The following is a 72,089-nucleotide window of genomic DNA, read 5'->3' on the forward strand; positions in this document are numbered from 1 at the left end:
ACTCTTCCTCTCAGACGAGCTCAACCGGCGCAGTGGTGGTGCCATCATGATCAATAAGCACAAGATGCAGTTTCTTACGTCACAACAGCGACCTGTTCGGAGCTTGTTGCCCTCCGACGCGCCGTTGATTATATTAACAAGCAATCCGCTAATCGCAGTGCAAAATTTTGCGACTCAAAGGCGGCCATAGAATGTCTTTTGTCAGCTTTGCGTCACAGGTCTTGTGAACAACTCTTGCCGGAGATACGAGAAACGCACCTTCATATGATCGCGAAAAGACACGACATCGTGTTTTAGTGCCTGCCGAGTCATTGCGGTATCTCCGGCAGCGACCTCGCCGGCGAAGCTCCTAGAAAAACACACGCAGAAACAAGCCTTGTTTCTGTACGTTTATCGAGGACTGACGCAACCCAATACTTAAGCGTGCTAGCTCACCGTATGACATTGGAGAAGTGGCACACAACTGAATTCACCCAGCATCGATTGCATTCTGTCGACCCAGCTATGCAACTGCGGCTGTTACCTGGGCTTTCGCGAAGTGAGGAAACAATACTGCGCCGATTACGCCTGCGCGTTGCATTCACCAATGCATATACATGTTTGATTGGAATGGCTGATAGCGCCGAGTACAATGCCTACGGTGTCGAGGAGACGATTGAACACCTGTTGTGCTACTAGCCATCTTTTGCAAATGAAAGACGACTTCTGCACAGCTCTAGATGAGTTGGATAGAAAACTATTCACCTGAATCATGGCCTCGCATATCACAGCTACAAAATGCCACAAAAGCACTGCTGCGATGTTTGAAACCTACCGGATTAAGTGACAGTTTGTGATCCGGACTGAGTGACCGTCTCTGATATAGAGCAGATAACTGTTATTTCGTCGGCAATATCCACAGCGGACTTTCTCTTCTCTCAATCTTTGTCTCCCCTTTTCCCTTCCCCAGCGTAATGTAGGCAACCGGGCTCAGATCTGGTTAACCTCCCTGCCTAACACATATCATTCTCTCTCTCTCTGGAAGATAAGCAACTTCACTCCAAAACATCACCTTAGATCACGTGGAAAATAAATGTAATTACTTTCATACTACGCAAATCTCCGAATGACAGTGTTATACACATGCCTAAAATACAAATTCATTCCTATATTTGTTCACTTTGTGCATTTGTACCTGAGTATTGCATATTCGCGATAAACGAAAACTTGTATTCGGTGATATAAAACACTATTGTTAGAGCATCAACGGCGTTTTACATCATAGTCTAATATTTAAATCTTTCTTTGAATGTAGGGCAATCACTTCCATTAAAGTTAACGCACGAGTGTAAGTAGTGAAACATTTTAAATGTGTCTACACTCACAAAGGAATGAGAAGAAGAGAAACCGAAGGACCCGGTTTTAACAGCGGAGCTATTTAAGCCGGCCGTTAGTCCGTCTGTCGTCGGAAAAAATATGGGCCGATCCTGGCGGCAGTGCAGAAAGGGTCCAAGCCCAATGGCACATACCCCTGTGAACTAGCGACGCCGATCCTGGCTAAGTCTAGCTGAACATGGTTGGGACTACTTAAGCTTAGTTAGTCCACGATAGCCAATCAATAGCTATTCAATTATCGATCAATTATCAATAAATTACGGAAAATGCTGTGGATGACTTGGTAGTGCTCAGCCTAGCCTGAATACCTTGCGATAGCCAATCGATAGCCAATCATAAGCTCATCGATAATCGATCAATAATAAATAATTCCAGGAAATGCTGGGGATGACTTGGTAGCACTTAGCCTAGCCCAAAAGCCAGGACTAGCTATGTGCCCATCACCTGCGCTGTCTTTAGCATTGCGCCTCCACTGCAACATATGCTATTTTTTGTCAGTTGCTATCACTTTCCACATTGGTTTATAGTGAATGAAGATGCAGTTTATTTTTAATATATTTAGAAGCATTACGTTTATGTTCGCAATTATGTTAGTGAAGTTGCTTACCATAGCTTTATTTTTACGGTATAGGCGGTAGACATCTTATAACTACTTAAATACTGCGTATGTGTAGAATGATGCTTTCAAGTAGGATTTTGCATTCTGTAATATTGTTTAAATAATATGAATTGCCGTTGAGTGTGGTACCCTTACTTCCGCAAGTGCATTTGGGACTCCATAATTTTCTCAACCTGAATTTTTGCGGGTTTTATTGTGCAGTCCATTCCTTCTTTAGCGTAAGTTAATGCTTGCCTCCAATTCTCTGCAGTAGCGTTAGGCGTAAATTTGATTTCTGACAATGCTTTCTAGCATTACGCACTTTTTGTTATACAACGTTTTATATGTCAATTTACCTCTTGGTATAACATTCTTACAGTAGAAGCAGATCAAATTATATTGTTTATCGTCTCAAACTGTTGTGCTGCCAGATTCGCCGCAGCGGAGATATCGTGTATAACGTCTACAGCATGGAGGTCTTTTACGCGAACCCAAATCTTAAGTACACGAGCGTTTTGAGCGTATCAATACCGTCGAAATGCGGCCGCAAGGGGTTGGTAGTCTAACCGACGTTGCCCTCCCCCCTAAAGCACCATAAGAACTAAGCTGTCGTGACTGGTCAACCACACAAGCACTGGGACACTTGAACAGAATATTTGTTTTTCATTTGCATGCCGCTGCCTCTGCAATTTGGTGAAGAAGCCAGTAATACTTCAAAATCTGAGACATAGAGAGAAAAGTTTAATGTTACAAAACGCAAATTGTTCGGCTTGATGCGCATTCTCCTAACCAGCTACTCTGCGCTGGGGATGGTAAGAGGGAAAGAAAGAGGGGAGAGAAGGGAGCATGATGGGTGGCGATAACGACAGGAGGATGTAAATTACGTAAGAAGCAGTTAGGTCTACTCAATGCATAGAGTCCAGACCCGTACTTTTTAAAGAGTTAAGCAAAGCGTGGATGGCCTGCATGGCCTGAAAACTCAATTTACTCTCTTCCCAAGAGCCTAAATGCTTATCAGCAGAAAATTGTTGGCGCGGAGGCAAAAAAGAAGTAATTCTCACGTGGCAGTTCCGCTTTGCATGAGGATCCAGGAGCAACAAGATATTGCATAATGGTACTGACCAGGGCCAAGAATATGAAGGCGGCGGATGGAGATCGCATTGCCGAGCAGCCCAAAAATTTGGAGTTAACGCAGCAACTTGGCAGAAAACTGCGTAAGAAAGCGGAATTTAAAACATTGACTTCTTTCTAAGGAAAAACCTTATTATGTCGTACTATATAAACGCTTGAAGATGGGAGCTACTTATGTGTGTTGCAAACATTTGACAATAATTTATCTCCACTTCATGGAATGACTGTTTCTAGATATATTTTGTTTGCTATCACAGAAGAGAGCGCTTTTGTGTGTGAAAACGGAGAGCCGATTCCAATGTAGACTAACTAAATATAAGTAAAGACATTCCCGATTGCAATACATACCACTTGACGTTACGGTTTTGATTTACACTTAAGAAACTGATTTTGGACAGCGTGTAATCGCCAGTATAAATGAATTTATTTGAATACAGTGAATGAATACAGTGAACTAAACGACCAATCTATACGAAACCAAGTACGGCTTAGTTCTGGAGGAACTACAAGAGTTATGATCCTTCGAGATCAGAAAAATCTCTTTCTGTGCAGTTGGCTTCGTACGTGATCTCGCTTGCTGGCATTCACAGCCCTTCTACCCAAAGAAAACAAATAAATACGAATATTTCAGTAACACAGGCCACGATTATCCCTACCACACCGAGAGGCTAGGATGTTCTATCATGCTTTTACAACTGTTAGAGCAGGACCCATTACATACCCGAAGTGCAGTACTTTCTCAGCTAGCGTAGAATGCAGCTTTCATAGCTTTCGACTTCGTTCCACCCTTTTATGGTTCCTGCACATGCATTTATCCCTTGCCATGCAGCGCTTTGCAAATTCTATATATCGCAAATGGTAGCCTGTATATTTACGACTTGGAGCAGGCTTTACCTGCTATGTAGGAAAGCTTCACTAAGCTGCTTTAAGCGTCCCTGCCATTCTGAAGTTTGCGAAGCAGTTATTCATTACAAATTTTCCTCAGGTCACAAATTAGCTCCTGCAGCAGCTGCCATCTTCCAAACTATAATGTCTGCTCAAATAACACGGAACCATTAGGTATTTATTTTTTCGTTCCAATATGTATTCTTGCATATTTTATACCTCGCTTTTTCTGAAAAGGAAGCCGGCAGCGCACATACATGTCCCATTAGGAGAATACCGTTTGAAATTTCGCACCCAGTCGTTTTTCGTTTGCCGCTAGCAGTTCTTGGAAAACATCCGAATGCATCAGACAATTTGAATTTACAGTTGTGTAGATATAGGTGGAAGCTTCGAACTCCTAAAAATAAACAAAATCGAATCTGGAATCTGCAAGGCACGTTATACGAAGTGTAATGAAGCAGAGGCGCCCCTGGGTATGTGCCGACTGAGAGGAAGACGAAGGACCGTGCTGTGATCGCGAGAGAACCCCGTGTTACAAACAGTCCTTGCAGTGCCTACCAGTACCTAGCGTTCTTACAACGTTATCGACGACAATAAACCTCGTCGCATTTGGTGATGTTTTTTTGGCAGTGAATTATAGATAGGCGAGACACTAAATACACATATTTACATGCAGTGCATCGCACATACAATATATCAATATATGTTTAAATTTTCAGTGGTACATCTACAGTGTCGTCTTGCACTCGACGTGTTTCTGATGTGTCAGTCCTTTATAGTGAAACTGCGGATCAACACCCACCCAGCCTCTCAACGCGTTGGCTTGCCCCCGGAAAGGGTGTTCTATAGCACTTGTCAAAGTATGCGTCCGTGGCGCTCAGCGTTAGAGGTTGAGGCGGAATTCACTAAGAGAACTCACGAGAACTCACGAGCATAAGAAAAATGTTACGAAAAAGCATTACTCACAAAGCGAACACTGTTCGTAAGATCAGCAAGCTTGCGATGCCTGCCGCTGCAAGGCGAGCGCCGTAGTCGAAAAACGCGAGTATATAATGGTAGCACAGGTGTGAACTTGAGTACTTTCGCCCAATAGTAGGCGTAAGTCTACTCACAAAACTTGAACAGCCGTTGCAGCTGCCGACGCAAAAAGGAATTTCTACTGTAGAGTGGTAGCAGCCTTACGAACATAATTTTGTCTACCTGCGCCGCTGGAGCTAACGCGGGTAAGCACGCTGTTGCAGGATTGGCCAGAAGCCACAAGTGATAGCCAGAATGGCCTGTGCTTTTATCTTTCTGGCACACTCTCATTTGTCATTTCTGAGTGCATTCATTTAGTACATAATTGTATTGGGCGTGCGCTGCTGTGGAAGGCAGTAATCTCAATGCTATACGGCCAATTTCTGCCTAATGTCTAATAGGCTGTGTTTCAAAGTTCGCTAATAGCCAGACTTTCATACTCTAAGGACATTCTGTTGGGCAGAAGCAAATGGAAGTGTGGTTTACGTCCCTGACCAATGTCAAGTTTGTCCTTGATGTGTTTTGAGCACTTATATGACTGTATTTTTTGCGAATGACTGACTCTATTATTTTTCTTTTCTCTCCTTATCTATTCTTCCGCTTTCCCCTCCCCTAGTGTAGGGTAGTCAACCGGGCACGTCCCTGGTTAACCTACCTACCTTTCCCTCTTCGTTTCTATCTCTCACTCTCTCTCTCTCTCTCTCTAGTTTGAGCTTTCCCTTGCTGATAGGGCTGCGCATGATTATATTTCCAAACGCTTTTGAGGCTTTAATTCTCCCGACCGACCACGTGAACCAATTTTATCTGGAATCACTTGGAATGTTGAACCGTTATGTGCTTCGCGTACGGTGCTGCACACTATTCTGATGTGCACTTCAACGTGTGTTCTTGTGGAGCTGGCAAATATATGGAAACATTGGCGCTGATAATTTTGGGGATGTTCACTGGTTAGCTGTGACTTCTGTGAGGTGTCCCCTGGGTTATGACAGATACCGTAGCTGTTGGCTTCAGGCCTTGACGTCACCAACATATGATTTATTACTGCGCCTTAACATTGAAGTGTACGCGCATTTGTGCATTTCGCCTCTGTCGGAATGCGGCCGTTTGAACTTGCATAACGAAGTCTTGACCTCATGGGAGGCATCACCGTGTATTATTAGCTGACGAGAAGCCAAGAATAAGCGGTGGACACTTTTGCGACATCAAAGTGGGATAGGTATGCGGAGCTCGCACGTGCGTATGTTAAGTAGCGAATCTTACTGTCATAATTTTAGGAGTTTCTGTAACCATGGCTTCTTTCTTCATTTGTATTTTAGGGCTGCTTTCATAGCTCTCCGTGCAATCGACGGGGATCCTATGCGATGGGAGCGCGCGTTTCGTCGTTGGTTAGCGCTCGACGACATGGTCTACCAGTGCCTTAGACGGTACCGGTTGCTGAACAAGCTGATATTCAGCCTACGTGCGGCATTGTAACCGCGCCTGCAATCGTGTGCAGCGCGATCACATACCATATCGATGAACGTACGGGGGCTGGTGGCCTTGACTTGAGGCCATATGAACTATTTATTATGCAGCTTTCTTTTCATTAGTTCCATAATTAGTATCGAAGTAAATATATTTATTCACTTTGAGATATTGTGATGGTGGTGGTGGTGATGATGTCGATACAGGTCGGCTTAGGCTGGCAGACCTGGCCTTCAACTGCTCTGCCTGAGCGTCTCTTTGTGAGCCAATCACGAGTACATCAATCTTGTCTCTCGCAGAAATGTGAGAAGACTGCGTGAGAGTTCACACTGCCATTTTTTTATGTCTGTATGGTAAATGGCCGAGCGCGTTTGCGCTTCTAGGCGCTGTATAGCAGACGCCCAGAAAAAGAAGCTGTCGAACAGGGGTGAGCAGTGATGTGCCGTAAAAAGTTGCGATCATATTAACAGTTGACCACGCTTCTTTCATTCCTTGTCATTTTGTACGACCTTAGCTTCTTCCTTGATCTCCTACAACGCTGTGAGTTAAATGCGCTGCCTCTTCGGTTGCACCCTTATCTTAGCGTAAGAACTTCATCGCTAAGGAATTGCATAAGAATGGCGCAGCTTAGTGAATTCCGCCCCAGGTACGCACGGTAAAGTGCCTGGAACTCGACTTCAAAGCTTCGCTTTAAGAACCATCGGATTGTGAGGAAAGCCGTACTGGGGCACTCCGGATAAATTTTGGTCACCTGGGGTTCTTTAATCCATTAAGGACCAAGAAAAGTCTACCCCTTACATTTTGCAGATTTTGTGTGAGGTGATATTTTCACACTGTAAATACATTGTGAAAGTTTCATGAGTGTCGCTTTATTCTTTGAAACGCTACGACAGTCTACTTTATAAAGTACGCTGGGCCTTTATGGGAGCAATACCTGATGTAGGTTACCAAATGGTAAATGCTATATTTTGAAGCTTCAAAAAAAAAAAGGCTTGCAGCGAAGAGTGAAACAATCTTTGCGTAAGCCCTCGTAACCTTCTGGTAGCAAAATGATCATTTTAGTGTGAAATATTGTTTGCTGGCAGGTGTTTTTACTATTCATGTGTGTAGCATAATTTCACGTGGAAGGACTTTGGTGTGGCTATCACAGGCGCGCGCGATGAAAATATATTATTGACGCAAACCTACACGCGATATCTGACGATAAGGCAGGTTTTCAAGACTAAAGCATTCAACCCCCATTTGGTTGAGTGGTAGTTGAAACATTCAACAGACTGGTGGCATCTCCTCCAATAACAGTCGGTTCTTGCATTTCAGTCCTGTTATATGATTTGGTCGGCAACATTTTTGTTAGAATTTTCGAAACTTTCAAGAGATGGGATGTACGTCTGGTTCCTCAATGCGGGCTGCTCTACTTTTATTGCATAACTCATCTCAATTGGCACAGGAATATAGATCGTCGTTGTTGCTTTCTGTTTCCTCTCACATATTTTATAATTTATAATAAAATCCTGCATAAATTGTCTGCCGTTTTAAATAACGTTTATATGATATCCAAATGGCTTTTTATTCATCTAAATTGAATGCAACACGGCTCGCTATTTTATTGACTGGGATGATAAGAGCGTTGTCATCTTTCTCAGCAGCAAGAAAGGAACAAGGAGGAATAATAGCAATCTTGATGTAATCCTTAATATATCTTTTACCTCCGATGGTCTCTGAAATGCTTCTAATAAGCAAAATATATTGAAAAATAGTCAGCAAAAAATAATGGTAAAAAAGACACCGTGTGTGCTTCGAGAAAAAGCACATCCCTCTAGCATACGCATAGGCCCAGTGTACTTTACAAAGTACACTTACGTTGATTTTCTTGCGATGCTATAACTATGTGTTGTATATGGAACGTCATGCATTATTCGTTTACGTCATTCTTTTCTAAAATTTCCACACAGACATCAGCTTCGTGAAGCATATGATGTGCTTGATAAAAAATAAGTCCCTTTAACGGAGAGCGATCACACGGCGGAGAGCAAACGCTACGTCTTGAGAAATGGCCATGGGAGGATGGTATGGAGGGAGGGGAGGCGAGGTTACGTTTAGCTGTGGCACCAAACGCGTATCTTGCGACCGGGCGCAAGGGTAACTGGCGGCTCAATGTCCCATGCGAAAGGAGGAAAGCGGAAAGGCAGCGCGGGAGGGTGGTGGTGCGGCTTCTACTCTGCTAGCAATTGCGTATTTGTACTTTGCGTGGCTGTGGGCTGTCGCGCGCAACTTATCTTGAAAGCGATCTCCACGCAGCTCTTACTTTTGTACGCGCTGTTCTTTGTATAGCGATAGACCGCACGAACCTTCATCGCTGCTGCTCCCGTGCTTGCTCACGGCAGCGTTGTGACAGCGTTTGTCATCGTTTTGTCTCATTTCTCCTATCTCAGTGACAACCAAGTTGATGTTCCAAACACCGTAGGAATTGATATTGAGTGGGGCACCCCTCTAGCCGAAGAAGTCAAAGCAGCTCGGACGCAGTTGCACACCGAGCTACACCATTTAACCGAAGTAACTGTGTCAAGGCAATATGGTAGCTTACCCAACGATAGCTGCAAGAAGTGCGCATCTTCACAGAAGCGAACCCCAAAGCTTACGGCGCATTTGTATATCTGCGCATCTCCGCGTTCAGAAATGCAGACCCATTAAGCGAATTTCTCTTCCAAAATTGCAATTGATAGGCATGGTGATAGGTGCTTGACTTCGGGAATATTTGTAGTAATCCCTGAACCTCCCAAGAGCCAAATTGTATCTGTGGACAAATTTATCTATTGCGATACATTCGGTGAGAGGTTCTGCACAATGGAAGCCCTTTGTCGCAGACAGAGAGTTGGAAATTAAGCAGCGAACGAATGCAGAAGTATGAAGTCGCTTTTCTGGGGTCGAAAATCTCGCCGACCTTTTGACTAGGGACTCACACCAAGGCACTCAAGTCAAGCTCAGTTTGGTGGAGTGAACATACTAGTATTTCGCGGCCATCTACTTGCTGGCCAATTCATGAAGGCATCGCTGACATGCCAATCGCAGAGGAGGAAAGACGAACACTTCGCGTTCACTACGTAACTCTAAAGCAATCTGTCTTGCCGCTACGAAAAAGAGCTCCCTTTCTAAACTGGTTCGGGTAACAGCCTAGGTATTACGATTTTAGGGGCGAAGCACCTTAGGGCCGAGTCTTGTCCCTCGTAGTTGTCCGTTGTCCGTAGCTCTGGTTTGCATGTATACTGTGTATACCAGAGCATGTACATGTGCACTGCACACATGTACAGTATATATATGCCTAAGTATATATATATATATATATATATATATATATATATGTGTGTGTGTGTGTGTGTGTGTGTGTGTGTGTGTGTGTGTGTGTGTGTGTGTGTGTGTGTGTGTGTGTGTGTGTGTGTGTGTGTGTGTTGCAGTATATGTACGCCAAGCTCCGGCCTCCAGTTCCGCTTCCGGAAGCAGGCTTCCGGCTTCCGAAGAACGCTTCCGGCGTTTTGCCCGAATGATGCCCGGTGCTGCGCCCGCTCATCATCATTCACTTCGTGGATATGCAATGTTTTTATACAAGGCCAGGCACCCCAAACCAAAATACATGGACCCACTCAAGACAGAGGAATTTCAAAAGGCTCACAGTTATTTGATTCTTCAAACAGAATTCAAAGCCTTTTAGAGATGAACTCCAATGCCTTCCCCACTCGACACGCATGCCAAGAAATTCCCCGATAAGTGATCTCTGCGTCATGTGTGATAACTATGGAGTGTTAAGAGTGCGAGGAAAGCTTAATGCAGCCCATTTGTCCTCCAACGTTAACTATCCTGTTATCCTCCCGTCGTACGTGACATCCTTTCACAAGGTAACGATCAGCGCAATCTAGCATGCTGGCGCACAGGAGACTCTTACCGAACTGAGGGAACAGAACTGGATTGTGCGAGGAATGCAAATGGTGAAAAAGGTTCTCAAGAATTGTGCGACTAGCAACTGTTTTAGCAGTCATACTGCTAAACTAGCAGTCTAGCAGTCATACTGCAACCAGTCGCTCCTCTTTTGTGGTTCCTAACGGAACCACATTGAGAAGACTGATTCAACTGTTGTACCCCATGGAATACACGGACGAATGACTGGAAGATCAATCCGGGGGGAGTAGGAAGAAACTGCCAACTTCAGCCTCTTTATTTTCGTCAGCAGGCTATCCTGTACTCCCCCAAACTCGCTCCCCAATGTGCATGTATATCGAAATGAAGTTTGTTGTTTTGTTCACCTCAAACGAAGAGTCTGGTCCTTTTTTGAATTGCTATAATTTCCTCACAGATAGACTGACAGACCAACCCAGCCGAATGCCTTCAATCGTAGAAAAAGGAAGCCTCGCTTTAAAAAGTTTCAGACAAGAGCCGGAGAAATTGGCAATTAACAAATTTGCGAAGCGCAGTAGTAGGTAAAAGTTGAAAATGAGGCAAACTAAAGATGCGTCGTTTTATGAATCGCGCATGAAATGAAGACCAACATCGCGAAGGCAGATAGGGCACGTGCATTGTCCGTTTTTAAAAAAGTATGAACAAATGCGATCAAAAAAGAACAACGTGTATGTATGCACAGGTGTAGATAAAAAGCAATGAGGGTTGATTTCTTCTTTTATTTGGAAAAATAAAGCTTAAAATATAATAAATACAAATCGCGCATCCATCTTACATTTCAAAATTGTTTGAAGAAACGTTTGAGCATTCAATGGGGCCAGATGGTTCATGAGCTGATATGGAACCTAATACATCGTGAGCAATAATTGTCTTGGCTAGGACGAAATTCAGTATGTGCTGCACGATACAAACGTCAAGTTCAGAGAAGACCACTTTCGCAGCAGGTGAAGCCTAGGCAAAGTTTTTAAATGACACCATTACCCGAGAAATTGAGAACACCTGCTCTACTGAACAGCAAGATATAAGTGTAGATGTAGAAGAATTAGAGTAAAGGCGCCAACTATAAATGCGTTCCACGGTGTCCGAATATGTTCTGCAGTGCAGGTACGTTGTATCGTTGGGGCGCCGCAATTGTGCCGAAGCAAGACACGAAGTTTACCGCACTGAAACACTGCCGTGATAATCTTGTCGAGTTTTTGCTTGTCTCGTGTTTGTATTTAATAGGTGTACGTAATATTAGTATAACAATAATTGGTATAGGTAATTTGGTAGGTGATAGCGATCAGTTTGAGGCATGTCAATCCTGTAAAATAATGTGCTTTTCCAGCATATCTGAAAATATAAAACAATGAGTTCGTTTGCTGCACCTAATTATTACGTGGAAAAAAATGCCTTTGAGGTTATTTAAACTGAACTTGAAAAGTTCCATGGAAGAAACGCCTTTTAGGTGCTTTACAGAAGAGACACCTGGTATACAAACAGCAATACATTTAAGTATGTCTCCGAGTTTCATGAAGCAACAAACACATTTAGGTTATATCGCTGAAAGCGGGCACATCTCACTATGAACCACCAAAATGTCTTGGCCTGTCCAGAAGAAAAGAGCCACTAGATCCCTAAGCAGTGCCTGTCTTGATGAAGTCTTTGTGCCTATCCTGTATCTATACGTGTTCCTATATCGATAATACTTAATGCAGTAAGATCGCTAACATTTTCTTGAAACGGAAATTTTTTCATTGTCACATTTTCAGGCGGCTTTCTCAAGGTCGTGCGTCATCAAGTCCAACATATTGTCACAGTATGTAATGTGGAAAGAGGAGGACATAGTTGGTGCCCTGGGAGACGAAAAAGAAGATTCTGGGTTTCGCTTCTCTACGCAACTATTAAAACCCATCTGTAAATACCAGTACACTTCTTCCTTCCCGTAACATTATTGGTGGAGGTGCGGGGTAGTCACTTGTGCAAGACGGAGCTCCGCAGCGGACGTAACCTGGCCGCCATGTCATCCGAAGGGGGGTCTTCACCCGCAGCCCCATCGACGCCACCGACGGTCATCCTATCCCAGCCCCGTGACCCTGGTCTGGTTCGAGACACGTGAAGAAGAGATTACAAGTTAGGAGCACTGCAAACAGAAGCTTCGTGATTTGTTTGGTAAGCCCATCGGCCGCCAACGTGCTGCTCAGAAAGACCTTGGGACCCGTGCACAGACGTCCACTGAATCTTACGTGGCGTACATCCAGGATGTCTTGGCTCTTTGCCGCAAGGTGGATAAAAACATGACAGAGGCAGACATGGTTGGTCACGTTTTAAAAGGCTTAGCGGACGACGCATTTAACCTTATATTGTATATGAACATCACGACAGTCAATGAGATAATTAACAAATTTTAACGGGGCACGACATCGCACCAGACAAGATGACTTCATGCTGCTTGATGTTTCAGGCCGCTATCACCTGTACTATCTGGTCATGGCTCATCGTTCCAGACCACCTTCCGTCAACGTGCTTGCCGCTGACTATGCCGAATTCGACACATCATGCGCCAGTTCGCGATGGAGCCTGCCCGTCCGTCTGGCAACCCGGATCAACGACAGCTGCGTTCGAGGCGGCCGGCACGCAGTACAAAAGCACCCAACAAGCCTACACTTCGGGCACGACATCGCACCAGACAAGATGCCTTCATGCTGCTTGATGTTTCAGGTTAGTTACCTAAACAACGTGGCTTGTGTTAAGAGTAGCAACTGCTGTCTTCTCGCGGCGTCGTGCCCACATGCTCTTGAAGACATTCTGAAGCGAACGCATGTTTTTTCAGCTGGCTTTTGTTCTTGCTTGTGAAACCTTTTGCTCTTGCTTGCTGGTGACGTCGAGTCAAACCCAGGTCCCATGTCAAAAAGCGAGGCTGACATTTTTGCCGTGGCGCTAGAAACCATCCGAAAGCTTGAGGAAGCACAGGGTTCTTTACTAGAAGAGCTAAAAAGCGTCAGAGAAAGGCTGGAAACCTATGAAAACACTGTTCGAATACTTAATGCTAAAGTGGCGACCTTGGAAGCAGCTGTTGCTTCGCGTCGCACAGCAGAGGAAAACAAAAATGATGAAGCTATGTGCGTCTCGGATCAACTGACGGCTATTGCGTCAAGATGTGAGGATGTACAAAATAGGATGCGGCGCTCGAATCTTCTATTTTTTTGGCATAGAAGATGAGTCAGGTGAAGACTGGGCAATGTCCGAACAAAAAATTCTGCTCGGAAGAATTGCAGATGACCGCTAACAGCGTTCAATTTGAGCGCGTTCACCGTTTAGGAAAATATAGCCCAGAAAAGCGAAGGCCAATAATTGCCAAGCTGACCCATTTCAAGGACAAAGCACTCGTACTGTCATCGGGGCCTAAACTTAAGGGAACACTTTTTGCGATACGCGAAGATTTCTCGCCTGCAACTCTCAAAGCCAGGGCAAAACTGATAAATTTCGCGAAATCGCAGAAAGAGAAGTATAAGTTGTCAATTGACAAACTGCGCATCGACTCAAAACCCTATATTTACAATGTGACGACTGATACTGTCATGCAGTTTAATCAATAGCTCATGCGCAGTGAACGTGCGCACATTTTGAAACAGCCGAAACCAGTCATGTCTTCCCCCTTGTCCATATAATTCACTAATATTCGAAGTATATTATCTAAGTGTGCTGAAGCCTCGTCTTTCCTCGAAGACAGTGATCACGATATCATCGCTTTCACTGAAACGTGGCTACAATCAGACATTTTTGATTGCGAAGTTCTTTCAGGCTCCAGCTCATTTAACATATACAGGCGCGATCGCACTCATAGGCGAGGGGGAGGCGTTCTGCTTGGCATTAAGAAATCGCTAACATCATTTGCTATCAATACAGATTCTGATCTGGAAATCATATGGACGGCCTGCATTACATCTTCCACCAAACTATTGATAGGAAACAGTTAGCGAGCACCGAACTCCGATCACTCCCTCTCAGACAAGCTGCGTGAAAGCATTGCGAGAGCACTTGAGCTCTTCCACGCAGATATCACTTATCTGTTCGGTGACTTCAATTTCCGCAGATTGACATGATACTGCTATCATCCCCATGTACTGTTTCATCAGGCCTCATTGATCTTACTTTAGATTTTAACCTATTTCAAGTAGTTACCCAACCAACCCGCGGGCCCAGTATACTAGACCTCATCTTTACAACAGCTCCCCTACTAAAAATCCTATTTGATTTCAAACGGGTTTCATCAAATAGGATTATGGAACGGGACCCCGTTTGAACCTGTTTATTCCAGACCTGTTTGCCCCTGTTTGAACCTGTTTAGTCCAGACCAGTTTGTCCCTGTTAGAACCCGTTTAGCCCAGACCAGTTTGTCCCCGTTTAGTCCACTCCCGTTTGGCACCGTTCAGTCCTGTCCTGTCCTGTTTAACGCAGTCCTGTTTACCCCTGTTGGAACCTATTTATTTCCCTTTGTGGGCGAGGTTCCGTTAGACTGGTCCAATTTCACTTAACATAAGTCACTCTTTAAATCTATTTGGTGCACTTATGGATTCGAGATCAGCCTTGAACGATTGACATGTATGACCAATAAGAGTATGCAACCTGAAAAAGATTGGTAGCTCATTTTCATATTGCCACCTGTAGGTAGTGGGTCGAGGGCAAGAGTGGGTCGAGCCCAAGAGAAGAAAGAAGACCGCGCGCTCCTTCTCTGCTCGAGCCAGCCCCGACGGTCGCGTCTTCCAAGAGCCAGCTGCTCTACGTTTATTAAACCTTCAGGGCTACTTCTCGAGGCTCGTGACAAACTGGTGGAGGTGCGGGGTAAGCGTCTTCACGGATGTTGCAGACCCCTCAAAGGATCCGCGCTACGAATCCAGTGCCTGTTGACACTCCCGTGCATCGGGCCAGCCGCAGGATCAGGGGACTGTCTCCAGAAGTCGTCAACGCTACAGTTCCCACCACATCAACCGGTATGACCAGCGCTTCTCTTCAAACCGCCCCAACCGGTACGGGAAGCACGATGTCAAACCTTTACACACTTGAGAGTCCACGGATCCCGAAGACGTTTCATGGCACAGTGTTCGAAGACGTCGAAGACGGGATGGTCGAATACGAGCGCGTGGCCTCCGTGAACGAATGGAACGACACGGAGAAACTCCGACACCTCTACTTCTACCTGGAGGATGGCGCGCGTACGTGGTTTCAGAACCGCGAGGGGCAACTGACGTCGTGGCGCGAGTTTTGTCGTCAGCTTTTGGAGACATACACCAGTCCTGATCGCCACGAACGAGCGGAACGTGCGATTCAGGCCCGCGTCCAGTTGCCAAACGAAACTGTGACCACTTACGTCGAAGACATGACGCGCCTCTTCCGACGGGCCGATCCAAGAATGACGGAGGAGAAGAAGTTACGTCATCTGATGCGCGGGGTCAAGGAGCAACTCTTCGCTGGCCTCGTACGGAGCCCTCCGAAGACGGTCGCGGAGTTCTTGTCCGAGGCCGTGACTATGGAAAAGATGCTTCTGCATCGCTTGAACATGTATGAGCGACAAGCGAACAGCATGTCTGCTGCTGACATTTTCACGGCCATAGGAAGCAACGGTGACTGTCTGCGAGAACTCATCCGCTCTGTCGTGCGTGAAGAGTTGCAAAAGGCCGCCGTAACACCGCACCCTACGGTAAGCTCCATAGCGAGCATTATCAAGGACGAAGTGCACCAGGCGCTCCGTGACACCTTGCCTCCTGCTAACGCTGCGGCAGTACCTGTTGAATATCCGCGTGCGACCTACGCGGAAGCCCTGAAGCGCCCTTCTCCCTCCCCGCCGCGGTTCGTTCGTGCTCCTCCTACGGTGTCAATTCAGTCGGCGCAGCCCATGTCGTACTACGACGCTGGGTATACACCGCCGCCGCTTGTTCATGCCGCTCCATTTGCCCACCATTCGGAGCAAGCGGTTAACTACGTCGACGACAGACGCCCGCCCCCTCGGAAGTCGGATGTTTGGCGCACACCCGATCATCGGCCTCTGTGCTTCCACTGCGGTGAAGCTGACCACCTGTACCGCCAGTGCCCATACCGGCGCCTTGGGATTCGCGGCTTTTCCGCATACTCGCCGCCACCCCGATACGGCCAGCGACCCCGGGACAATGAGGACTACCTCTCTCAGCAGCGCTTGCCACCGCCTGCCAGGCGGCAGTCGCGATCGCCGTCTCCCAGACGATTTTCACCTCGGCCCCAGCGCTATTCTCCCGAGCGGTCGACCAGTCCCCGCCGGGAAAACTAACTGAGGCGATCTTTGGGGGCGAGGTCGCTGACGGTCGAAGCGCTGAAGACCTCCGACGGACGCAGTTACGGAAACATACCGATCCGCCATCACCTGCAGCTGAACGAGATGACCGGCTTTCGCTCGACATACCAGTGACTATTGATGGTTATGCCGTGAGTGCTTTAGTGGACACCGGCGCAGACTACACGATACTAAGCAGGAAAATAGCAATGCAGCTGAAGAAAGTGATCACTCCCTGGCATCACTCGCAGATTCGGACGGCTGGCGGCCACGTCGTTACTCCGCTGGGCGCCTGCACGACTAGAGTTGAGATTCAAGGATCTACATTCGTTGCGAGCTGCCTTGTCTTACGCGAATGCATCGCTCCCGCGACGTTATTCTTGGGGTTGACTTCCTGCAGGAGTACGGCGCGATTATCGATCTGCAAGAGCGTCGTATCACTTTCTCTGCCGCACGAGCAATCGACGTGCAAGACGGCCAACGGCGCGACGACGTACTTCGTGTTTCGGCAGACAGTGTAACGCTTCCTCCACGAGCCAGTGTCCTCGTCGACGTTACATGCTGTGGCTTACGCGATGGCGAAGCGGTGGCCGAAAGTAACTTGGAACACCTACTGAAGCAAGGTGTTTGTGTGCCTCGAAGTGTTATACATATTCGTGCTGGTCATTCGCAATTGCTTGTTACCAACTTTAGCTACGAGCACCGACACCTGTTCCGCGGCACTTCGTTAGTGTTTGCTGACGCAGTAGCAAACGTTAACAACTGCTTCACGTCAGAAGTAGTGGAGACAGCAGACACGTCTCTGGGCCATCTCGACATCAATTCTGAACTGTCCACCGATAGCCAGACAGCACTGCGCAAGCTCTTGCTTGAATTCAGGACCTGCTTCGCACATTCTTCCAAGGTACGCCAGACTTCGATCACTAAACACAGGATCATCACGTACGAAGACGCACGCCCGGTACACCAGCAGCCTTACCGCGTGTCGGCAAAAGAACGCGAAGCCATACGTACGCAAGTCCGCGAGATGCTTGACGATGGCGTCATCGAACCTTCTAACAGCCCGTGGTCGTCTCCGGTCGTTCTTGTCAAAAAGAAAGACGGAACGCTACGCTTCTGTGTCGACTACCGCAAGCTCAACAACGTGACTAAAAAGGACGTGTACCCGCTGCCGCGTATCGACGACTCGTTAGATAGACTACGGCGTGCCCACTATTTTTCTTCTCTCGATTTAAAAAGCGGGTACTGGCAAATCGAGGTAGACGAACGCGACCGCGAGAAAACAGCCTTTGTGACTCCAGATGGGCTCTATGAATTTCGAGTGCTTCCTTTTGGCTTGTGTTCAGCCCCGGCTACTTTCCAGCGAATGATGGACACTGTCCTTACTGGACTGAAGTGGCAGGCCTGTCTTGTGTACCTGGATGATGTGGTCATCTTCTCTGAAACGTTCGAGCAGCATCTTCACCGCCTACGGAGTGTGCTAGAAGCCATCCGATCGGCAGACCTCACACTTAAGCCCGAAAAGTGTCACTTTGGTTACGAAGAGCTCAAGTTCCTCGGGCATGTAGTAAGCGCCAAAGGGGTCCGACCCGATCCCGACAAGCTTGCCGCTGTGGCCGCGTTTCCAGCTCCTGCCGATAAGAAGGCCGTCCGGCGCTTCCTGGGTTTGTGCGCCTACTATCGCCGGTTTATTAAAGGCTTTTCGAAGATAGCGGAACCCCTGACACGCCTTACGAGGGACGATACGCCATTTGTGTGGCATAATGAGCAACAGGCGGCTTTTGCTGAATTACGACAGCGCCTGCAGCCAGCACCCGTTCTTGCACATTTTGACGATGATGCTGATACTGAGGTGCATACCGACGCCAGCAGCATTGGCCTTGGCGCAGTGCTCGTCCAGCTTCAAGATGGAGTGGAAAGAGTTATAGCGTATGCCAGCCGCTCCCTGTCCCGTGCCGAGGCGAATTATTCGACTACGGAGAAAGAGTGCCTCGCGGTCGTGTGGGCGATCATCAAGTTTCGCCCCTATCTCTATGGTCGTCCCTTCAAAGTAGTGACGGACCACCATGCCCTCTGTTGGTTGGCAAGCATGCGCGACCCTTCAGGACGACTGGCACAGTGGAGCTTGCGGCTACAGGAATTTGACATCACCATCGTTTATAAGTCTGGCCGTAAGCATGAAGACGCTGACACACTGTCCCGCGCACCCATTGATCCTGCCAGTCAGGAAACAGAGGATGATGACGGCTTCCTGGGCGCCATTAGTTCGTCGGACTTGAGCAGACGGCAGCGTGACGACGCTGAGATTAGACCAATCATCGATCATTTAGAGGGCCGCGACACAACCATACCACGCCATCTGTCCCGCTCGCTGACGTCCTTCTGTCTGCGAGACAACGTGCTTTATAAGAAGAATGCTCGTTCGACCAGCCGTGCTTACCTCCTGGTGGTTCCAAGGGACATACGCGACGACATCCTCTTCGCTTGCCATGACGAACCGACATCTGGTCATTTAGGCTTTTCTCGAACACTCGCTAGAGTAAGCGAAATGTACTATTGGCCCGGGCTTTCAGCAAGCGTCAAACAGTACGTTAAAGGCTGCCGTGAATGCCAGCGCCGCAAGACACCATCCGTTAAACCGGCTGGCTTACTTCAGCCAATTGAAGCACCTCACACGCCTTTCGACCAAGTCGGCATGGACATTCTCGGACCGTTTCCTCTCTCGGCCGACGGTAACAAATGGGTGATCGTCGCGACTGATTATTTAACACGCTATGCTGAGACGCAGGCGATCCCACGAGCCACGGCCTCAGAGGTAGCGCAGTTCTTCATGCGCCACATCGTCTTGCGTCACGGTGCTCCCTCCACTGTAATAACCGACAGAGGGACAGCTTTCACAGCGCAGCTTATGGACGAAGTTTTTGAATTGAGCAACACCAGGCATCGCAAGACGACCGCGTACCATCCGCAGACCAACGGACTTACCGAGCGACTGAATAAGACTGTCACAGACATGCTCGCAATGTACATCGACGTTCAACACAAAACATGGGATCGGATCTTGCCTTACGTGACCTTCGCGTATAACACCGCCGTGCAAGAGACGACGCGCTTCACGCCCTTTCGCCTTCTCTACGGTCGCGAAGTCCAGACGATGCTGGACGCTATGCTGCCGTGTCAAGACGCTGACCAATTGACAACTGACGCCGAGGAATTTGCAGAGCGTGCTGAGGAAGCTCGGCAGCTCGCGCGGCTGCATATCGGCCAGCAGCAGCAGGCAGACGCACGACGCTACAACATCCGCCACAGGGACGTGTCCTACAACCCCGGAGACCAAGTTTGGGTGTGGACCCCCGTTCGCCGTCGTGGCCTCTGTGAAAAGCTTCTGAGCCGGTATTTCGGTCCGTATAAAGTGCCCCGCCGCGTCAGTGACGTAAACTACGAAGTTGTTCCGGACACAACATCGCAGACACAGAGTAGGACACAAAGACAACCGACCTCAGACATAGTTCATGTTGTGCGCATGAAGCCGTACATTGCGCGTCCGTAATTTTTTTTGTTTTCATTTTTTTTCTCTCATTCCCTTCTTTGTTTCTACTTTTCATTTATCTTTGGGAGCTTGCTTCTTCGTTCATTGACTGTGCCGGCGTGACGGCTACATTTTTTTTGTGTACTTTCGCTTTGCCTGCCTTCCTCTTCTTTGTCTTCTACGCCTATTTTTTTAGCATCGAGGCGATGCTTTTGTTCGGAAGGGGGGATATTGCCACCTGTAGGTAGTGGGTCGAGGGCAAGAGTGGGTCGAGCCCAAGAGAAGAAAGAAGACCGCGCGCTCCTTCTCTGCTCGAGCCAGCCCCGACGGTCGCGTCTTCCAAGAGCCAGCTGCTCTACGTTTATTAAACCTTCAGGGCTACTTCTCGAGGCTCGTGACAATATGTAATACAAGTATGCAAATGTAATTCTTGCAGGTGTACTGCATGCTTTATCATTTGTACTCATCTTACTGCAGTGTTGTGTTGTTGTCATGGTTTGTGCATAAAACAAATGTACAGCAAAGCGTAATTTTAAGTTGGAAAAATGTCGGCTGAAGAGGACTTGCAAAAAAAAAGACAAGTATACTTTACGTATATTTTTATGTACACCCATTCAAACATTAATACTGAATCGCTCCAATTTTAAGACGGGGCATGTCGCACATCTGACAAGCATAGTTTATTCGAAATCCTAATGGTGCTGTGACAGAAAACCAGTGGAATGTGTTGCTTTGGTGAGAGCTTGCAGTGCACCTGAAAAAGTAAAGAAAAGCCAACAATTTCTTTTCACTTAAGCAACAGGTTCACACAAAGGCAAAAGCAGTTATGTTCACACAGATAAGAATGGGTAAGCATTCAGAACAGAGGAGATACTAACAAATCTCATTCAAACCTAACTGGTTTCAGGAAACTTGGCTACGATTCTAAGGGAACATGCATTACTGTGATAGAATAAACTGTCACAATTAGCGGGCCACTGAAACAAGTGTTATAATCAAAAAGACAACCTATTCGATTAACAATAGTATTGAAGCAACAGAAGTAGTACAAGCATAAAATGCACATTTAAAAAGCAGCATGGACACGTCAAGCTAATAAATTACTCGGAAGCTACCGTTCTGCCAGCAAATTAAATACCGTAGTGAAATAGTGGTTTTAGCATCCACCGTGTTTGGCTGGTTTATCCCATATTGATAATTAATAGACTTAGATGAGCTAGTTGGTTGCTGGCTTGATGGAACATTTTATAATGGTGTTTGTAGTAAATTCTGCTTCATTCTACGCCATGATCTCATTGGTAATCCGGAGAGAGTTTTCCTCTGACCCCTGACAAAGTGCAATGAGCATGAGAAGGTACCGCCTCCTGCTTTTTAACTATATTGCACGAGAACACTATAATATGGTCGTGCGTCGTCCTGAAGGGAACATCACCTTAGAAAACTCTTGCACAGGAGGGTGCTTGGTGCACCTGAGTACTTCTTCCGGTCTCGCTGATTATTGTCCCTTAAAGGCACTAAAATGACGCGTGATGGACGCTCGCGCGATATAGCTAGAAATGGGGGAGGGTGTACACCTGGCCTCCAAAACATGCATGCTCATGTGTACGCATAGAGTTGTCAGCTTGCTTATTTCCCGTGCTCTGTGTTTCTGAGTGGACCTGCGTGCTAGGCCATGCCAGGGGCTGCGCTGAATGTTTGGTATGTTATTGGTATTTTCTTCATTAACAAGTTTGGGGCCACAATCTTGTAGCAATGCATTGCTACAAGATCATGGCCTGGTGCTGTATCTGTAGCAATGCATTGTCACAGATACAGCACGATTAGAAATGGCATCTGACAACGCATTGCTACAAGATCGTGGCCCTGAACTTATTAATGAAGAAAATACCAATAACATACCAAACATTCGGCTCAGCACGCGGTACGGCCTAGTGCACAGATCCACAGAGAAACACAGAGCACAGGAAATAAGCAAGCTGACAACTCTATGCGTACACATGAGCATGCATGTTGTGGTGCTCAGGTGTACAGCCTCCCGCATTTTTAGCCATATCGTGCGAGCGTCCATCACGCATCATTTTAGCACCTATAAGGCGCAATAATCAGCGAGACATATAGAAGTACTCACAGGTGCACCAAGCACTATCCTGGGCAAGAGTCGTCTAATGTGATGGCCCGTTCAGGATTATGCACAACCATATTATAGTGTTCTCATGTAATGTAGTTAAAAAGCAGGAGGCAGTACCTTATCATGCTCATTGCATTTTGTCAGGGGTCAGAGAAAAATTCTGCTCGGATTACCAATGAGATCTCTGCCGGCCGTGAACAGTGGATGACAAGAGTGGCGTAGAATGAAGCAGAATTTGGTACAAACTTGCGATCTTGCAACTTTTGTAGATATCGCAGCTGCGTACAACGTATGGAAACCTTTGGGTGATAACATTTTCCCTAGAGTGTTGCAGTCAAGATTTCGAGATATCCGGAGCACAGCATAGAAGCATTGCTAGATAAGAGGTCAAATATACATAATGTCGATACCGAGCCACGAAAAAATTTTCGACTTAACTGATATATTCAGATATCAGAGTTTGAGTTAACAAGGGTTCAAGGGATAATCCGGAGTCCCCTACTACAGCATCCCTCATAATCATATCGTGGTTTTAGCATGTGAAACTCAAGAATTTAATTTTTTTAGAGCAAACAGTATATGCATAAGACCAAATGCTAATATAGAATATGCTGACAGCAGCTACATAAACAAAAAATTCATACTTTCAAGAAATTGTCAGGTGGTCTGAGCAAAGATCTAGTAATGCCAAAATTATGGCCATTAGTTTTAAATTGCCTATTCTGCAATACCTTCCTTACATTTAACTCGAATTATACGTGCAGTGTACATACATGGTGCTAACTATAGCTGAAAAAGATTGGCACTATTCCTTGAAGTAATAATTGCATGGTACTTTTTCACACAATTACAGCAGTTTGCCTTGCGATTGTTAGCCTATGCAAATGGATTTAAAACTTCTTGACGTCCATGTCCCCTGGGCAGGTTCAATAGTCGCATTGCGCCTCCTTTCATCAGTTTTTGTCCACAAAGTCATGCAGATAAAAACGTTACCCTGAGTTTGAACCTGTTAATGCATTCCGTTTCATAATAATGAAATTGTGGTCATTGAAAAAAAAAAGCTCAAGTTGCGGAGCAGAAACAGATTCCAGGGTTACACTATGGCAGCTACACACGTGGACCTTTTCTTTTACTTCAGAAGGAGCTGACTGAACGCATGTTCCACGGTGCAGGTTACTCTCACCAGGATATCGTGAAGTATCCTGCAGTGTTGAAGTTCAGTCCTTTGCACAAAACAAGTCAAATGTATAAATGACAGGCTGCGTGACCATGCAAACTTGATGTGTGGGTCAGTTGGCATTAGTATTGCACTGCTCTCAGTGCAAGTGCACCCATATTTAAAAACCACTTGATTGTGACAAAATATAAGGACCAGAGTGCTTCAGAGATATGTGAAGCTTTCCTTACTCAAATGACGGGAAACCAGTGTGTTAATTATTAGACATTGAGACTGCTTATCATCACTGTAAAACAAATTGCGCTAGCTATGCCATGCGCCCTTTTTGTATTTGTGTCAGCAACATGCATTCAGATTGATCTATTCCAACCCTTTCGTCCTTTGCACCATATCGCTGTGCGAGTAAAAACTGGACTTTTTCTTGGTGAAAGAGTGCTAGTTTAACACATAAACTAGCTCCACGGCAGTTTGCAATAAAGGAGTATAAGCATCCTCTGAAAACGTGACCATAAAGAACAGTGCTTAAAGAGCTCTTTAAAAAAAAGAACATGAGTGTATGTCATAAAGGCCAACTCTTGTGTCTTTTACTTAACATATTTTTCAATACCAATATTGAGGTGCAAGCTCACCATATTATATTACCTTGCCAATGAAGCAAATCACAGTGGTTCTTGACTGTCATGGGAACAACTCGGATGTGAAGATTGGCACCAATCCGCAGCATAGCATGGTCTGCTTACACTTCATCTCCAGGCCCAGCCATACCTATAGCAGCATTAAAACAAGTGAGCTTAGTGCCATAAGAGAAACAATATAGAAAGTGACACTGTGAACAAAGCAACCGTCATTAGGCATAAACAGTAATAAAATGCAGACATTGTACCCATAGCTAAGTTGACTTTGAGCAACATAGCATGCACAGTAAGAAAGATCTGATGTATGAGCCATCTACTTGAAGAAGAGTACTCGAAAGCCCCTTTTTTGCTGCCCCCCCTCCCTCTCATGCACGGATGGCTGTCTGGCTGAGTAAACCTGGTTTATCCCAGATATAGTGTAAGCACGCGTAGTCACTTGGGGGGGGGGGGGCAATCCTTATATTATTGCAGAACATGTATTCTTACAATGGTGGTAATGTTTTTGTAATACTCGCCATCCTGCAGACCCTGCAACATTGTAGCATCGATAAGGCTAATCGCATTACCCAATAAGGTTAACCAATAAGTGTCCCAAGAAGCATAACTCCAGATTTCTACCGGGAAGCATTCACTACATTTTGACAATCATGCTTCTATAGCTTCAACCCTATTTTCATCAACATAGTACAAGCTTCAAGCATCTGCACAAACTTATTGCAAAAGGGTGCCATTAGGAATACCACAATAGTTTCCTATGCAATTCAGCCTTTAAAATAAACACTGGCAAGTTCATTACTATGCCTAGAACAAATGAAGCTATTCTGGAATTGAATAAGCCTTTTCCATACATGCGAAAATCACCACCAATATGACTTGCTTATGGGCATTTTGTAGACAAAAACATCAAGCACAAGAGTTGAAGCTTGGGGAAGTCAGTAACTGTTCATTTTGGTGGTGCTCACAATGAACACATGTGAGGGAAATAAGCGACAGACAGAGTGAAAGCGTGCTGTGCTCTATCGCTCTCTGACTGACCGCGACTTCCTTGGTACGCAAGCACTGTGGATGCTCTATCTGTCTGTTCCTTATCTCTTTAGTATGTGTGCACAGTGAATACCATTGAAAGGAACATAGAGACGAAATAATGGTACAATGAGCAGGAAACGTGCCTTGCGATGCAGCACATCCTTATGCGACACAATTTTCTGGCAACATCCTAATCCTGCTATTGCACTGAAAATTGCTTATTTGAGCTGTTGTACAAGACAAGTTTGCTTTTACAGAAGACTGATGACATTTGTTCAATTATTTCGACAAACTTGTGGTTATGCAGTAATGTGAAAAGGTGGCATTAAAAGCCACCTTAGTTTTTGTGTAAAAAAATTAAATTACATTCTGGTTTTACGTGCCAGAACCACAGCCTGATCATGAAGCACGCCGTAGTGTGGGACTCCGGAATAATTTGGACCACCTCGGGTTTTTTAACGTGCGCCTAAATCCAAGTACACAGGTGTTTTCGCATTTCACCCCCTTGGAAAGGCAGCCGCCATGGCCACGATTTCATCCCGAGACCTCGTGCTTAGAAGCTCAACGCCATAGCCACTAAGCAACCATGGCAGGTATGCAAAAAAGCTCACAGTCAACTCCACAGATCAGGGTAGGTATAAATAAGCAACAGTCAACAAGCTGAGCCTTTGCATTATTGCTTTGCATAATGCTTGAGGTAAAAACAATTGCCGAAACATTCCAGATGCACTCAACACGATTTGGAGAAGACAGCATATGAGAGTTAAAAATGTTGAAAGGGAAATGTTTAGAGTAGTGCTTTAGTGCTGCAATGGTTTTTGTCAGTGCGCCAGTGAGCACAATATGACTGACGTAGCTCCTGAAAATAATAGATCCTCGTTATGGACATTTTAGGGACTGATTTGCATGGTTTGTTGCATGCCTCAGGAATTTACTTATTTATGTATAAACATACCTCATTGGCTCCAGTTGGAGTATCGCGTGAAGTGGTAGGAAAAAATTTCTGAACTAAAAAGGAGAACATTCTACAAAAGAACTCAAACAAAAGAAGAAAAAAACATACTCTCACACAATGCGGCTGCAAATCAGGCAGATAGATTATAAAGACAAAGCAATTAGAAACAGTTTCATACTGGTAGTGCTTTAGGAGACAGAATGTTAAATTCTGAGCTTCGAACACTTGAAGCCACCTTTTGTGGCTTTTTGTTCTCAGGCCCCGTTCTCTCTAGTATTATGGGAATCAATAACCCCGCTCCCCTCCAAATTTTTTAAAAAATGTAATACAATTAGGACAACTTACGGAAATATAATTAAGAACACAGAATTTGCACATGCACGTATGTTAGAAGGGAGAGAAACGGACGTCTACAAGAATGCGTAATAACAAAGGTATCCAAAGTCCTGCTGCTTTTGTCGGGCAAATCATAGCAAGACATGAAAGGATATGCGTGCCTCACAAGATGGTTCCTAAAGTAATTGTCACAATGCAGTCAGTAGGGAGCACATTATGCATTTCTACAATAGCCTCCAACTACATATAACTCAGAGGAGGCTACTTAAATGAATTGATTAAACTGAACGTAGGCCAGATTCAAAATATGCGATTCAAGTAGACCGAAACTGCAAGTTATGAATATGGCATATTCATAGCAACAGTGCTGTACATTATGTCATACATGGCAACCTGTGAAGTTTATATTTTGTAAAAATTCTGCAGGCAAAAATTTTTTATTGGCGAGATAGCACACATTTTTTAAAGCTTCCTCTCAGCACCCATACTGTTGCATTGATACACACATAATTAACCATTATTTAACTTGAGATATAGCACACAAAGCAGCAGCGAACTTGAAACACCAGAACTGACAACACTGTTTTATATCACAGAACGCATTTTAAGTGTTCTTGCTGCTGCCGATTTAGCCTGTTTAAGTAATTTATCTGAACAAACTGGCCTAAAGCAAGTGGCCACTCTGGTATACTCGTTAGAGATCTTCACGAGAAATTCAGGAGAGTTGACAGGTATGAATTATACCAACAAAACCTACAGCTTGTGTAAGTGGCAGGGACCGTTTTGTACAAACCTTGTCGCAGCATGCAGATCAGATGCTTTGCCGTGCTGTTCCGGCTGCAGAAATGTCTTAGGTTCCTATGCGGTGTAGAGATGCCTCTGGTTCACGAAATCGTGACATCCCTAAACAATAATAAATGTTCAATTTACTGTAATCCCTGCTGAAACTGCAAGCTTGCGAGTTAACAAGATCATGTTACATTCTGAAAAGTCTCATACAACCAACTACACGAAGCTGCATCTGGTTGTGCAAACATCTCATTGTTACGTCCCGGGCGGTTATGTAACATGAAATGAAACTGCAGCAAACATAAATCTACTATCAAGAGCTTCACACAAACGCACATCTGTAGTAAGTAAAATGTGAATTGTACTACGAAGAAAATTCCTTAGCACATGAAAAGTGTTCCAAAATCGAATTTATTTATGCGGTGGAACAAAGCATTGTCTCGAAGGACGATGCACTGGAAATTACAAGAACAAATGCCCTATTTTTCAGCAGAAAAAAAATTCGATGAAAAAGAAACACTCCTGTTGTAATCTCCGTTTCTGTGAAATAATTAAACATTTACAAACACACGAAAACACACAGGACACCCAACACAAGAAATACAGCCTGTCTGGCGACACTATATGTAGGAGAATTCGCATACAAGCTAAAATCTGGCCATGCGTCAGACACAACAATCTAGTACCATCTCGCACAGTCGTTAGGTGACGTACAGCCTCCCGCATTTTTAACTATATCGCACCAGCATACTATGAAATGGGCGTGCGTCGTCCTGAGAAGAGCAGCTTAGCAGATGACGCTTGCGCTGGAGAGTTCTTTATGCGCGTCTGCTTACTTTTGTCGGTCTCGCTAAGTATCACCGGCGAAGGCGCTAAAATAACCCATGATCGACGCTCGCGCAATATAGTTACAAATGCGGAAGTCTGTACTTCTAGAAATACCTATACATAAATTACGTACACAAGCAGTAACTTTCCCGGTTGAATTCTTTCTTTACCATTCAGGTCAAACAATCACCGGCGCTAGCACACGTTATAGCAGAAAGCAAATACATGATAACGCTCCTGGCAACGTGCAATAAGTTGCAGGAGATTTTTTCGTGAAACTGTTCGCTAAATGTGCACTGCGACAAGAACAACGAACATTCGAAAAAAAACATTTATCATTGTGGTCGCTTTAATAATCATCTCGTGATCCGTATAACAATTCACACTTCACGAACCACTGACTACAAAACTGCGCGCAAGCGCCGGACTTACCTTTCTAGGCGTAGTCGGCAAACGCTCCTTCATGTCAGATCCCGGCGTCGACTGCATGACGATCCTTCCGACGTAAACATTGTTGAATTGCGGATGAACTAGAGCACGTAATACCTCAACAAATTCTTCCGCGCACTGTGATCCGATGCAATATTATGAGAGGCTTTTTCATGAGCCGGGAACAAAGAAAGCGCGAGCGGGCCATAAGTACGATAATCGACATCGGCGAACCACACGATACTGCGAGCTACGTTACGCGGTCGCAGGGGCTAAGTGATCATCAAAGCACACAAGGGGCACGACATTTTCTCTCGGCACAGCGTACACACGATTAAACATCCACATCGACCTGCCTCAATGCAGCGCGCACGCACAGCAACAGGGAGCAACAGCAGAAGACGGGAAAATAATATCTGTAATTTTACCGGTCATGCCCGATGATGATGATGATGATGATGATGATTTATTGGCATCCCCTTTGAAACGGGGTGGCGACAAATAGTCACCTAGCCTGCTTGATTTAATCAGGTATACTACACATGTTCTTTATCTAGCATTTTTGTATACCCTGTCATTATCTTTCTTTTTCAAAAATTTAGCTTGTACCGCTGCCTATAATTTTAAGAGATCAGGTCGTATCCATCTTTTCCCTGCTTTTTTTCCACCAGTACTCTAATCGTCTCTTGCTGATCTCTACGGCTGATCTGTTTATGTTTCCTTCCACTTGAAACCCAAGCGCTTCTGGGAGTTGCACGTTACCTACGGTTCTCGCTGGGTGGATCCCGTCGCATTCCATTAGGATGTGCTGAGTGGTCTCTGGATCTTCACTGCAGCATACACATGTCTCATCTAGTTCCGAATATTTGTTCCGATATGTTTTCGTCCTTAGGCAACCGGCTCGAGCCTCAAATAGCAAGGCACTGCCCTTTGTGTTATCGTACAGATTTTCCCTTCTAATTTCTTTCTTCTCATTCTTGTAAATCTCCATTGTCCTTTTCGTTTCCATTCTTTGCATCCAATTCACGGTCTCTATTTCTCTCACTTTCTTTCTGATGACCCCTGGTTGTCTATTTACAGTTTCGATTATCCTGTACTTGGTTGCCAACTTCCTTGACCTTTTCCTCCATTCTGTGTCCACGCTTTTCATGTAGAGATACTTGTGCACTTCAGCCGCCCATTTATTTTCATCCATGTTCCTGAGTCTTTCTTCAAAACTAATTTTGCTTTGTGCTTCTCTGACTTCAAAAGAGGCCCAACCCATGTCCCCATGCACTGCCTCATTTGTCGTATTACCGTGTGCTCCCAAAGCCAACCGGCCTACTGATCTTTGGTTAACTTCCAAACCCGCCAATATATCCGATTTTAAGCATATAATGGAATTTGCGAATGTTAGCGCTGGCACCATTACTCCTTTCCAGATTCCACGCACCACCTCATACTTATTGTGGCCCACAGTGCTCTGTGTTTCATTAATGCTGCATTCCGCTTCCCCTTTATTTTCAGATTATCTTGGTGGTTGCTTGAGTAATTCTTTCCTTCGTTTATGTGTACGCCGAGGTACTTATATTGCTTCACTATGGGTATTACTTGCTGTTGAATTGACACTACGAAGTTACTCGTGTGTTCATTAAAGATCATAATCCCTGATTTCTCTGTGCTAAACTTAAGGCCTAGATTTGTCGCTGCGTTCCCACAGATATTCGCAAGTATCTGTAAATCTTTTTATTGTCCGCTAGTAGCACAATGTCGTCTGCGTACATCAATCCAGGGACCTTCTGTTGCACCATTTGTCCATTACGCATGTAGGATAAATCAAAACCTAATTCGCTGTTTTCCAGTCGTCTTTCTATGCCCTTGACGTAAAGCGTGAACAACAACGGTGACAGAGGGCATCCTTTCTTCAATCCTTGGTGAACTCCCACCATTTCATTTCCTTTTCGGCCTTCCCATGCCACTTGTACTTGGTTGTCTCGATATATCTCCCTCAGCAGCTCCACGAAATCGTCATCTATGCCTTCGTATTGAAGAATATCCCACGACAATTCCCTTTCTGCGTTGTCATAAGCTCCTTTAATATCTAGAAATGCTACCCATAAAGGTCTTTTCTGAGCTACTGAAATCTCTATGCACTGAGTTAGTACAAACATATTGTCTTCTAAGCGTCTGCCTGGCCTGAACCCATTCTGTAGTTCCCCCAATACACCGTTTTCCTCCACCCACTTCGACAGTTCTAATTTTATGGCTTGCATTGCCATTCTATATATCACCGACGTTACTGTAACTGGCCTGTACGAGCTCGTCTTATCCTTATCTCCTTTGCCTTTGTAGATGAGATTCATCTTGCTTTCACGCCATCCAACGGGAATATTCTTTGTTCTAATCACTTGCTCTATGACATTATTCAGCAGTGCCTTGCTTTTTGGACCGAGGTTTTTGATTAGCTGTATTGGGATTTCATCGGGTCCTGCTGCCGTGTTGTTAGGGACATTTTCTGCTGCCTTTTTCCAATAAAAGCTTTCTATGCTGAATTTTGATCTCTCAAGCCTCTCTGTTGTTGCTGGATCTGTTGTCTGAACTACGCTTTTTCTCGTACCGAAGTTATGCCTGATAACGTCTGTGATGTACCGCAGCGCATCATCGCCTTCATAGATGTTACCGTCTTCATCCCTTATAGCCGTTTGCGAGTTTCTAGTTGGAGCTCCGAGTGCTTTTATTTGGTTCCAGAATCTTTTTGGGGCGCCTTTGTCTCTTTCGTGAATGTTATGCACCCAACGTTCACTTGCGCATTTAATTTTCTCTTGCACGAGCTCACTCGCAACCCTTTTCTTTTCTCTGTATGTATTCCATCTAAGGAGCACCTCTTCTTCTTGTAATCCCAACTTTTTGGCTTCTCGATGAACCCTAGATGCCTCTTTACGCTCTTCTATAGCTTGTTTAATTTCCTTGTTCCACCACTTACGTGGTTTCCTCTTTCCAATCCAACAATTGTATTGCCGTGTCCGCCTTATTTCATGCTGCATAACCTCCACCAGTTCCTTATATTCCCAGACTGCTGTAGGAAAAGCCTCAATTTTCTTCTCTATGTTGTTTGCGATCTCTGTTATTTGCTCGTCATTCATTTTAAAAACTCTGAGGCTATTGGTTCATGTTCTGCGCTGGTATCTCTCCCAAACTTTAATGCTAAACGTCTATGATCGCTTCCCAGGCTATTTTTTCCATTTTCGTCTATTATCATTTGGTCCAGTTGTTCGTAGACCATTTCTGAGACTAAGGCGTAGTCGATACATGACTGCCTGTTTCCGCATTGCCACGTTACCTGTCCATGACACTTATTCTCCCTGTTAACTACTATAAGGTTCTGTTCATCACACAATCCAGCACTAGAGAGCCGTTGTAATCAGTATATCCGTCTAAATCGTCCATGTGCGCGTTCATATCTCCCACTAATATCACCTGGCCCGAGTTACTGAACTCATTAATATCGCTTCTAATGCAATCGACCAATTCCTTATTCTTTTCTCTGCTATCACTACCTGTCCATAGGTAAGCTACTCCCAGCCACGTCTTTTTACCTTGCCATGTACCACTAATCCATAAACGCTCTTTACATGTCTCGTTTACCCTTCGCCACTTCAGACCTCGCCTAATTAGTACGCCTACGCCTCCGCCTTTCCTTGACCCGGTCATTCTATTGCACCCTTCCCATACAAAATTGTCAATAACAGGCGGCTGCTCCAAATCTTTTAGATGCGTTTCGGTCAAGGCGTACACGCTAATCGCTTCATCATTCAGCGGCGTTTGAATTTCCAGCCATTATTCCTGCTTGCGACCACCCTGCATCTTAATGTAACAAATTTTACCTTCTCTATTCTTATCCTTTCTGTGTCTTTTCCTGACTCCTCGTCGTCTAATTCTGCCCTTTAGTGGTGTTTAGCTACGTTCAATGCCGATTCCTGCTTCCTGATTGCCTGGGGCCCACCTAAAAAGCTACAGCTCGCGCTGCGAATCGACGTCCGACCGGTGTTGCTGCCCTTTCGGTAAAATGTATCCCGTCCCGCACAAAAGCGCCTTCGCGTCCTGCTCGGCGCACTTCTCGGTTGATGTCAATGACCGCAAATTCATTGCTTTAGCTAGAGTCCAAATTTCCTGTTTACTGCAAGAATTGCCCTGTCAATTTCATAGCCCTACCTTTCAACCTCTGGCATCGTGCACACCTTCACGAGGTTGGCTACCCAAGTCAGTTCCTGGTGCTCGTTGCAGAAGGCAGGCTCAAACAGGCACTACAGAGGCAGATGTGTGCAGAATGGCAGAGGGTGCCAACATTAACAAGATAAAGGTTGCTACACCCCCGTATATCACAGCCTTTCACACAACCTAAAGGAAGAGCACAGCGAGCAGCCATGAACATTGTCTATTCTGCACTAAACTGAGTAGTGTTTTCCAGGAATGTCACAAGAGTAAAGTGTAAAAAAAAACAGTAAAGTGTTGTGAAATGCAGAGCATGCAGTGTATATCACATTGTATTATTATGTGGAAGTAGCTACATAGGCTAAACAGGCAGATGTGCTAATGAGGCTGCGTGAGCACAGTAACAAAGTGAAGATAACGGCACCAAATGGTTTGTTCTTCCTTCATTGCTTAAAATGTGGCTGCCGTACCTATTTTGAACGTACTGTATTCTACGTAGAAATGGGTGCTAGTTGACTCAACAGAATATAAGTGAGTGGATTATCAGGGCTGGTCACGTATGTATTAGCAAATATTTTGTGTTGTAAAATAAAAATCAGAATTCCTGCATATGAGCTGAGCTTACGGTGCAAATGTCAGCCATTTTTTTTCTTGCAATTCTTGTTTGCTGTTGTACAATGATTACACTTATACATGTGCTCTCTGACGCACAAGCCGAGGTAGGAGATGTGGTACCTGGAAATAAAAGTTGTTCTTGAATGTTAGCAATATGTCTGCGTGTATTCATACGCCTTATATTGTCCTCGTCTGTGTACACTACACTAGCATTGCAAGTGCTTCCATGTCCGAAGCTATTGAGCTATACAAGAAAATGTTTATGCTGGGTGAATAATTCTGCAGTCACAGGTGCATCTTGAGAATGTGGTAATTTGAACTGTTAAACTTGTCATGAGCACAAAAAAGGGGCATGGGGTTTATCAGAAATCGAATGACCTAACCTACAAAATATTGTCTTATACAAATGTGCTTTGGTTTTACGAGTACTGGTCAAAGAAATAATACTTCATATCTGTTTCAGGTGCAGATTGGCGTAGGCGTTGTGATGCCTTCTAACAGTGGCAGTACATTTAAAGTGTACATCAGATGCCAAGTGTGCAATAGATGTGGACCTGTGGACACCAGCAGAAGCTGGTGAAAGAGGCCTGACTGGGCAGGCCTGCCGCACAGCTTCGGATTCAACCGGAAAGCTTGCACTAACACCGGAGGCTGCTGTGAAGAGTAAGTGAACAGCTACCTGAATTAAGAAATTCACTACTGTATATCAGAAAGTTATCTGGATGAGTAGCGTTGACGTACGCACACAAAAAGAAATGCCAAACAAAGATTGATGCCAATGCCTACTGTTTATTGTCTTAAAGAGAGAAGTGAGATTTTCAGCACCTCATGTTCCTTGAAAAGTGTAATGCAGACTTGACATGTGCCATCATAGTTTTCCATGCTGCAGCATTCATCTTAATGTTCTTGAAAAAATGCTTCGGAGGAAAATTAATTTGGTTCTGACACACCTTCGCAAATTGTGTCGTCTGAAAAGAAGCTATGAACCACTGTCTTTTCAATGTGGTGACGGCGGTGATCTATTTGCGGCATTATAATCTGCAACATTCAGAGCCATGCGATTTATAAACACACCTGTGTTATTATTGAAATTTGTGACATGTGTCCTATCAGTACTTTCGGCTTACTTGCAGCGATCTCATTTTATTTTGGCATAGAATGAACAAAGAATTACTACACAAAGCGCCTCGCACATTAGTGGCATGTCAGTTAGAAAATGGATATCTCATTTGTCCTGATAGGCCTGCGATAAATTAGGATGCCTGTTGTCAACGCCCCCCCCCCCCCAAAAAAAATAAGCAAGGAACTGAGGTATCATAAAAAGTTTCAGCACTCGCCTCCAGCTTGTATTAGAGCGGGTGATTATACAGTGTGACTGTAACTAGCCTTTTCCTTGTGCTCAATTTCAATTGTTTTATAAATTTAACAGCCAGTTTTTCTTGTTTTGGCACCCACAAACATCTGCCACAATTCCATTTGCTGCAGATATGTTATTAGAAACAAACGAGCGTAACAGATTCCTTTGTTTTATTTTTAGATGCTTCCTTAGGCTTCTTTACATTGAAGACGTATTGCAGGTCAGCTTATCAAAAAACAATATGGTGTTTGAACAGTGAAACACAAACATTGATTGGAAATGATGCATTGTGAGCAGCATGGAAATCAAGGACTAAGGAAACAACGCAAAACTGTTGCTGTCTAAACTGAAGGTTTATTTAGAAAGCCTTGCTAAAATAGGACGGCCTTGATATAAATGAGAAATTTTTAATGGGCCTTTAAACATAACAATCTGACATAGTTGATATTTCAAAGAAATGTGCGCATGATGTAGAGAATGCCATGACCATAGTCTGGTGAATGCGGTAGTGCTATGTGCTGCGGGAATGCCACAAATTAACAAAAACTCATGTACTGCTCTCCTGGCCTTTCTGGCACTGCCTCCGTGCATCACGATGTCAACATGGTGTTTCCGGTGACCTCAGCGTTAGGAGTAAAAAGCTGTCGATCAGTCAATCATAGAGGGAACGACAGGGCAAACAATGAGAGCCAAGTTTGTGTTCTGAAATGTCGGAGGGGGTCGCCCTTGTGCACACTGAAGCTTCTCTGAAGGTTCCATTCAGCTATCTTCATGGGGAGAGTGATTAGGAACAGACAATGGAGGGAACCTTACTTCTGCCGTGGCAATGCAATTCGTAGCTTAGCTGCACTTTGTAGTGCAGTATGAGGGCACGAGTAAGGAGTGTAGCGAAGGAGTGAGAAACAGTGATGGCTTGTCAGCGGTTTATCAAATGCCTTTACTTGTGCTATTACTGGAGCGCCATGTCAAAAAATTCTCCCGCAGCTTACGTTCATGTCACTACAGTTCTGCTTATAACATCGAAGTATAATGAATTCTTGATTAAATGACTGCATTTTATTGCATTTTTGATTTTATGACCATGCCTGTTCAAACGCATCCACATATAATCAACATATTCAATAGCACCGTACTGCTAAAAAACATGTCAAACCCAATCGCAGTAACAGGAGGGTGCACAACCAAGTTCTGAAGTTTGAAATTGCGACGGGACTGGCGCATCCTCTGCTCCAGTTTAGTCATGACGAAGATATAACTGCTAAGATGAGCGAGTGCTGCACGTGAATTTCAGAAGCGACAAGGAAATTCACTCTTTTTGAACCGTGCAAGGGTAATCATGCTTTCAAGGCATCTCCAGTGTGCTTCAGAACGAGGCCGTCAGTGTTAATGGTGGTGACCTTTGGAGACGGGCGCACTGGCTCTCTCAGTCACGTGTGCTGTGTTCTCAGTGTGACACTGCTTGTAATCTCGGAGGTCACGATGGCACTCGTTCTTGCACTGTTCTCTGCGTGGTACTGCGCCTATTTGAACCTATTTTTTTGCTTTCTCTATTGATTTCCTCATTGCAAGGTTAAACTATAAATATGATGCTTGCTGCCCACAAGGTGGTGAAATTTTATTAGTTTAGTAACACTTGTAGTATTGTTATCCTTTACAGAAATGTTAATTTCGTGGTAAGAGTGGGTTTAACCCAATTTTTATAACGCTTGTTCGACTCCAAATGGGAAATTGTGGGGTTTCATCAGAAGTCAAAGGACCTAACCTTATACAGTATTGTTTTATGCAAGTGGTTTTAGGGTTACGATACTGGTCAGAGAAAATATACTTTATATCTGTTGCAGTTACAGATTGGTGTAGGATTGATGCCACTCAAGAAGTGCATTACTACTAAAGTGTGCCTCCGAAGCCAAGTGCGCATTAGTTGTGGCACAGCCTGTGGACACCAACGCAAGCTGGGGAAAGAAGCCCGACTGGGCAGCCTGCCGGACTATCTCTGATGCATCTGGGAAGCTTCTGGCAACACCAAGAGAGTGGCTGCTGTGAAGAGTAAGTGAACATTCACCTCATTTACAAAACTTGACTTAAATCTGGAAGTGATCTGGAGAGTTAACGTTGTGTACACATAATGGAAAGAAATGCCAAAGAAATGATGCGAGTGCCTATACATGTCTTTTTCTTAAGCCGTATATATAGTGTGTCAAAGTAGCATAGGATAATTTCGAGATATGGTTTCTTGTGAAAGCTGTCCCAGTTTCCTCCCTATAAGCGGTTTCAATGACAACAATCAGAAAGTCAGGTGGCTACATGTGCCTTATTTGAGCATAAAAATGAGTAAAGAATTACTACACAAAGAAAACCTCTCACTTTAGTGGCATTTACGCTATGACATGGATAGTTTGAGCGTGACCTGTGTGAAGCTTCCTATAAATTTTCATGCTGTCATCAGTGCCCCCAAAAATTAAGGTGCGGGCATCATGCAGAATTCTAGACTCGCGAGGCAAGCCTGGACTAGAAGGGATGACTACATAGTGTGGCTGTAACGCCTTGTTCTCTGCGCAGTTTCCATTGTTTTATGAATTAAGTGCCGGTGAACTCTTGTACTGCCATCAAGAGTCTGCTGAAAATTCCGTTTGCTCTAAACTGGTTTTTAGGAACAAACGAGCACAAGAGATTGCTCTGTTATCTTAAGATGCTTCCTTAGGCTTTTTTACATTGAAGATGTAGGCTAGCTTAGCAAGGAAGCTATCATCATCATCCTCAGCCTCTATTATGTACCACTGCAGGACGAAGGCTCTCCCTGCGATCTGCAATTACCCCTGTCTTGCGCTAGCGTAATCCAACTTGCGCCTGCAAATTTCCTAACTCCATCATCCCGCCTGGTTTTTCTGCAGTCCTCGACCGCCGCTTCCTTCTCTTGGTATCCGTTCTGTAACCCTAATGGTCCACTGGTTAATCCATCCTACGCATTACATGGCCTGCCCAGCTCCATTTCTTCTCGCTTAATGTCAAACTAGAACATCGGCTATCCCCGTTTGTTTCTTGATCTACACCGCTCTCTTCCTGTCTATTAAACCTTACTCCTAAGATTTTTTGTTCCATCGCTCTTTGTGCGGTTCTTAACTTGTTCTCGAGCTTCTTTGCTAACCTCCAAGTTACTGCCCCATATGTTAGCACCAGTAGAATCTAATGATTGTACACTTTTCTTTTCAACGACAGTGGTAAGCTCCCAGTCAGGATTCGACAATGCCTGCCGTATGCACTCCAACCCAATTTTATTCTTCTTTAATTTTTTTTCTCATGATCAGAGTCCCCAGTGAATAATTGACCTAGATAAACGTACTCTTTTACAGACTCTAGAGGCTGACTGGCGATCGTCAATTCTTGTTCCCTTGCCAGGCTATTGAACATCATCTTTGTCTTCTGCATATTCATCTATCAACCCAAGTCTTACACTTTCCTCGATTAAGGCCCTCAATCATTTGTTGTAATTCGTCTCCATTGTTGCTGAATAGTACAATGTCATCTGCAAACCGAAGGTTGCTGAGATATTCGCCGTTGATCCTCACTCCCTAAGCCTTCCCAGTCTAAGAGCTTGAATACTTCTAAGCATGCAGTGAATAGCACTGGAGAGAGTGTCTCCTTGCCTGACCCCTTTCTTGATAGGTAACTTTCTACTTTTCCTTATGTAGAACCAAGGTAGCTGTGGAATCCTTGTAGATATTTGCTACGATATTCACGTAAGCCTCCTGTACTCCTTGATTACGCAATGCCTCTATGACTGCTGGTATCTCTACTGAATCAAATGCCTTTTCATAATCTTTCAAAGCCATATAGAGAGGTTGATTGTACTCCACATATTTCTCGTTTACCTGAGTGATGACGTATATATGATCCATCGTAGAATATCCCTTCCTGAAGCCAGCCTGTTCTCTTGGTTGGCTGAAGTGCTGCCCTGATTCTTTTGGAAATTATCTTGGTGACTATTTTATACAATACTGAAAGCAAGCTGATGGGTCTGTAGTTCTTCAATTCTTTAACATCTCCCTTCTTATGGATAAGTATATTGTTGGCATTCTTCCAGCTCTCTGGTACACTTGAAGTTGTGAGGCATTGAGTATAAAGGCCGCAAGCTTTTCAAGCATGATATATCATCAATCTTTGATTAACTCGACCGTTATTCTGTCTTCTCCAGCAGCGTTTTCCCTAGTCACGTCTTAAAGGCCCTTCTAACTTCATCGCTAGTTATAGAAGGACCTCTGTATCCGGTTCATCACTATTTTGAATGAAAGTAGCTTGGCTGTTTGGGCACTGTAAAGGTAAGTATAGAATTCTTCCGCTGCTTTTACTATGTCATCGAAATTGCTGATGACATTACCATGCTTATCTTTCTATCATCTTGCCTTGCCCAATTCCAAGCTATCTTCTTACTGATCTCATGCTGCGTCCATATTTTACGGCTTCCTCAATCTTTCCCACGTTATAATTTCGAATATCCCTTACTTCTTTTTGTTGATCAGTTTTGACAGTATCGCAATTCTATCCGATCTGTTGAGTTGGACACTTTCATGTTTTGTCGTTTTTATTAGGTCCTTTGTTTCTTGGGAGAGCTTACCTACATGGTTGCCTTGGTGCCTTACCTCACACTTCAATTAGCTGCTTCTGAGATCAGCCTAGTTACGGTTTTCATTCATTATCTCTATGTTATCTTCATCTTCCTGTTCTAAAGCTGCATATTTGTTTGCCAGCACCAGCCTGAATTGGTCTGCTTTTACCCTTACTGCATCTAGGTTGGCCTGTTTCCTCTTGACTAATTTCACTCTTTTTCTCTTCAAATTGGAGAAGAGAAATCCTAGACCTCACTAACCTATGGTCACTGCACTTTACATAACACTTCTCTATTCTGCACTATGCTTGGATCGGCAGAGAGTATGAAATCTATTTCATTCCTTGTTTCTCCATTAGGGCTTTTCCATGGTCCACTTCCTGTTGCTGCGCTTCCTGAAGAATGTATTCATTATTCGGAGCCTATTCCTTTCTGCGAATTCTACCAGCATCTCTCCTCTTGCATGGTCTGCTCTTGCATCTCTCCTCTTGCATCTCTCCTCTTGCATGTGCCGTAGTTGCCTATTGCTTGCTCACTAACCTGCTTTTCCGCACTGTTGCATTAAAGTCGCCCATGAGTACAGTATACTGAGTTTGCACCTTTCTCATTGCTAATTCAACATCTTCATAACACTGTTCTATTTCTTCATCCCCGTGACTGGAGGTTGGGACGTAGGCTTATACTACCTTCATTTTGTACCTCCTATTCAGCTTATTACGTACGACTGCCACCTTCTCATTAATGTTGTTGAATTCATCAATGTTGCCCGCTATGTTGTTATGAACTAGAAATCCTACCCCAGATTCTCTCTTATCTCGAAGACCTCTGTAGCAGATGTGGCCGTTAGTCAGCACTGTGTAAGCCTCGCCAGTTCTAACCTCACTAAGGCCAATAATTATCCCAGGTAATGCCTGATAATTCCTCAAATAGTCTGCTAAGCTAGCCTCACTCGAGAGGGTGCGCGTGTTTGAACGTTGCCAGGCTCAGTTTCCATTGGCGGCCTGTCCGGATCCAGCGATTCTTAGCACCTTCTGCCACGTCGCAGGTGTGACCGCAGTCTTGGTCAGGTGCTCCGCAGCCACTGGGAACTGAGGGCCATGGGTTAATTGTCAGAGTCATGAGGGAGGTAGTGGCCGAATACTGCACCAGGGAGGCCAATTCCTGTTTTGGTGAGGAACTGACTTTGATGAAGCTTAGTGGGCCTGCCTACTTTGGTTGCACCTGATCTAGTATAGCCCCACTAGCTCTCGACAATATATATATATATATATATATATATATATTATATATAAAGGGAGAAGAAAAGGGAGAGAACAAAGGAGAAAAAAAGGGAGAAGAAAAGAGGCGGGTGCCGAACGGGCAGAGGGGGCTCCTGACTTGGAAGACGCAGGACCAGTGCGCTGTTCCGGGAGCTCCTGCCGCGGTACCTCAAGCGGCCCTGAGGACAACCGCGCCTGCCTGTTGGTGCAGACGCGGAAGTGGCGCGTGGTGTGACGCCGTTTGGAGCAGGCCTGGCTGTTGCCTGATCATAGCCTGTTGGAGCAGCTTCAGGCTGTGTCCGGGGCGAGGCCTAACCGAGGCCTTTGCGTTGAGACCGCCTCTTGCTAGAGGTGGCCCGTGGAGTTGTGGCGGTGGAAGCCACCCGCCTGACACCCATTCGAGTGCTCTGGCCACGGTAATACAGCCGTGGGCCGTCGCCTGCTTCATCTGATGACCAGTGCTGTCATCCTGCCTTGGCTCGCCTCCCTCGAGGGTCATCGTGCGTTGGGTCATCTCCAACGAAAATCGTCGCGACTGCTCGAGACGACCTACCGCCGATCGACGAGACCATCAGGACTGAAGCTGTCAGACGGACTTGTTTTTTTCCCCTGAACGCTGCGCGTAGGACTTAGTGTAGACGTGTGCGTTTTATGAACCTTTGCTCTGTAGTCAATGTTTAGTGCTTGTCTTATCTCAGTCCTATCATGTTAGATAAATGTTCGTTTATATCCGTTCGTGCGCCTCTGACGTTCATTACCGCCTGACTGCACACAGACATACGTGCCGAACTATTCCATCACAATGCAGCTCAAACATTGTTTGCCATCACTGCAGCTAAATAAAGCATGCAAACCAGCCATGACTACAGCTTTGTACATAAAAAAATTGTATGCCTACATGGCTAATGCTAAAGCTACGAGCCGCTTCCTCGCTTACTGTATGAGATACAGGCTGCGAGCAACAGGCTAATGGTAGCAGATGACTTAGCTAGCACCTTGCAGCTCTTCTGCATGCGTTAGAGAGAGACTAGCCAAGTTGTGGCTCTCGAAATCTTACGGAAATTTGGGTGGTTAAAGAGCAGACAAATTATGTGAAATGAGAAGCAAAAAGTCCGCGTGACGGGGCTTCGAATGCAGCTGCCGTATGACTAAATTTTGCAGTAAAGCCAACCTCCTGATGAGAAGAGGCGTGGCTTTGGCAAACACCCACGTAAATCCCATGCAACTCAGCAAAACAGTGTGATGTATTTGCATGCATTCTCACTGCAAATAAAGCTGCTCTGGCATGTGCGCTGGGTAGCATGTTTGTGTGTAATATGTGCTGCATTGTATTATTTGAAACTGGTTGAATCTTTTGCAGCAGATTTCCTTCATTCACTTATTAATTGCTACAAATGGTTTCAAAAGGATTTGTTTCTATATTTATTGCACTCTTCTTTTAGACTGCCTGGAGAAGTACATCGGGGAACATCCAATGGGGCCACCAGTACCAACTCCAGAGCACCGCCTTGCTTCTGTAAGGAAGCACCTTTGAAGCTTCTTCACAGAAGCGGTACGGAAGACGTGAATCACCTAAACCTATTTAATTTTTTCAATAAAGTGTGAAGGTATGGAACATATTGTGGTGCTATACATTGATTCCTTGTGGCATGAAAATGTAGCCACATTTCAATCGCATCAAATGTAGCCAATGTAGTACTTGGCCACATGTAGATACAGACTCCACACTTTGCAAGACTCAAGCACGCATGAAGATAGCCCATCATGAGCTTCTCAATTGCAATGGCTTTACTTCGATTCATTACACAACTTGCATATGACCTGATGGCACCATTGTTACACCCAGCATCCCACCCATCACCCAGCGTGCCACCCATCACCCAGCATTCCACCCATCACCCAGCATTCTACCCGTCGCCCAGCATACCCATTACCATAATCCACCATGATGATGGATGATGGATTCCATCGTGCCCAGCATCAAGCAGTATACTGAACGCCTGAACCGGACAATAAGTCACATGCTCGCGATGTATGTTTCCTCCGATCATCGCGACTGGGATACTGCTTTACCATTTGTCACGTTTGTGTACAATTCCTCGTGCCACGACACAGTTGGCTCTTCACCGTTCTACCTTCTATATGGCCATGAACCGACCTTGCCTTTCGACACTCTTCTTTCGACCACACTCGATTCGCCGACAGAGTACGCTCGTGATGTCATAACCACAGCGACCCAGGCACGCCACATTGCCCGTCTTCGTCTCTCTCCTTCACAGACACGTCAGAAGTGCCGTTACGATCAGCGCCACCGCGACGTTGAATACAAACCAGGTGCTCTTGTGCTAGTTTGGTCTCCATCTCGACGTGTCGGTCTTTCGGAGAAACTCCTTTCACGATACTACGGCCCCTACGCATCCTCCGCCAGGAGACGCCTGTCACATATGAAGTGTCTCCACTGGATCCTACCGTGTCTTCACCTCTATATGACATCATTCACGTCAGCGCCTCAAACCGTTCCTTTCTGGAACCAGTGAGACGCACCAGTAAGGTGCTTCTTCCGACGGGGGTAATGTCACAGTATGTAATGTGGAAAGAAGAGGACATATTTGGTGCCCTGGGAGACGAAAAAGAAGATTCTGGGTTTTGCTTCTCTGCGCAGCCATTAAAACCCATCTGTAAATACCAGTACGCTTCTTCCTTCCCGTAACATTATTGCGCCGATCAGAAATGCAGGTTTTATCCATGGCACTTGCGATTTCGCTAATCGTCTTTGCCAGTTTTCTATACATCGGGGATCCTGGATCATCCTGCAAAGCACAGCTTCCACGTGAGAAATTGTTTCAATATTCTATGATTGCTTATTTACGTAATACATATTTTCAGCTCGGTTCTTGTCCCATTTTTGCTAATACACTTGATGCGGATGAGACAGTCCGGGTATAGTGGTCTCAAATGTATTAAAAAATTTAGAGGACGCTTAAGCTTGGCCTTTAAGAGTGGAACGCGATATCATTCAAAGATCCTTGAATGCTTGTCAGGCTTCCCGGCAACTGCAGCTTTCTTTTTCCCCCACCTTCCCCTCTGCGCGCCGTGCCGTTTTACACTGCCGAGGAGGCCAGTGCCATCTGTATGGTGTTTCTGCTAGTAACCTACGCGGGTGCGCCGCTGTATGAATGGTAGAAATGCTGGAAAAGGGCTTTATGTTTGGGCTTCCTCGTAAAAGAATTCTGTTTTCTCGTATATTCAATTAACAATCTGACGATATCATGCCTGTAGATTGTGGTTAAGTCGTACTTTACGATTTGTCTGACGTATCTTTCTTTGAGAAATTCAATTAGTTCACTAACGCCTCTGCTTTTTGCGGAGGGCCTGCATGGTCGGGGTGGTTCGAAATGAATTTCTCCGCCACACACGCCAGCGCTTTCGCCGACACCAACGCCGCATTTTCTGCTACACGGGGCCCTTAACGCTATGGCGTTAGCATGTGTGTTGCACTTCATTGCGCGCTCTACTCCTCACCATTCTTCACTCGCCAAACAGTAAACATCGTTTTGTCTTTGTAACACTGGTTCTCTTGCAAAATTGTGCGCCTACATGAACTAGCGTTTTAATTTCAGATTGAGTATCAACATCATAATCAAAGACATTGCATGACTTTATAGCTGCGACATGACCGGCATAGGCACTCACACACATTGCATGAGCCTACAACAATGTTGGTAACTTGAGAATGTTGTCGCTAATTACAATAACATTCAGCCACATTCACTAAAATTTTCATTTTTTCAATCGTAGTGTTGCTTCAGTGTCATTGTGCTCGTCATTTAGCGTTTCTGATAGTAGTTTTAAGGTAACTTCTATTGAGGTTGAATTAATCGGTCCACTCCAAATATGGGCAGAAGTTTGGATTTTTGGTGCACGTGCAATCGGATAGTGAAAAAAGTCATCCTTGCTATTCCTTTCGATAATGTTTTGCATTCCGCCTGTACAGCACAATCACGTGGAAAAACGAAGAGAACAGACAATACGAGAACTGAGTTGTTTCCTCCCAAATTCCGCAATCTCAACTGCCCGTGGGATGCGAGGGAACCTTTATTCTTCATTTTTCGCTGAGGAAGCATTCAGACTGTGGCTCCTTCGAACATTGGCGTAGTGACGCCAGATAACTACCATGAAGACAGAGATAAATTACGCGGCCAAATTACGACAAGCTCTACAGACTCCTTTGGGAAGACTTACCCTATAGAAGGATGCAACAAAACAGCAATCTTTACTAATTGTAAAGTCAATTTTATAGCATGTAAAAATCATTGCAGGATAAGGAAGCAGGCCATCTGAGCCGTACCAAAGTACGCGACAGAAAACACCAATATCCAGATACATACGGCTCTTTTAGTGCAGATGAAGCCGCAAGATCCTGTTTATTCGTGTACATGCACGCATCATTCTCTTCTGCTGATCATCTCACAGAGCCCCGAGAAAAGCAATACACAGACAGCAAAAGAGCAGCTGGCCTACGAATGCACCGTAAGAATTATGTTGACCATTGCAAACTTTCTTGCATGTTTTCTTCGCCGACATCGGGCATTCGACACGTTGCCCATTCATTAAAATAATCTAGGTATTCCGGCAATAACTTGCTTGACATGGTGGTGCGCTGCTTTATTGTTCAGCAAAACCTAATTATTACATTCTGGGCCCTCACTGAAATTGACAATTTCGTAACCTTAAATATTTTCATAGCACTTAACAGCCAGATCAAGCACCTGACACTTTATGCTAGGTGTCTGGAAGACATTAAAATTGATGAAGCCTCAGCTAACACGTCAATCTAAAACGACGTCTTTGAAAACGTTAAGCGTAACTAGAAGCTCCCGAACCTAATTATTAGAAACCGTTTGTGCCATTCGTTTTAATTCACAGTTTTTGCATGTTCTTCACGGAACCATTCTTATAGTGTGGACACCTTCGCACGAGAAACGCAGATGCGAATTGGTCATTCATCAAAGCATCGCACAGTCCAACCTGCAGGAGGCTCTGCGAAGGAGGAGACCCACTAGCGAGTGTGAATTTATTGGATATAATAGGTTTTCTTCAACCCAGCTGCCGTCGGAATTTGACACTAATTAGACTTGTTGCTCAACCGATTTGAGCAGACAATATCCATGAAAGGCAGCAATACTGAATACGTGCTATATTAGGTATACTCTGGTACAAAAAGCAAACTCTCTATACCCTACCTAAGAAACGGACTCGACACACGCTTGTGGCACTTGTTCTAATTGAATGTCGTTCAAAATACTCAGCGAACAGTCGAATCCTACGAAACGATAGATTTGAGTGGCTGAATCTTGTGCAAGGCCTCAGATTTTCTGTCAAAACTGTCCGTAATAAAGTGATAGTTCAAATTGAGCAGGTATACCCTCTGTTCCAGCCTAACGACGGTCACTTAGCGCACAAGCCTTACCACGCACATGAGTTCCTGAAATTCCCGAACAGTATACCCGCTTCAGTGGAAACTGATAGTGTGCTAACGTTTCATTAGATGCAATGTTAATCTATGAAATTAACTCCGACAGTGCCCATAAGACGTTCAAGACATATAAGCCATGGCCCGAATTTCAGTGGGCACGTGCCGGAGTATTTTAGATGAACCCATGCAGCACTGGCTGAACTTCCTGAGGCCCAAATAAACATACAGAATCTGGTTGATGCTCAATAAAGACGGCAACGCCAATTGGTAGAGCCGCCACTACAATGATGAGTGGATTTTGGTTCGAGGTACTAGTGCACCGATACGCAGATACCTCAAACCAACTTCTCGAGGTTGCGGAGCTCGCTATCTACATGCTCAGCTTGCGAATCAGAAACGACGAGGGGGAAAAAGCTCCTTATCAACTCAGCATAGTAACGGCATCGTACAGGAATAGTTACGAACGGCGTCTTGATCGTTCGAAGCTGACTATTGCGTCTTCGGAAGCGGTGACCCACTCATCACATTCCTTACACCGTAAAAAGAACATGCGAACGCCACAGGCATACTTCACAGGTATTTGTAGTTAGTAACGGTGCAGATGTGTGAAAAGATAGCCCTCTGTATCACAGAACCCGCTTGAGTTTTGTCTCAAGTTTGACAAAGACGTGTCACACTTCGAATTTGCATCAGTAATGTATTTGTTAACGAAATACCTGGTTGAATAAGTCCAACCAAGGGGGCACGTCATTATGCAGAATAAAAATAAGAGTTCCATAACAGATTTCAGTGAAAAATGGCTGTAATCGGTAAGCTTTACTGCGCTTTAAGTTACGTTCGATATGTGTGTAATGAACGCTAAGCTATACAGCAAGTAAATTCCCCTGGTGAAATTCGTCAGGCAGCTTTGGCTAAGCTCAATGCCTCTTATACCGTTTTAGTAATACGAAAGTAATTTGGTATTTCAATATTGGATTGCCGACTTACCGTAATTTAGATAACGACCAATTATAACATCGATGATCAATAAAAATAAATAAAACTTCAAAAATGCAATTCCGATCAAGAGAATATCACAAACTTCACTTCACAAACTTCACTTAGCCGTGGTAGATGCACTGGCGCCGGCGCGCGCTCGCTGTGCAGTCGCCGTCTGACACTGCGCTGGAGCCGCTGCGCTTCTGACTGGCGTTTGCCAGTGTGGTATAGCCATGGAGAAGGAGAGCGCAAATGCTGCTCAACAGCGCAGAAGAACGGAGAAGCTTGACTCATAAGAATAATCTTATCTTAAGAATAATCTTAAGAATAAGCTAACAATAATCAGCTGAACCTTTGCTAACGCTACGTATATCCTGGCATAGCGGAGCTAAGCCACTGCACCTTTTTTTTCCACCTTCACCTCTGCGCTCTTTGCCGTTTTACACTGCCGAGGAGGTGAGTGCCATCTGTATGGTGTTTCTACAAGTAACCTACACGGGTGCGCCGCTCTATGAATGGTAGAAATGCTGGAAAAGGGGCTTATGTTTGAGTTTCCTCGTAACAGAATTATGTTTTCTCGTATATTGAATTTACAATCCGACGATGTCATGCCTGTAGATCGTGGTTAAGTCGTAATTTACGTTTTTTTCTGACGCATCTTACTTTCAGAAATTTAATTAATTCACTAACGCCTCTGCGTCTTGCGGAGGGCCTGCGTGGTCCGGGTGGTTCAGGATGTATTTATCCGCCTCTGACGCCGGCGCTTTCGCCGACATCGAGACCAACGCCGGAGTTTCTGCTACACGGGGCCCGTAACACTATCGCATTAACATGTGTCTTGAACTTCATCGCGCGCTCCACTCCTCACCATTCTTCACTCGCCAAACAGTAAACATCTTTCTGTCTTTGTGACACTTGTTCTCGTTCTGCAAAATTGTGCGCCTACATGAATTAGCGTTTTAATTTCGGATTGGTTTGTCAACAGCATAATCAAAGACATTGTATGACTTTATAGTTGTGACATGACCGGCATAGGCACTCACACACACATTGCATGAGCTAACAGCAATGTTGCTAACTTGTGAATGTTGTCGGTAATTACAATAACATTCAACCACATTCCGTAAAATTTGAATATTTTCAATCGTAGTGATGCTTCAGTGTGATTTTGCTCGTCAGTTATCGTTTCTGAGAGTAGTTTCAAGGTAACTTCTTAACGGTTGAAATAATCGGTCTACTCTAAATATGGGCAGAAGTTGAGATTTTCGGTGAGCGCGCAGTCGGATAGTGAAAAAAGTCATCCTTGCCATTCCCTTCGATAATGTTTTTGCATTCCGCCTGTACAGCACAATCACGCGGAAAAACGAAGAAAACAGACAATACGACAATTGAGTTGTTTCCTCCGAAATTCAGGAATCTCAACTACCGATGGGATGCGAGGGAGTCATTATTGTTCAATTTCCTGAGAGGAAGCATTCAGACTATGTTGCCTTCGAGCATTGGCGTAGTGACGCTGGATTAGGATGATGAAGATAGAGATAAATTACGCGGCCAAATTACGACAAGCTTTAAGGACTCCTGTCGGAAGACTTACCCTAGCAGGATACAACAAAACAGCATTCTTTACTAATTGTAGAAGTAAATTTTATCGCATGTAAAAATCATTGCACGATAATGAAGCAGACCATCTGCACCGTACCAAAGTAAGCGAAAGAAAAACACCAACTTCCAGATGCATACACCTCTTTTAGTGCAGATGAAGCCGCGAGATTCTGTTTATTCGTGTACATGCATGCACCATTCTCTGCTGCTGATCATCTCACAGAGCCCCGAGAAAAGCAGTACACAGGACAGAAAAAGAGCAGCTGGCCTACGAATGCACCGTAAGAATTATGTTGACCATTGCAAACCTTCTTGCATCTTTTCTTCGCCGACATCAGGCATTCAACATGTAGCCCACTCATCAGGAAAATCTACGTATTCCGGCAATAACTTGCTTGACATGGTGGTGCGCTACATCATTGTTCAGCAAAACTTAATTATTACATCCTGGGCCCTCAATGAAATTGACGATTTCATGACCATGAAAATTTTCATAGCGCTTAACACCCAGATCAAGCACCTGACACTTGATACTAGGTGTCTGGAAGACATTAAAATTGATGAATCCTCAGCTAACACGTAAATCTAAAACGGTGTCTTACAAAACGTTAAGCGTAACTGGAAGCTCCCGAACTTAATTATTAGAAACCGTTTCTGCCGTTCGTGTTAATTCAGAGTTTCGCATGTTCTTCACGGAATCCTTCTTGGAGTGTGGACACCTTCGCACGAGAAACACACATGCGAATTGGTCATTCATCACAGCAGAGTACGGTCAGTCCTGCATGAGCCTCTGCGAAGGAGGAGACCCACTAGCGAGTGGGAATTTATAGGAGATAATTGGTTGTCTTCAACCCAGCTGCCATCGGAATTTTACACTAATTCGACTTGTTGCTCAACCGATTTGAACAAACAATATCCATGAAAGGCAGCAATACTGAATACCTGCTATATTAGGTATACGATACAAAAATCAAGCTCTCTATTGCCTACCTTGGGCTTGTCCTTCGAGAGAGTATAAAGGTGGGTCAGTTGGTACAGATTCAGTGTGAAGCCGCGCTAAGAAACGAACTGGACACACGCTTGTGGCGCTTGTGTTGAGTGAATGTCGTTCAAAAGACTCAGCGAACAGTCGAATCCTACGAAACGATAGATTTGAGTTGCTGAATCTTGTGCAAGACCTCGTCTTTTCTGTCAAAGCTGTCCGTAGTAAAGTGATAGTTCCCATTGAGAAGGTATACCCTCTGTTTCAGCCTAACGATGGTCACTTAACGCCCATGTCTTACCACGCACATGAGTTCGCCAAATTCCTGAACAGTATACCAGCTTTAGGGGAAACTGATAGCGTGCTAACGATCACTCTTAACCTATGAAATGAACTCCGACAGTGCCCATCAGACGTTCAAGACATATAAGCCATGGCTCGAATTTTATTGGGCACGTGTCGGAGTAGTTTAGATGAACCCATACAGCACTTGGCTGAACTTCCTGAGGTCCAATTAAACATATAGAATCTGGTTGATGCTCAATAAAGAAGGCAACGCAAATTGGTAGAGCCGCCCATACAATCACGAGCGGAATTTGGTTCGAGGTACTCGCGCACCGGTACGCAGATACCTGACACCCATTTCTCGAGGTTGCGGAGCTCGGCCTCCACGCGCTCACCTTACCGATGACAAATGCCGAGGTGGAAATAGTTCTTTATGAACTAAGCGTTGTTATGGCGTCGCACAGGAATAATTACAAACGGCGTCTTGATCGTTCGCAGCGGACTATTGCGTCTTCGGAAGCGGTGACACACTCATCACATTCCTGATACCGTAAAAAGAACATGCGAACGACACTGGCATACTTCACAGATACGTATTTGCACTTAGTAACGGTGCAGATATGCAGAAAGATGGCACGCTGTATCACAGAATCCGCTTGAGTTCTGTCTCAGGTTTGACGGAGACTTGTCACACTTCGAATTTGGTTCAGTAATGTATTTATTAACGAAATACCGCGACGAATAAGTCCAACCAAGAGGGAATGTCATTATGAAGATTAAAGATAAGCATTCCATAAGAGATTTCATTGAAAACTGTCTCTAATCGGTAAGTTTCACTGCGCTTTAAGTTATGTTCGAAAAGTGTTGCCAGGTCCGACTAGGCGGCGTAGCCCAAAGCTAAAGATATTGTAGCCAAATGTAGCCAAACACAAAAAAGAGCAAGAACATTTTGTAGCGAAATATAGCCATTTTTATTTGCAATTTCATCTGTGTAAACATTTTCACATTCGACTACGGCATTCCTTTTTGCACAACCCGTTTCATCAAAATGTCCGTGCTGCCGTGGCGACCGTCCATTGACCTCAACAACAGCGACATCATGCTGGCACACAGATTACTTTTTGGTTGGCCCCGGAAGCTCTCAAGTTCCAGCAAATCGCTGCAGAGGGCGAAATCACAGTGCTTTTATTTTATGACAGATAGTACTAATTCATTCTGCGTTTAGAGGTCTGCGGCGGCGACAAGCCCATGGCCTTTTTTATGAGCCAGAACGAGTCTTTTGCGCTATGATATCCCGCATAATGTGTCTGATTGTCCTATCTTGTTTTCTCGTTTTTTACTTGTTTTTTTGTTAGCTTGGCCTGGATTCTTCTATCACACCTAAAGAAACTCGCGTACACCACTTTAATCATACCTAAAATTGAATATGCATGTGCCATCTGGGATTCGAACCAGGACTACATCGTACGTAACCTTGAATCCTTGCAAAGCCGTGCTGCTCGTTTTATCTTTTCAGACAATTCCCCATACTCTAGTGTTACATCTTTAAAAAATTGTGCCGAATTAGATCCCCTCTCATTACGACGGAAACACGCGCGGCTGTCTCTCTTTCATAAACTTTAGAATCACGAGCATTTACATAATGACTTCTTTCTATCACCCTCCGTCATTTTTCCTCGACGAGATCACTCTTTCAAAGTCAAACGCCCTATGTGTCACTCAGCTCTTTACGCACAATCATTTATACCCGGAACCATACTTGATTGGAATAACCTACCATCACGCATTGCTACTGCAGTTCACCCCGATAAATTTCAACAAAAGCTGCGTGCGCATATCCGAATGTGACGTGTTTGCGCAACGTAAAACTGTACTTTTTTCATTCTCTGGTACCTTCGATGTTCATCCGATATTCTTTCGCAATTATTCTCTTGTTAGTGCCTTTCATGTATTCGGACCTCTAGGTGTATCAATTGTTCAAATGTATTCTAATTCTGTGCTTCTTCCGCTTTATCCGAACTTTCATTTTTTTACACACAGTCGTGTCTGCATATTTTGTCCCTTTTGTTGCATTTTGTCATAAAGTGTTATGACAGTATGATCATCTATCGCCCCCCCCCCCCTATGTAATACCCTCTACTGGAGGGCCTTCAGGGGTATTTTGAATAAATAAATAAATAAATAAATTAGCTGGTACACACTCTATATAGTGTCCATTTACATCAACCTGGCTGCCATTTTAGGTCTCTAGCACGCCTAGAACATGCGGTAAAGACAACTGTCAGACAACAGATGCCACTCGCTGTCTGAATTGGTGTAAGCGAAGCGTTAAAAGATTACTGCGCATAACGGCACACCAGTGTGAGAAGCGCGCAGTAGTTTCCGGCTACGATCACGTCCCGAACGTAACTCGCTCGAAATGGTAAAAGCCGCGACAGCGCACTAAGAGCAATGGTAAACGACAAATTGATAACAGTGGTAATCGTGTGAAAACCGGTAACTGTAAAAAGCAAACTATGTTGATGTGCTAATAATAGTAATTACTGGGGTTTACGTGCCAAAACCACGATATGATTGGAAGGCATGACACAGTGGGCGATTTCAGATTAATTTTGACCATCTGGGGTTCTTTAACCTGCACCTAAATCTAAGTACACGGGTGCTCCTGCATTTCGCTTCTATCAAAATGCGGCCGCCGTGGCCGGGAACCAAGCCCGCGTCCTCGAGCCAGCAGCGTGACAATTCACCTGCTAAGCTAACACGGTGGGTGATGTTCACGTGACGTGGTACACTGATGTCATCGTGGCAAATATGTTTCCATATTAGCACAATGAGTATCTGTATCTATGACGTTACGGGCAAACCATCTATAAGTAAAAGCACCAGGGCCTACCTTTGAGCTCGGGGTCTTGCTCCCATTCTATTTGATACTTCCTCGCATACTTGGCCCACTTCCCCATGGTTCGATTCTCCTCTCCGAGGAGAATCCGATCTTAAGTCTAACCTATCGAAATGAATCTCTAATGTACGCATGAACAAAAATGCATCTCGCAGGTAAAGGAAAATGGTAGTAAAGCTTAGCGTGAGAAAGGTGGAGCAGAGAGAAACGCGAACACACTGGAGCGTGTCTTCTACCCGTGCTTCCCTGGTTTCATGTTGGCGCCACGATTGCCCGACCTTATTTTGTTGGTCTCCTTTTCTGAGCATAGCCATGTCAGTACAGTGCAATGAGCAAACAAACTATATTCCCAGGCTCATCCTGGTGCCTAGGGATCGGGTACCTGACGATGAAGCTGGGTGTAAGTTTGAGTGCACCAAATGTCAAAGCCACCGGCTCATACAACAGCGCAGAAAAGGGGGGGGGGGGGGGGGGCGTGCATTTCGCGCACGCCCCCAGGCACACCCGCGCTGCCGGCTCAGCCAGCCAAAAAAATAGCCTTAGAGAGCGTGGCTTAGGGCGCCACTAATGCCCAAGCAAAGCCAAGTCGCAGTTTTTTAGCAGCCAATAAAAGCCACATAGCCAACTCGCCCAAGTCAACGCCAAACATTTTTTTCTGTAGCCCAATTTGGCTGCATATAGCCAAACCTGGCAATACTGCGTTCGATATGTGTATAATAAACGCTAAGCTATACAGCAAGTAAATTCCCCTGGTGAAATTCGTCAGGCAGTTTGGCTAAACTCAATGCCTCTTATACTATTTTAGTAATACAAGAGTAAGTTTAGCTTTCAATATTAGATTACCGACTTACCGTAATCTAAATAACAACCAATTATAACATCGATTACGAATAAAAATAAAACTTAAAAAAAGCAATTTCGATCAAGAGATCACAAACTTCACGTTTGATGCTTCCGTTAAATGTAGGCTTTTGGTCCGCGACTTGATAAACGTTTCTAAAAACAAGTTCTTAACACTCGGTTACATGTTTCATAACATAAAGTTAGGCACAACTTTGCGCTTCATATGCTTTGTATGAGTTAATTACGAGCTTTTCAAAAGCTTCGATTCATAAAGGTTCGTCCGTGCGGGTAGGATAGGCGTCATTTATAAATCAAAGTGATCATGCTTTGCCCCATCACAAAATATTGTTTGCAAACAGCCTGCATTATAGGAAGTAGCAGGCCATTATCACATTTCTTTGCCATTTTCAACTTACCTGCAAGCCGAACTTGTCTGGCAAAATATATCTACTATCACATGAACTAATCAATTCTAAATTGGAATTCGCTTAATGTTTTTTTAACATAACTGTCGTATGTCTGCTTATTGACACATTAGAAATCTTAGGGCGCTTATGTTGTCTTATAGATACAAAAAAACAGCGTTCACCTAATTCCTCAATACAAATAAATCAATTAAACTACCTTGTATTGAAACTATTTATATGCAGCTCTTGGGCCGCGCCTCCTAACAGCGCAAGCTATTTTTGGCGACGTCATGCGAAGGTGTATGAGAGAAATGGTTGCATTTATAAGAACCATCCCGTCAGAGAGGCTCCGTCAGGTACGTGTACTTCGTCGCAGTACTAACCTTCTAATGTAAACATTGCAGAAAATTGCGCGTCATGCTGTCAACATATCTGCGTGTTTAGATATTTGTTATATTGAATGACTGTGCGTTTTATAAGCACATGCTTTGTGTTTGATAATAGTTCACGTATAAAACTGTTAAGGATTGAAATTGGTAGAGCTGTGCTGCTAGAAGAGGTGGTTGTTACGTCCGATAGAAATAACAAGTATGAAATTTTATTATTTCCAAATAACAGCTAGTTTGCTATTCACTGTAGGGGCATATACCATCTTATAAATCGAAGCCTGTGAGTTTTAAAGCCCATCCACTCGAAACTTCGTCGACATTAGGAAAACGCACACCGTCCCAGAAGCCCTAAAAGGATCATTCGGTCCAACTAATTTAGAAAGAAAGCGACCTGTTACTTATCGCATTTCCGATCAGGCACCCTGCATGTATACGCCCCAAAGATATACGTAATCGTCAAGTACCAAACAAGCATTTTCAGACGACGTAGGTTAGTATTACAAGAATGTTCAATGTAAATGTTCGTGTAAAAGTGGAGTGGATGATATGACTCCGAAGTTTTTAAAAAGGACTGACTTTAATTAGTCAGTCTTTTAGAGCGCAGCTCTTAATGACTCGTTCCGGCGGCGAACGACGGTGGCGGCGTAACCAGCAAACGAGCCCAACAGCGAAAGATGTTGCGCAAGATGTTGTTGCAAGCCGTGAAGCCAATCAAAGCAGCTACTTCAGTGACGTGCGCTCGGGAAACTGGTTTCATGCGGACATGAACGACCGTACGATGCGTACTCGTATCTGGTTTTAGCCGGACCGCTAGTTTCGTACCACCGTCTGCTCGCGTCAGCCCTCGCTCCCGCTAGTTTTGTTTTTTTCGTTTGGTCTCGTTCGCTCTTGTTCCGATTGCCATGCTTTGAGATTGTTTTGTAATCTGATTGTATGCGCGCCGCGAATTGTGTAGTACTTTCTGGAAGTTGGAATAACAGTTGATTTAATAAATGTTGGAGGAGATATCATGCTTGAAAAGCATGCGGGCCTTCACACGCAATGCCCCACGACTTAAAGTGTACCAGAGAGCAGGAAGAACGCCAATATTATACTAATTCATAAGAAGGGAGACATTAAATAATTGAAGAATTATAGACTCATTAGCTTGCTTTCAGTATTGTTCAAAACATTCGCCAAGATAATTTCCAATAGAATCAGGGCAACACGACTTCAGCCAACCAGGAGAACAGCCTGGCTTCAGGAAGGGATATTCTACGATTGATCATGTCCATGTTATTAATGAGGTTAACGAGAAATCTGCGGAGTACAATCAACCTCTTTACACGGGTTTCATAGATTATGACAAGGCTTTTGATTCAGTAGAGATATCAGTAGTCATTGAGGCATTGCGTAACCAGGAGTACAGGAGGAATACGTAAATATCTTGGCAAATTACTTCAAGGATTCCACAGCTACCTTGGCTCTCCACAAGAAAAGTAGAAAGCTACCTACCAAGAAAGGAGGACAGGCAAGGAGACACAATCTCTCCAATGCTAATCACTGCATGCTTAGAAGAAGTATTAAAGCTCTTAGATTATGAAGGCTTAGGAGTGAGGATCAACGGCGAATATCTCAGCAACGTTCGGTTTCCAGATGACATTGAGAGACAGGAAAAAACAATAATTGCAAAAGGGACGAGAAATGAGGCTATAAAGAAACACAGAGCGTTTGGGGGATACAATAGGTACGTTGTGCTCCGGGGGAAATGGAAAGGTGTATTGGTTCCAGAGCTTATATTTGGAAATGCGGTTGTTTACTTGAAGTCAAGGGCGCAATCAGGACTCGATGGCAACCAAAGGTCAGTGGGACGCCTCGCACTGGGCGCTCATGGGAAGACTCCGGATGAAGCTGTGCAGGGTGGTATGGGCTGGAGAGTCAATAAGCATTGTTTTGCATAGTCATGTTACTTATGCTCCTGACATTACCCCTATCTATGTAATCCCCCCTCCCACAGTGCTCCGATGCTGGAGCCTGTGAGCAACGTGAATAATTAAATAAATAAACATGGAAGAAACTAAATGGGGTGCGAGAGTGTTCAGATACTTGTACAGGAACAACATTGAATAACAGTAGAGGAAAAGAACAATAAAGCTTACCAGAAAGTATGCGACCGGTATGGTCAGCAACACGGCAACAAAGAACATCAAATGCAGAGTGAGAGAGGCTGAGACAAGGTTATGGGTGGCGGCAATGAAAAAGAAACCTGCTATGACTAACTACTCCAAAGGAAAAAAAAACCAAAATCATGAAGAAACAATTTATGATAACTTAAAGGGTAGTTATTTATTTTTCGACGCGTGATCAGGGCGCCTTAGAACGCGTAGTTATAAAGTGAGGTACACCAAGGACGAAGACGCGTGTGCTTGCTGCGGTAAAGCTATTAAGACGATGGAACATGTTTTACTGGCTCTCTGGCCAGTAAAAGGTTCCTCTGGCCTCCTTGAAGCCCTTGGGTTCAGTGATAGCAGGGGGAAAGTAAACATGTCCGCAATAGAGCTCAGTGAGAGGCGATTGGAGGTTTTGTGGAAGACAAGTTGGGAGACCACAAACAACGGATATGTTCATAAAACTGAGTTCCCGGTAATGGTTCCAAAAGTGTGATGCTGGAAATTCGTTGCATCTGGGCGCTTTCTCAAAAATATAGGTAATACATTAGGCAGAATAATAACAAGAGCTTGGTGGTGCAACCCCCAACACCGTTTTAAAGGGAACGTTCAAAGCATCCATCCATCCACCCATTCATCCCCCCAGAAGTATATTTTACGCTTTCGCGCCGGTCGTCACTTCCGTTACAGGAAGTTGGTCATAGACCCCGGCATGAAACATTTTCGTGTTAAAAAAGTCACAGACAGAGTGAGTCATGCTTTGCATTGAAGGGAGCGAAAGATGTTTTGAGAGAAAGAAACATGTTTTGCGTTGATAACTGCACCCTTTACGCTGTCACAAAAAAATTCAGAGCGCTTCCACTACTGTGAAAATGGAAGCCAGCAAAGCTGCGACTATGGTGGGTCTGCTGTAGTAGATATTGCCTCCACGATGAAAATGGGCATATCGTCGTTGGGCATCACCCAACCGAACATGTCTATCATGAACGTTCCGGTTGAAAAAATCGCGTTGCAAGCTGGCCTTCTCGCCGGGGAAATTGGCACTAGCGTTGCCGAGGTGTGCACCACCGTTGTCAGTTTCCTGGAGGGCAAGATGGCACTCACGTTTGGCCTCAACATAACGCTCTCGCAACTAGGGGTCGACAGCTCTTCACTGACGTTTGGCCTCAACATCGCCTTCCCTCAACACGGGGTCTGCGGCTCTTCGCTGACGTTTAGGCTGTGCTTCGGAAGCCCTCACGCTAGAATCGGCACATCGATGACGAGCCCTTTACTCGCCGCGGTGGCACAGCTAGCTAAGGCGTTGGGCTGCTGAGCACAAGGTCGCGGGATCGAATCCCGGCCGCGGCGGCCGCATTTCGATGGACGCGAAATGCAAAAACGACCGTGTGCTTGCGTTGTAGTGCACGTTAAAGAACCACCCCAGGTAGTCGAAATTAATTCGGAGCCCTAAACTACGGCATGCCTCATAATCACAACTGGTTTTGGCACGTAAAACTCCAGAAAGAAGAAGACGACGAGCCCTTTCCTGACCGCCTTCGAGGCGGCGTTTCTCAAACGCTTTAGCACACGTCGTCAGTTTCTCATGTATGGCTGATACCCCCGTAAAGGCGGCCGCCCCATTACGACGACAGAAGAGAAGGGAAATTCTACGCTGGAATGACGAGCGGCAACGGAGCCAGCTGTGTAAGAAGACTACGATGACAACGAACGCGGTAGCAGTGGCACGAGCGCGTGCCGAGCATGGCTTCTAACGGCACGAGCGCAAACCGAGGGGCGCCAAAAACCTCCTTGGGAGCACCAATGAGCAAGCAGCGCAAGAAGACGAAGACGACGCTCGAGCCAATGCTGATTATGACAGTTTTTTTCTACACGCGGACATGATTCTGGGGGAGCTATCCCTTAACAGCTTCGCTGTAAAATAATGTATATCCACTTCCTTGTATCAGTGATGCCATCGACTGTCTCTTTTAGGTCTCGTATTTTTCTTCGGTAGATCTACGCTTGGGTTACTGGAAAGTTCCAATACACACGCCAGACAAGTAGAAGGCGACACATTTTACGCCAGACTGCCTTTTAGAATTTAATGTGATATTGTTTGAGGTTAGTAATGCGCCTACAACCTTCTAGAGATTTCGCGACGTAATATTGCTTGGCTTCAAATGGGAACTGTACATGTGCTATTTAGATAGTGGTGTCATCTTTGATACAATTTGTTGGGGCATGCGAAACCGGCTGTCTTCAGCCTTTTAACCGGTCTCGCTGAATAAATTTTTTGCATAATGTATTCACAGATAACCGTTGGGACCAACAATTTGCGTTGGTATATTGGATTGTCACGTGCAAGGCAAAAAACATTAATTTTGCTATTCAGAAATTGTAAGCTTTATGTATATGCGCCTATATATAATTTGCGGCTTGTAATATATATGCGGGATACGTAGGTCTGTAATATTTTTACAGTCTGTCAAAGGTAGTGGAGCAGCAGCATCAGCAGCAACAACAACATTAGGAGAGCAGCGAGGAAGAGAAGGACGACGTGGAGTATTGGCACTGCACTTGCCCTACGGCTCGCTGCAATAAACGCCTTCTACACACTCTGTAACAGAGTGGTGGAGGTGCTGGGTATCTAAGCATCCAACGACGGAATCACTACCAACTGAACCTCGTCGCAGTCGTCGACTGGCGGGATTTCCACCATCCTCAACAGCAGGCATGTCCCGAGAAACTGAAGCTCCGAGACCGACGGGCTCTTCGCAACTGTACAAGGAACCACCCAGCTTTGCCGGGACTGGCGGTGAGGATGTGGACGAGTGGTTCAAGCAGTACCGACGGGTGAGCAAACTTAATGGCTTGGACTCCGCCTCTCAGCTGTCAAATGTTGTGTTCTCGCTCACGAACACTGCTCTCATGTGGTACGACAACCACGAGAACACGCTTACGACCTGGGATACGTTTGTCCAAGAACTGAAAAAGTGCTTTGGGGACGCAGCGAGGACGAAGCGAGCTGAACCGACTCTGTCCCAAAGGGCCCAACTCTCTGGCGAGACTTGTACTATGTACATAGAAGAGGTCCTCAAGCTATGTAGACTCGTGGATTCTAGCATGTCTGATGAAGATAAGGTGGGTCATTTTCTCAAGGGCATAGCTGAAGATGTATACCAGTTCTTGATAGCTAAAGAAAACCTGACATCCGTGGCCGACGTCATCCAATATTGCCGCACGTTTGAAGCACTGAAGATGTGTCGCGTGGCACCGAAATTTGGCCGTTTGGCTAAGGTGCCGACATTGGCCTGCGTTGACGCGAGCACACCATCCGATCTGTCGTCGGCGATACGAGAGATAGTTCGGGAAGAGCTCCTCCGGTGCCACGAAATCGGCCGTTTTGGTAGCGGCGACTCGCGAGGCAACGAGCCAGGACTACCAGCTGCGTCGTGGCAACCCTCTAATAATGCGGCGAACATGGACGATTATAGAGCTGTGCTTCCATCTGCGCCCACCAACCGGCCACGCTTCGAGAACGAGCAGCAGCACCGCACTTCTTATCCGGCGCAGCGGTACCGTACCACTTATTCAGGGTACAGAGAATATGACGATCATGACCGATACCCCATGCTCGATGGCGGAAATGAAGGCTTTGAGCAGCACCGTGAATTTCGGCCTCCTCGTGTGTGCTATAGTTGCGGGGTCCCTGGCCACATCGCCAGGTTTTGCGACCGCCGCCGACCTTTCCGAGAAGAACCTTCACGAGCAACGTACCAGTCAAATTACCGACCCTTTTCCGCGTCATGGTCTCCACGCCCGCCAACTAATCGTGGAATTCGTCAAGGTAGCTTCCGCAACCCGTCACCAGCCTCCGATCGCAGCCTAACGCCACCGCCTGCTCCACGTACAACGGCGGTCTCCATCGCCGCGGCGTAGCCGGCTATCCTCGCAACCGGAAAACTAGGCAGTGCGGTCGATGGGGGTGAGGTCGCTGGATACCGTTCGCTGTCAACCGACATTCATCCGCCAGTTTTCATGCTGAAAAACAAAGTTTACGTGCTTGTTGACGATATACCTACATTGGCTCTTGTGGATACTGGGGCAACAATTTCCGTGATGAGCTTAAATTTTAAAGCCCTACTGGGACAAAAAGTGATGTTTTCTTGGAACAATATTTCCACGTTTCGTAGTGTTAGTGGTGACACGTTGTGCCCGATCGGTGTTTGTACTGCGGATGTGTGTTTGTGTGGCAAAGTATTTACTACTGAATTCGCCGTTATTCCTCCATCCACGCATGATGTTATTTTAGGCATCGATTTCTTGCAAGAGTGTGGTGCAACCGTTGACTGTCGAAGTGGGGAGCTTTCGGTACAACACGAGGTTATGACAGGACTCACGGAGAACTCGCCACGTGAAGAAGGTGCCTTTTGTGTTTCGGAGGACATCGTCATTCCCCCACTATGCGCTGTATGCGTTCCGGTCATTTGCTCTGGTACCAACCCTGCCACATTTGATGCCGCAACGGAGCCTCTTCATTCGGCCTGTGTAAAGAAGGTTTTGGTTCCGCATTGTTTAGTGTCGGTAGTTGAAGGACACTCTGGATTATGGGCAATGAACTATGCTGCCCAGCCCATACTTCTCCCTTCTGGCATGAAGCTCGCGCTCTTCGAAGAAGAGACGCCGGCGTTACTGGCTGTACTCGGAGCTGCAGGCGAGTCCCTCCGTCCCTGCCCACCGGACTCGAAACTACTTCAGATGGTGAGCAAGTCGCTCCGCACGAGTGAGCGCTACACGTTATTGGATGTTCTATCCAAGCACTCGCAAGTGTTTGACTTTTCCCAGACTGACACGACGTATCAAATTCCGACGTCTCGAATACGCCATCCTATAAATACTGGATCAGCGCACCCCATACGACAGAAGCCGTACAGAGTATCCCGACTGAGCGCAAGATAATTGGCGAGCAAGTTCACGAATCCTGCACAAGGGGATAATTCAGGAGTCCGCGAGTCTCTGGGCTGCATCTGTCATCCTCATTAAAAAGAAAGATGGCAGTTGGCGATTCTGTGTTGATTATCGGCGGCTAAACAATGCTACCAAGAAAGATGTCTACCCACTTCCGCGTATAGATGATGCCTTAGACTGCCTTCATTCGGCTTCTTACTTTTCTTCTGTAGACTTGAGATCCGGCTACTGGCAAATCCCGATGCATGCCGAGGATAAGGAAAAAACGGCGTTCGTAACACCCGATGAACTTTTTTAATTCAATGTCATGCCGTTCGGCTTGTGCAACACACCCGCCACCTTTGAACGATTCATGGATACTATTCTGCGAGGTCTAAAGTGGGAGATATGCATGTGCTACCTCGACGATGTTATTATTTTTGGACGCACATTTCACGAGCACAACACGCGTCTCGGTATCCTACTCAGCTGCATACAGAAGGCTTGTCTTGTGCTCAACTCTAAAAAGTGTCATTTTGGTGACCACCAAGCCTTGGTGTTGGGAGATCTTGTGACAAAGACGGCGTCAGGCCTGACCCTGCGAAGACAGAGGCTGTTGAAGCATTTGAACCACCTCAGTCTGTCAAACAACTTCGCAGCTTTCTAGGGCTCTGCTCCTATTTTCGGCGGTTCATTCCTCGATTTGTTGACGTCGCTTATCCCTTGACCAGCCTCCTGCACAAGAACGCCGCTTTCGAGTTGACGTCTGATTCTTCTGCTCCCTTTCGACAGCTGAAGTTTCTGCTGACGTCGCGACCGATCCTCCGACACTTCACTCCTTCCGTGCCAACAGAAGTCCACAGAGATGCGAGTGGTGTAGGTCTTGGTGCTGTTCTGATTCAGCGCGTGGATGACAAAGAACACGTAATCGCCTACGCAAGTCGGTCATTAAGCAAACCCGAGCGTAACTACACGGTGACTGAGCAGGAATGTCTTGCTGTCATTTTTGCGGTGCAGCGATTTCGGTCGTACCTGTATGGGCGTCACTTTACGATCGTCACAGCCCATCATTCTTTGTGCTGGCTCGTGAATCTTCGCGATCCATCTGGACGCCTTGCACGATGGGCCCTGCGTCTGCAAGAGTACAGCTTCACTGTATCCTACAAGAGCGGCCGACGACATGCTGATGACGATTGCCTTTCCCGGATGCCTCTTAGTACAACGGAATGCGACGCCGACAGTTTCGACCACCTCATCGCATCCGTACACCGTGATTTGCCAGATGCCACAACCTTCGCAAGAGAGCAACGTGATGAACCCGAGTTTAGAGCCACTTTTCTCTGCCGCGAAAGAGTCGACATCATGTAGTTTTTGTGTTCGAGATGGACTGTTGTATAAGAAGAATTTTTCCGCGATAGGTGCACGGTTTCTTCTGGTGGTGCCAGAAGCCCTCCACTCTTCTGTTTTGCGGGTCGTGCACGATGATCCAACTTCAGGTCATTTAGGCTCCACGCGGACACTCCATAGTGCCAAAGAAAGGTTTTACTGGCCTCAAATGCGCAAAACCACGGAGACATACGTAGCGACTTGCGCCGAGTGTCAAAGTCACAAGAGGCCTACTGCAGCTCCAGCCGGTTTCTTACAGCCTGTTGTGCCACCCAGTACCCCCTTTGAGCAAGTAGGCATCGATCTCATAGGACCGTTCCCACGTTCTTCTACAGGCAACTGCTGGATCATAGTATGTGCTGACTATCTCACTCGGTTCTTCGAGACGGCAGCACTACCCTCTGCAACTGCAGGCGAGGTTTCACATTTTATGCTACATTGCAATATACTTCGGCATGGTCCCCCTCGAGTGATCATTAGCGACCGTGGCCGTCAGTTCACAGCTGATGTTGTTGAAGAACTTCTACGTTTGTGCGCCTCCAACTTGCTACACTCAACGCCTTATCACCCGCAAACAATGGCCTGACAGAACGCACCAACAGAACACTTGTGAACGTGATTTCCATGTACGTAAGCTCGGACCACAAGAACTGGGACGAAGTATTGCCGTTCGTCACATACGCATACAACACCGCGCAACATGAGACCGCGGTATACAGTCCGTTTTTCCTGCTTTACGCTCGTCCGCCGAGGTACACTTTGGAAACTATCTTCCCTTTTGGCAGTCACGACGACGCTTGTATCGCGGAAACTCTCTGCCGAGCGAAGGAGGCTCGGCGCATCGTTCGATTACGTACTTTAGCTTCACAAAAGCAGTACAAATCCCAATACGATAGTCGACACCGGCAAGTCACTTACGAACCGGATGACTTAGTGTGGCTATGGACTCCCGTGCGTAAACGCGGTCTATGTCAACAACTGATCGCTGACTATGTTGGACCGTTTATTGCGCTTGAGCGTCTCAGCGAGCTGAATTGCAGAATTGCGCGCCTCACTTCCAGTGGGAGACGGTCATCTAAGACCGACATCATGGATGTAGCCCGCCTGAAGCCGTTTATTCAACGAAGGCCCCACTGACTACTCGCCCGGAGGGCTTCGTCTGCGAAGGAGCCGTGTTACAGTGCGTCAAAGGTAGTGGAGCGGCAGCATCAGCAGCAACAACAACATTAGGAGAGCAGCGAGGAAGAGCAGGACGACGTGGAGTATTGGCACCCACTTGCCCTACGGCTCCCTGCAATAAACGCCTTCTACACACCCCGTAACAATATTATTTGTGTACTGTATCTTTTGCTCTACAAAGGTTGCTAATAAAATTGGGAAATAAACACATTTCACTGCCTGCTATTGTCCTGCTGAAACGCAATAGCCACGCGCTATGGCATGCAGGCTCACGTATCATGGCAGAATAGGGTCAAACTTTAGCAAAGAAAGATGCGCTCCTAGCATTCATTCAATGCATGAAAAACCACACACGCGAAAATAAATTGCCATTTTAAAAATAAATAGGCTGAAAATAGCCGCTCTTAGGTCAAAGCGGACTGTAGCAGCACCTACAACTCGCGCTGGGTTCCTCGTTGTTCTACCGAGAAAATTGCACACTGGCTGAACACATTGCGAAAGACAAGCCGGATTTACGCCTCCCCTCGCGTTATGGCACAACCGTTGCCATAACGGCAGGCGTAATTTTTATTTTCATTTTCGCAGAAGCATGGCCTACCAAGCATCACGGGAGAAACTGGTACTCGTGACGCAATTCTCGCGTACCTGGGGTGAGTATACCAGATGGCATAGCAGTCTCAAAGCACAAACAAGGAAGGAGCAGGAGGAGGAGGAAAGAACTTTGCGGACAGCCCTGAGGCCTAGTAAAGAAGAGCGCTCGCACCGTTAAGACCCGTTGATGATCCCCCGAGTCCGAGTGAAGCCAAGCACTCGAGAAAGGAGGGGAGGGAAGGGAAATAAGGAGAGGTAATGGCAGTGTTACATGAGTACAGGACGTGTTCTGTATCTGCCCTTATCTACGGACAGTTGGGGCAGCGAGTTGTGCCAGACCATCCGAAGTTGTAGAGCATTAGTGGGATGAGAAGAGTGTTAGTTTGAACTTTGCGTAGGAGATGTGCTTGTTCCCTGTTGAGTGAAGGGTAGCGGTAAAGTATTGCGGTTTTTCCTTATGTTCTGGTAGCCTTCAGCTATTTGCTTTTTCTAGGTGGCAGCTCCTTCCACTGTCGTTGCATTTGACCAGGGAATCGAGGACGCCCCGAGGTTAATTTCGCGGGCACGTTCATGAACCAACTCATTTCTCTCGGTCCAGGTAACCATCCAATTACCCCTGTCTTGCGCTAGCTGATTCCAAATTGCGCCGGCAAATTTCCTAACTTCGTCACCTCACCTAGTTTTCTGCCGTCCTCAACTCTGTAACTCTAACGGTCCACCGGTTTACCATCCTACGCATTACATGGCCTGTCCAGCTCCATTTTTCCCTCTTGATGTCTAAATGTCTTAATGTTTTATTGTCCGTGTATATCGTGATGCAATTCCTGTATCTGTGGTGATGTTTAGCATGCGCTTAACGTTGACGGTCATGTAGGTGTGGCGTCATATTTTATTGGTATGCAAAAAATGCAATGTTGCGTGGTAGCTGAGGGCTTTGACTAATTTGTGTCACCTTGATGGCGGCAATACCTACTCGTTTCAGGATGTCCCATCCTTGCTCCCTGCAAGAGAAGAGTGCTACTTGTCTGTCTCGGTGTTGTGTTAGGCAGAGTGTGAAAGAGGCCCGTGTGTTGAAAGCGCTGATTTGAGATGTATATCTGTAGACCCAGGATGTCCTTGTCAAGGGTGTTCAGTGAAGATTCAAGTTTTCGAGCTTGTGTTTGTATTAGCGTTAGGAACGGAGCCTGCAATAGACGAGCGCACTCAAGAGCTGTGTTGCTAGTTCTCTACGTCCATGTTTTTTGCTAATGATCTGTCGTAAGAGATGCGTTAGATTTCGGAAATCTTTTTCATATTGTATGAGGTCAAAGTTTGCATTGTTGTTGTGATTTATGATGAATCAGGGTATCCGGCACTATGTTAACTTTGGTATCTGTTTGCCTAACAGGCTAAGTTGTATCTGGGCGTTTGTTTTCTTTTGATATTGTGTGCGATTCATGAGGAGGAGTTCCAACTTTTCTGCTGAAGGTTGGCGTCCAGCTCTGTGTAAGTCATCAATTATGTTGTCTACGCCTTCCTGGAGGGTTGTTTCGACGTCCCCTGGACAGCCGATTTCGCACCATGGGGTAATGTCGTCGGCGTAGGAAGTGTGATGAAGGTGGGGATTGTGGATAGGTGCATTGATAATGCTGTCATGCAGAGATTAAAGAGGGTGGGAGATTTAATCGATCCTTGAGGTGTCCCACGGGTAATATTGACGGGGAAGGAAAGAGGATGCGCGGCCTTGAAGCGTGCTGTCCTACCTTTGAGGAAACTCATTATTTATTTGTACATGTTGGTGCGGCATCCGGTGTCGTGAACCGATTTGAGCCTGTGATCGTGTGTAACGTTATCAAATGCCTTTTTTTCTATCTATTCCGAGAAGCGCTTGAGTCTGTGTTGTGTTTGGCTGCAGAAGCGTGTTCTGTAGTATGAAAATAAGTCCTGCGTAGAAATGTTCTTGCCGTACACTATGAGCTGGTGCGGAAAATGTTTCGTGTTCTCCAGGTGTTCTAGCCTGTTCAATACAAGCCATTCCATTGTTTTATCCACACATGATGATATAAATATTTGTCTGACTTAGCAAATTTTTGATTTCTTCCTGGTTTTGGGATCATTGTAATATGTGATATTCTCAATTCGTCTGGAGTGCTCGTTAATGTGCTCGTTAATGTGCGAGAACAGGTTTTTTTGTCTCCGTCTGGCAGATTGCACAGAAGAGTACATTTGATGCCGTCAGGGCCCGGAAGCGTCATCCTATTGTTCTGTAATAATTCTATGTTTAGTTCTGCGATAGTGCAGTCGCCGTCAATATTGTCTACAAGGGGCTCATATAGTCTATCTGCAGAGACTGATCTGCCGGAGGTACGTAAAGGGTTTGAAGTTCCTCGAATGTTTTGTTTAAACCTTGCGTACTGGCGTGTTTCTCTATGGTAGGGATCATGTGTTTCCTTTTGCCGAACTGGGCACGCAAAAGATGCCACGTGTGTTTTTTTGTCTAACGTATTCGCGAACGTGTCGCCAATATGGTCACAGTCTTTCTGTTCGAGCGCGTGGGCATTATCGCTTGAATTGTTATATCTACCATTTTACGAAGCTTATTGTAGCGAGAGCTACACTGGCCGCATTCTCGCCGTTTCGATGTGGCCGGTGGCCACACCGCGAGCTGAGCCGTTGCCTAGCAACCGCCGCCGCCGCCAACGTCGTCTGCTCGAGTTATCACGGCGCGGCGATGCGCCGCTGCCGCCGCAGTTCTGTTGCAAGCGTTTGCCGCTTGCATCTGGCATGACGTCAGCTGAGGAGCCGGTGGAACCGCGTTGCAACAGAAGGGTCGGCTAGGTGGGATTTGTCGGCAGATATGAAAGTGAGTCGGAGACACTGAAAGAAGCCAGGCTTCGTCGTTGGAACGAAACCAAGAGGAGGCAGCGAGCCGAGGAGGCGGAGGGAGAACGAGCCGCACGCCTCGAGAAGCTTCGTAAGTACGAAGTGGCCAGGCGAGCGGATTCAGATGAGGATAACGCCCGAAACGTGTTCAAGTCACTGAACCACAACCCTTTATCCTTCCGCCTCACCGACCATCGGGTCGGTGAAGCGGAAGGCTTGTGGCAATTGAGAAACAACAAGATGAAGACTTTCAAAATAAATGCGTTACGCTTTAAAACTGTCTAGTCTTTAATGTAACGATAACTTAACAAAAGGTGACAACCAAACCTAAACACTCAGACGTGTGAACCTAAACGATAAAGATGTAACCGTAGAGAGAACCAAGCTAAACAATGAGATTAACCGTACCTCTCGCTACGCACACCCAGGCATAACTTGAGTTAAGCCACAGCCAATTTTTTTGTGGTGCGGTTGCTTCGATAACGCTCTCAAAACCTTTTTGAGCTTTGTCCAGGCGCGTGTAAGGTGCGGGTCGGACCCGTCTGCGGGCGCTGAAGTTATATGTCTGTCTGTAGCTACTGTCTAAGTTTCTATGAGGCTTTAGCCCACGCATTTAAGTCTGGTCCTGTGTGAGTAATATTCTCCCGCAATTTCCAAACTCGTTCGAATTTGTGAAGGTGACTGTAGCACGGCGCTTTCGAGGCGTCATGTTTATTGTGAGGGTTATTATGTATTGGTCACTAGTTAGGTTTTCGTGGCGGTTCTTCCAACTCGTAGCATATTTTTCTTTGTGTAACGCGAGGTCCGGTGTGCTGGAAGCTTGATTGTGCGTCCCTGTGCGAGTTGTTACCCCCGGAGTGTTGAGGACTGTGTACTGAACTTTGTTTTTGTTGTAATATAAATGCTCAGTGGTCTGACTTCCAAAGAGGCATGAGAATCGGCGCGCCTGTCATGCTCGGGCGATCGGCACGTAGCTGCAGGACGTTGATTGCGCGAAGGAAAGCGCTGATATATATGCGTGTCTAGCTACTCTCTTCCTTTAGCCCATGCGTCTAAGTCTCGTCCAGTGGAATGGATATGTTACCTAGATGTTTTGATTATTTGGGACACTGTCTTTACCGCCTAAATAAGTGCAGAAAGCTGCGTCTTCCTTAGAGCTTGTTTCGTCAAAGAGGTCACTGGTTACGTGTATTGGTTATTGAAAATGTACGAATTACAGTAGGCGTTACTGAGTCCCCAGAGTAAATTACCAGAAGACGTTACTGGTTAAAAGTCTTAAATGACATGCAATTCCTTACGTACAAGTCTGCTTCATATTGAGCCATTGACAGCACTTCAAAGTGCGCTATTTGGACGATGTACTATCTGTCGGTCAAGCTGGTGCAGGACAAAGCCACTTCCCACCACGTAGCTTGGCCAGACTGTATGTAACCCGTGAGAGCGAGCGCCGCACTTCAGCCCAGTCGTGCACATAGCAACCATTGCGCTAAGCTGCACAGTTCCAGGTACCTGCGTCTGCTGTGCAACATAGCTACAGCAACCGTCGCGTGGTGCCGTGACGATCCAGCCCCATGAGCTCGCTGCATCTTGCAGTGGAATACAGCATACGCTGTGTGGCCTCTGTGAGTGACGTGGTCCAGGCGCGTTCCGAGCCGGCCCGAGTAACGGCATCCCAATTGCACATGTTTTCTGCTTACCGAGTGACCCAGCTCCAATATGAGTCGCCATCATGGTCAAAGCTTGTTACGTTAGGAATCCTTCCAATGCGACTACCCAGTGCGACAACCATCGCTTACCCGATGTGAATGCTGGCGACGTGCTGGCACGAGCAAACATAAGAAATGGTGTTTTGTTTTCGGGAATTCTGTGATTGCCTTAGAAAAATAAGCGCGAAGAGAAAACGTGCTACTTGCCACTCGGCGCAAGAAAACAGAGCCGTGCGTAGTTGTCTAGTAGACTGTAGCACACCAAAAGGATGACACAGCCTCAACTCAACCGTAAGTTGAGGAATAGCCTCCGAGGTTGGCTAAGCTTGGCTTGTCGTAGGCGCCAAAATTGGAAGTAACGATGCCAACCTGGACATCCAAAGTCAAATTTGAACTGCACGCCACGGTGACGTTCAATAGGAGGCTCGCTGTTAGCACGCCCCTTCGCGCCGTAACCTTCGCAGTGCACGTCACTGAAGAAGCACCAGGAGCACCGTGAAGGAGTTTATAGGCGATCTTTGATTGCTAATAACTCTGCTCATGCTGTATGAAATAAAGTCCTTTTTGCTGCAAAATATTTCCGAAATAATCTATATGCCCTTCAACTGCACTGCTGGGCACCGCGCCGTATTTCGCTCCGCGGTGTTGCCTACTCTCGAATTTTCGAGGGGAGGTAGGCCTAACTCTCTTCTCCCAGAGCCCACTTAGGCAGCGCCGCAGTCTTGCTGAAAATACAGAAAAGAAATAGTCTCCCCGCCGAAGTCAAGTTTCACGACGCTTTTTTTAACTTTTAAACTGTTTTTCTGGATTTTTACAGTTTCTGCACTTAAAATTGGTGCCATTTAGGTAGTCTGATCATAATGAAATTTGTCACGCTTATGCTTTAACACGTCTTGAATTGGCAGAATGAACTTTCAAAGCTTTCCACAAACATATTCAGTGAGATAACTTGAACTGCTTCTTTGCTGAGAATGGTAAAACTGAAACTCCGCGTTGGAATTTTTTCTAGACTAAACCACGAAAGTTACAGTACATATTCTTGCATTATTGAATTCTACTGTTCATTGGGAGAAATACGAGCTATTTTTCAGTGCTAGCTTGTGCTCAGTGTTATCGCCTAACCTTCCAGAAATATGCATTGTTTTTGCAAAAGCATGGTGCGCAAAAAATTCCCAAATGAGCCATGCAAAAACGAAAAGCACATTTGTAAAGAAGAGCTCAAACTCTCTAGGTAGTGAAAGTTTCACTGAGCTGTCACAAATACGTAAAGAAAAGTTTGTCCGAGTAGTATCTCCCCTTAAAAGGCCATACTGTGAGGATACTTACTGAAGTTGACCCTGGCCGCCAGAAAATTTGGAATTGAAAAAAGAGGGGACAGGAAAGGTTGTAAAAAGAGGGAAAGTAAGAGGCTGAGGCGGTGGATAGTAAAATACAATTACCCATTTCCTCCGGGTGGGTCAATGTGCCAGAGTGTGCATGTGCCAAAAGCATGTGCCAAAGTGTTTTGTTGCCTCAGCCGAGAGGTCCCATAGGTGCTAGCGCTCTGTGTCAGCTCAGCCATCAGGATCCCACGCATGGCCAAACGCAGTAGCAATAGACCCCCATGTGCTCGGGTCGGTGTTGTTGCAGCGCACCAAACGCCTGGTGACGCAGACACCCCTGCGGTGCTATGATTCTCGCTACCTACCCGTGGTTAAAATAACAGGAAATATTGTAAGGCGTTAGCGTTAAGGACCCCTTGTCATAAAAAAATCCGGTGTCGGTGCCGTCCGCCGTTTGGCGAACAATCATTCCGAACCACAACCACGCAGACCCTCCGCAGACACCAAATATTTCTTTTAACACTAAATTTACCCAGGTTTTGTCTTACATTCTTTACACAGTTATTACTCAGAATTTTAAGAATGTCAGCCCACAAACAACTGTCATGAAAACAATACACCGACAGCGCACAGCTTTTATGACTGAAATATTAAAAGTGCGAGAAAAAAAATGTCGCAGCTTCCACGAAAGGCGAATCATCATCTGCGATAGCAAATTAGTAGAGATCTATACAGAGTAAGGATAGTAGTTTTATCAGCTGTATAAACTTCGACATGCAGCAGCACCAATAACGCGCAGAACTGTTCTGGAAGCCGTCGGCGTTTTGCCCGCGGTCGCACCGAACGCGCGCGGCATTGGTGACTGTTGCCAGTGCCTCTCGGGGCGGCTCGGAGCTTTTCGACGAGATCAGAACGGGACACTCTTCGATCAGCGTCGGACGTCTTTAGCACCTTCTCGCCTCGCAACGTTTTAGGGGCGAAGCACCTTAGGGCATAACCTTGTCCCTGGTATTCCGTAGCTCAGGTATGCATGGAGACCGCTAGGGGCGCTGCGGTGCGCAAGGGCTATATAAGCGCTGCCTATACTGTACACACACACCCATATATATATATATATATATATATATATGCGAGTGAAAGCGGGCGCAGGCCGCGCGCTTTGACTCGTACATACAGCATACGGCGCGCGGCGACGATTTCATCGCTGTTGGACTCTATACGGAACCTCACGGCAACGATGACGACGACGCCGACGGCAGAAATCCGCTTGGGGTGTCCATATAATTGCTATTACAATAATCACAAAAGATCGACCCACGTAAGAGGCCGCATTTCTACCAGAAAGCACGCATTCGTGCATAGCGTTCACCGCCAGCGTTTTCCGGTAAACATTACGGTTGCATAAGCTGCAATTGCCAGGAAGCGTCAGAAGCTGTCATGGATATTTGAATGCTATCGCGTTCCGCACTCATAAAGGCGAGGCTTAAGCGTCCTCCAATTTTTTTATTCCTGCAAGTAGTATTATTATGGAGCACGTGTGGGATAC

Source organism: Dermacentor silvarum, chromosome 9, assembly GCF_013339745.2.
Source record: "Dermacentor silvarum isolate Dsil-2018 chromosome 9, BIME_Dsil_1.4, whole genome shotgun sequence".
NCBI classification, from domain to species: Eukaryota; Metazoa; Arthropoda; class Arachnida; order Ixodida; family Ixodidae; genus Dermacentor; species Dermacentor silvarum.